The 71,742-nt window shown below is 50.1% G+C and overlaps 1 protein-coding gene across 3 annotated transcripts; it reads right to left on the minus strand.

Moving 5' to 3' along the window:
- Nucleotides 1-21,937: 21,937 nt before the first annotated feature.
- Nucleotides 21,938-41,740, minus strand: ATP5F1D (ATP synthase F1 subunit delta). Of its 3 annotated transcripts, none has more exons than XM_078668390.1 (5): nt 41,540-41,740; nt 34,837-34,990; nt 33,912-34,000; nt 22,522-22,665; nt 21,938-22,041 (listed from the first exon to the last, which is right to left on the minus strand). In XM_078668390.1, the coding sequence occupies exons 1-4, from the start codon at nt 41,669-41,671 to the stop codon at nt 22,543-22,545; spliced, it is 498 nt and encodes a 165-aa protein (XP_078524516.1). In that variant the 5' UTR covers nt 41,672-41,740; the 3' UTR covers nt 21,938-22,041; nt 22,522-22,542. The 3 variants fall into 3 exon arrangements, with proteins under 3 accessions (XP_078524516.1, XP_078524515.1, XP_078524514.1); XM_078668389.1 differs by having other exon boundaries at nt 22,503-22,665; XM_078668388.1 differs by having other exon boundaries at nt 22,538-22,665; nt 41,540-41,735.
- Between the last annotated feature and the right edge of the window lie 30,002 nt (nt 41,741-71,742).

Raw genomic sequence — 71,742 nt, forward strand, 5'->3', positions numbered from 1 at the left:
GAACATAGGGTCTATGTATAGAGTAGAGAGGGGTGCAGACCGGTGAGTGGTGCAGGAGGCCGTGTGCAGTCGCAGTGTAAAGAGTAGAGGGGTGTGTCGTGTTCTGGTCGTGCGCCGGGAAGTACATCATACACGGGACACAGTTTCATCTCATACACCTTTATTTGCATCGCGCATTACAGCGGGTTAGCATCTGGTCAGCACGTCCGTCTCCATCTGCCCCTTAGCCATTGTGTGTCCCCTTCCTGTTCCCGTCACCGGATCTGGTGACTTGGTCACTCTGCCTGAGGCCCCACAGGGTCCTAATGCCCCACTGTCCATTGCCCACACTGTCGGGTCACGACACCTCCCTCCTTGTTGCAAACAAAAGTTTGTGACACATTTACCATAGTCCTCATTCACAATTATATGGATGGGGGTGAACGAACGAGAGAGAGAGAGAGAGAGAGAGAGAGAGAGAGAGAGAGAGAGAGAGAGAGAGAGAGAGAGAGAGAGAGAGAGAGAGAGAGAGAGAGAGAGAGAGAGAGAGAGAGAGAGAGAGAGAGAGAGAGAGAGAGAGAGAGAGAGAGAGAGAGAGAGAGAGAGAGAGAGAGAGAGAGAGAGAGAGAGAGAGAGAGAGAGAGAGAGAACTTGTCATTCTACATTTCTTTATGAATCTAGTGTCTCCATCGCTTCCTTGTCCTCTATCTTCCACCGTCCATGTGGCTGCCGTTGTCGCTGCCATTTCTTCTTCCTCTGCCTTCTTTGTCCTTGAAATGCTATCTGTTTCTTGTTATTCGTTGTTGTTCGTCGGCAGCCGTTATCATCTATCCTTTCACTTTTGTCACCGCCCGTGACTCTTTGGAGAACTTGTTGTCTTGTCTCTATGTTATTTCTGTCTCAACACCTTTGGTCCTGGCCCTGAGGTGACTCTTGCCTTTATTTCCTTGGTGGCGCTTGTCCGCTCTGCTCATTGCACGTCTTTGTCCTTTCTTCTTCTTCTTTTTTTTTTTTGCTGCTCTTTCTCCTGCTCCTTTTTATCCCTTTTTTTCTAGGCTCTCCTTGTCCTTTTGGCCTTTTCTAGGCTCTCCTTGTCCTTTTCTCTTGTGTCCTTTTTGTGTCTTTTTCCTTCTTCTTCTTCTGTTATTCTCCTTTCCTTTTAGCCTTTTCTGGGCTCTCCTTGTCCTTTTAGCCTTTTCTAGGCTCTCCTTGTCCTTTTAGCCTTTTCTAGGCTCTCCTTGTCCTTTTCTCTTGTGTCCTTTTTGTGTCTTTTTCCTTCTTCTTCTTCTGTTATTCTCCTTTCCTTTTAGCCTTTTCTGGGCTCTCCTTGTCCTTTTAGCCTTTTCTAGGCTCTCCTTGTCCTTTTGGCCTTTTCTAGGCTCTCCTTGTCCTTTTCTCTTGTGTCCTTTTTGTGTCCTTTTTTTCTTCTTCTTCTTCTTTTCTTCTCCTTTTATGTAGCCTTCTCTGGGCTCTCCTTGTCCTTTTAGCCTTTTCTAGGCTCTCCTTGTCCTTTTCTCTTGTGTCCTTTTTGTGTCTTTTTCCTTCTTCTTCTGTTATTCTCCTTTCCTTTTGGCCTTTTCTGGGCTCTCCTTGTCCTTTTAGCCTTTTCTAGGCTCTCCTTGTCCTTTTGGCCTTTTCTGGGCTCTCCTTGTCCTTTTAGCCTTTTCTAGGCTCTCCTTGTCCTTTTAGCCTTTTCTGGGCTCTCCTTGTCCTTTTAGCCTTTTCTAGGCTCTCCTTGTCCTTTTAGCCTTTTCTAGGCTCTCCTTGTCCTTTTCTCTTGTGTCCTTTTTGTGTCTTTTTCCTTCTTCTTCTTCTGTTATTCTCCTTTCCTTTTAGCCTTTTCTGGGCTCTCCTTGTCCTTTTAGCCTTTTCTAGGCTCTCCTTGTCCTTTTAGCCTTTTCTAGGCTCTCCTTGTCCTTTTCTCTTGTGTCCTTTTTGTGTCTTTTTCCTTCTTCTTCTTCTGTTATTCTCCTTTCCTTTTAGCCTTTTCTGGGCTCTCCTTGTCCTTTTAGCCTTTTCTAGGCTCTCCTTGTCCTTTTGGCCTTTTCTAGGCTCTCCTTGTCCTTTTCTCTTGTTTCCTTTTTGTGTCCTTTTTTTCTTCTTCTTCTTCTTTTCTTCTCCTTTTATGTAGCCTTCTCTGGGCTCTCCTTGTCCTTTTAGCCTTTTCTAGGCTCTCCTTGTCCTTTTCTCTTGTGTCCTTTTTGTGTCTTTTTCCTTCTTCTTCTGTTATTCTCCTTTCCTTTTGGCCTTTTCTGGGCTCTCCTTGTCCTTTTAGCCTTTTCTAGGCTCTCCTTGTCCTTTTGGCCTTTTCTGGGCTCTCCTTGTCCTTTTAGCCTTTTCTAGGCTCTCCTTGTCCTTTTAGCCTTTTCTGGGCTCTCCTTGTCCTTTTAGCCTTTTCTAGGCTCTCCTTGTCCTTTTAGCCTTTTCTAGGCTCTCCTTGTCCTTTTCTCTTGTGTCCTTTTTGTGTCTTTTTCCTTCTTCTTCTTCTGTTATTCTCCTTTCCTTTTAGCCTTTTCTGGGCTCTCCTTGTCCTTTTAGCCTTTTCTAGGCTCTCCTTGTCCTTTTGGCCTTTTCTAGGCTCTCCTTGTCCTTTTCTCTTGTGTCCTTTTTGTGTCCTTTTTTTCTTCTTCTTCTTCTTTTCTTCTCCTTTTATGTAGCCTTCTCTGGGCTCTCCTTGTCCTTTTAGCCTTTTCTAGGCTCTCCTTGTCCTTTTCTCTTGTGTCCTTTTTGTGTCTTTTTCCTTCTTCTTCTGTTATTCTCCTTTCCTTTTGGCCTTTTCTGGGCTCTCCTTGTCCTTTTAGCCTTTTCTAGGCTCTCCTTGTCCTTTTGGCCTTTTCTGGGCTCTCCTTGTCCTTTTAGCCTTTTCTAGGCTCTCCTTGTCCTTTTAGCCTTTTCTCGGCTCTCCTTGTCCTTTTCTCTTGTGTTCCTTTTGTGTCCTTTTTTTTCTTCTTCTTCTTCTTCTTCTTTTATTCTCCTTTTCTTGTAGCCTTCCCTAGGCTCTCCTTTTCTTTTCCTATTTCTTTGGTCCCTTCTTTCCTCGTTATTTTATTCCTCTTTCTTCTTTTCTTTATTTCCTTGTAACTTCTCCTTTGCTCTTTCTTTGTCCTTTCGTTTCTCTTTGTTGTAATGCTTTCTTTCCTTTTTGTTTTCTTTCTTTTCTTTGTTGGGTCTCTTTCCTGTCTTTTATGTAGCCTTCTCTGGCTTCTTCTACTCTCTTGTTTCTCTTTCTTATATGTGTATATATTCTTTCCTTCTTTCTCTTTCTCTATTTGTCTTTTTGTTATTCTCTGGTAATCTCTTTTCTTATTGCACCATCATCTTCCTTTGCCTTATCGCTCTTTTGCCTTTTATCTTCCTTTTCTTCCTTGTCTTCTTTTTCTTCCTGTCTTTTCTTCTTGCTCGCGTTCTCCTTAATTCCCTTTGTCTTGTGTTCTTCTTCTTCTTTGCCCTTTGTCTGGTTTTGAAATGGCTGCTCTCCTTTTTTCTATGACCTTTCCTTGAATGTCCCCTTCAAATGTCCGCCGTCATTCTCACAATACTTTGGTCGTCTTTGTCCTTCCTTTTCTTTTATGCCTCTTTATTCTCCTTACTTTTTAGGTCTCGCCTGTCGATGCGCATGCGCATCGAGCTTGCGAGCCTATTGCGGCTTAAACAAGCTTTAACTAAGAAGCAAGGAATCGTGGCGATTCCTTGCAGTGCCCGTGACTTTTAAGCTCAATGCGCATGTGCATTGAGCTTAAAAGCGCGTGCACAGCCGCCCGCATTCCTCCGACACCTTTGAAGTGAAGCTTAGCTTCACTTCAAAGGCCCGGCTTCTTCACACCCACATGCCGCTCTGCCCCGCTCCGCCCCCTCCCCTGAGTCATCCTGCCTGCCCAGACTTCTCCTCCCCCCTAATTACATCCCGCTTTCACTTGTTTTTTGTTCCGACTCGACGTGCACAGCTACCCTCCCCCCGCCCCCTCCCGCCACGCAATGCCGAGAGCTTGTTTTCCTTCTCGCCCCTCATGCTCAACCTCGTTGTCCCTTGTCCTACCCCTCTCATCTTTTTCTTCAATTCTAATTTATTGAGTGCCCTCCCCGCTGTCATGTTTTATAATTATATCTATCAGAGTCCAGGCCTCTTCTTTTACGTCCTCCCTCCTCTTGCCTCTACCCTCCTTTCCTCATCTCGCTTTCCCTGCAACATTCGTCTACCCTTTTCATTCTTCCTCATTTATTTTGTCTCCCATTTCCCAGTCTTTCCCTTCTCTACTGTCTTTCACTATTCTCTTCTCCCATTCGGTTTTCTCAATTCTTTTCTCCCGTATCATTCACATTCACTTTCTTTTTTCTCTCCATTCTTTCTCACACCTACCCTTTCTCCGCTTTTTTCCTTCTCACCATCGAATTCTTCTGAATATTTCGCTCCTCTTTTCTTTTTCCCTTCTCTCGGACTGTATTTTCTGCACTCAATCCCCTCCTTTCTTCCTCTCTTCTCTCTCTATTCCTCATTTTTGGTGCTCCCTTCTCCAGTCACTCGTCCTTTCACGGCGTCTCCCTTTATTTTACTTTTCTTGTTTTAATTCCGCCCTAAAACACGCAGATATCAGCGTAGGCCTGACAGGGAAATAAATCATAAGCATTTTTTGCCAGTGTATTATGCGCCTTTCTGCAGGCCCTTCCAAACCTAACGATGCCACTTATTAAAAGACTTGCGGTGACGCAGCACAGATGTTTCCTTCCACGAGATTTTAAGTAGCAGCACGTGAGTTCCTAAAACTGGCATACAGGGCATGTCCATTTAGTAAAATGTTCGTTAGCAGGTTGCATCGTTTGCTTTAACCATCAAAAGGTTCGTGTGAGGTTGCAGCCCGGTGTCCGTCATCCTCCCATCAGCGTCCCTGGGTGCATTCACGGCAGTTTTTGGTATTCTTTTACACGCTTTAACGAGCAGTGTTTTTCACCTTTTAAGCCCTCAGTGCTATGTGTGTGACTCTGCTCGGGTTCACCGTATGTGGAGCTGGCATCCCATGACACCTCGGGCCTGGAGTGATTTGCAGTGACGCCATTACTCAGCAGTTTACAGTTGGTTCTGGTCTGCTTTATCTGTATGGGGAGGGGAGACATCAAAGGTGTGCAGTGGCTCCCAGCCCCCGAGAGACTGGGCGGGGCAGCTACCTCTTATCTCTCCATCTTTTCACAGGGCACACTGTCTCTGATAGCATCCCGACCTCGGACCCTTTAAAGACGGTCACGTGGTTCGGCTGGACAAAGGGGCCTGAATGTATCTGCCGCCAGCAGCTTCACTTGCGCTCTGCATCAAAGGCTGTCGTCTTCTCTTTTCGAGAGCCTGCGCTGTGCCTCATGATCTGCTAAATCTAGGCAGAATGGCTAGGTTGGAACCGGAATCTGGAAGGGGGCATGGCCGAATCAAGGGCTTGAGGCTTGCATCATACTTTCTATCACACTTGTTTAATTTCCGGAAGACTGTGTGTTCCGTAAACTCCCTTATTAGGTGACTGGATTAAACACTGTCACGCAGTATTTATTAAATGAAGTCTGTTCACGAGCTGCGTGCGCACCAGAGCACAACTCACAAAGAGATGGAATGAAACAATGCAGAAGTTGTTCCAAAAAACAAAAGGGGAGTTAGCGGCTCAACTTTTCAGCTTCTTTCTAACCAGGCCCGCAGGCGCCGCAACACGGCGCTGAAACCTCCAGGGCACAACTAAATACATTTAGGGCAAGCACCCTTTTATCTATGTAGGTGTTTGTACATGAGGCATAGGCGAGTGAAGTGTTGGTACGTAAGGCATTAGATCCCTTAGGCCCTTATCCTGGTCGTCAAGGTAATACTGGTTCAAGATCGAGCTCCCTTGTAATGTGCATTTACTGGGTGCACAGTGCGTCACCCTCACTCACCCTCAACCCCTCACCCTCACTCACCCTCAACCCCTCACCCTCACCCACCCTCAACCCTTCACCCTCAACCCACCACTCACCCTCACTCTCACTCACCCTCACTCACCCTCAACCCCTCAGCCTCACCCTCACCCTCAACCCCTCACCCTCAACCCCTCACCCTCACTCACCCTCAACCCCTCACACTCACTCACCCTCACTCACCCTCAACCCCTCACCCTCACTCACCCTCACTCACCCTCACTCACTCACCCTCACTCACTCACCCTCACTCACTCACCCTCACTCACCCGCACTCACTCACCCTCACTCACCCTCACTCACCCTCACCCTCACTCACCATCAACCCCTCACCCTCACCCACCCTCACTCACCCTCAACCCCTCACCCTCACTCACCCTCAACCCCTCACCCACCCTCACCCACCCTCACCCTCACTCACCCTCAACCCTTCACCCTCACTCACCCTCAACCCCTCACCCACCCTCAACCCCTCACCCTCACTCACCCTCAACACCTCACCCTCACTCACCCTCAACACCTCACCCTCACTCACCCTCAACACCTCACCCTCACTCACCCTCAACCCCTCACCCTCACTCACCCTCAACCCCTCACCCACCCTCACCCTCACTCACCCTCAACCCCTCACCCTCAACCCCTCACCCTCAACCCCTCACCCTCACTCACCCTCACAACACATATTGTGTTACAATAGGTGTCACATTTGCGAAAGATAAAACTATCTAGAGATGTAGCATAACGACCAGAGCTGCCATATAAGTCACGTAAATACAAAACATGTTGCATTCCAAATGCTATAGGTGTCACATTCGCAAAAGTTATAACTATTGGCATTGTAAATGACAAAGCCATCAATTTAGCAATTTTAACAACGAAAAAATAAATAAATTATGTCATTTACAAGACCAATAACTACAACTTTTCTAATGCGAAACCTATTGCATTCCAACCCCACTCACCCACGCAACGCCACTCACACACGCAACGCACTCACACACGCAACGCCACTCACACACGCAACGCCACTCACACACGCAACGCCACTCACACACGCAACGCCACTCACACTCCACTCATCCACGCAACGCCACTCATCCACGCAACGCCACTCATCCACGCAACGCCACTCATCCACGCAACGCCACTCATCCATTTGCAAAACGAAAAAAGTTAAACTTCTATTGCGAGACCTATTGCATTTTCAATGCTTGTTTCCTTTTATTTCTCTGTTTCTGACTTTTGGGTGTACTTCTTTTCTTCTCTTTTGTCTTCTTTTGCTCCTTGTTTTTCTTCTATGTTCTTTTTGTTGTGGGAGTCTTTAGTCCCTTTCTGCCTCTCTTTGCCTTTCTTTCTCTTCGTGTTCTTTAATTGTCTCTTTTCCAATGTTGTCTCACTTCGCCTGGCCTTGAAATGGCCGCCCCGCTTTTCCTTATGGCCTCTTTCTCCAATGTCCCATTTAAAATGTCGCCGTTATCTCGCGAGATTTCGCGATCGAAATCTCGCTTTTCCTGACCTCATGATGGCCTCCTCATTCCTTTTCCCTTTTTTGATTGGCTCAGCCGCCTGACTTCGTGATGGCCGCCGAGACTCCTGAGCTCTCGCGGGACCTCGCGCCTTGTTTTCAAAGGCCCGCGCTTGGTCTTAGCTCTTACCGCGATCTGCTGCATCTTTCCCCTGTCGCTGTTTGGTGGGCTCCCGCGTCGCTCTTCCCATCTTCCATTTGTCTTGCGGCGCATCCAGGGTGAGCACCTTTATTCTTTTTTTTCACGATGATGTACTTGCTGGACATACTTTCATCCACGCGTCCATCCGTTTCTTTACCCTCGTCGTCAGTTGTCGTGTTCTGGTCGTGCGCCGGGAAGTACATCATACACGGGACACAGTTTCATCTCATACACCTTTATTTGCATCGCGCATTACAGCGGGTTAGCATCTGGTCAGCTGCTGGTCAGCACGTCAGTCTCCATCTGCCCCTTAGCCATTGTGTGTCGCCTTCCTGTTCCCGTCACCGGATCTGGTGTCCGGTGACTTGGTCACTCTGCCTGAGGCCCCACAGGGTCCTAATGCCCCACTGTCCATTGCCCACACTGTCGGGTCACGACAGGGTGCAGGCCGTGACAGGCACAGGAGGCCGTGTGCAGTCGTAGTGTAAAGAGTAGAGGGGTGCAGGCCGTGACAGGCACAGGAGGCCGTGTGCAGTCGCAGTGTAAAGAGTAGAGGGGTGCAAGCCGTGACAGGCACAGGAGGCCGTGTGCAGTCGCAGTGTAAAGAGTAGAGGGGTGCAGGCCGTGACAGGCACAGGAGGCCGTGTGCAGTCGCAGTGTAGAGTAGAGGGGTGCAGGCCGTGACAGGCACAGGAGGCCGTATGCAGTCGTAGTGTAAAGAGTAGAGGGGTGCAGGCCGTGAGTGGCACAGGAGGCCGTGTGCAGTCGCAGTGTAAAGGGTAGAGGGGTGCAAGCCGTGACAGGCACAGGAGGCCGTGTGCAGTCGCAGTGTAAAGAGTAGAGGGGTGCAGGCCGTGACAGGCACAGGAGGCCGTGTGCAGTCGCAGTGTAGAGTAGAGGGGTGCAGGCCGTGACAGGCACAGGAGGCCGTGTGAAGCTCTTCGGTCAGCTGGACTGTACTCCGGTTCTCTCAGCTCACTCTACTGAGGTGACCTCCATGCACATCTTTGGCCAGGTGGACTGTACTCGGGTCCTCGGATGCGACGTCCATGCGGATCTTCGGTCAGCTGGGCTTCATGCAGGTCCTCTTAGCTCAGTCCACTCAGATTTTCAGCACGGAGGGCCGTGTGCAGACCCTCTGGGCCCACTGCAATGAACAAAAAGAGCACGCGTGGTCTCCCGTGAGAGTAACGCCCCCAGTAGTCACACCTTCAATCAATGTCAATAAATTTCACAAAATGTTTCTCGTTGGTCGTTTCTTACAATTGTGCTTTTATTTTATTTTTAATTCCATACTATTGCTTCCACAGTATTCTTTTTTTTTTTTTTTGAGAGTTTTATATAGCGCGAACTTGAACCGAACCGAATCAGTTATCAGAGCGCTTTACATAGCACCAGTTACTTTCATTTTTTAGGCACGGGGAGATTAAGTGATTTGCCCAGAATCACAGGGGTTTTTTGGCGTTGTTACCGAGACTCGAACCGAGTTCCCCAGGTCCGAGGTCGAGCGCCTTAGCCGTTAGGCCAACCCCTCTGTTGGCCTAACGTCTAATGTTAGAATAAGCTTGTGTGCTTATTCTAACATTTCTGCCCAATGCAGTCACTCAACCCAGTTTTCTCTTCATAGCAGAGATGTTCACGCGCATTCCGTGCCGTGACACGACCCGTCCACCGCCAGTTACCACGTAAACTATTACGGTTAGGACCATCACATGACTGTTGCATGCTTCGTGGCACCGAGGCAATGTGTCATGTTCACAGGTTTCTCTTCTACTCACCAAACCATTTTTCACAGTTGTAATCAAACAGAACATGATATTCACAATAGCTCATCCTGTACCATTTATCGAAATGTTTCATTTTAATGTTTTCAGAATTTAAGCCCCCTGATGAAGGGCAAGCCCGTAATGCATTGGACCTAAATGTTGGAATAAGCGCGCACGCTTTAAATACTGTGGAAGCTATAGTATGGAATTGAAAATAAAATAAAAGCACAATTGTACGAAACGACCAACAAGAAACATTTTGTGAAATTTGAGATGGATTGAAGGGGTGCCTACTGGGGGCGTCACTCTCACGGGAGACAACACTGGCTCTTTTTGTTCATTCACCCTCACTCAGGAGGGTTCACCAATAAGGCACCCATTAACAATACCACTTTTGATCACCCAATCACACCAGGAGTGCGGACGTCCACGTTCCAATTGGATTACACCCACTGCAAGGAGGCCGCCTCATTGTGAGTGTTACACAAAACAGGGTTAGACCCACTAGAGTCAGAAGGACCTGGGTGTGAGTGGCTGGCCAACTGATGTGAACAGGCTTGAAGTAGTTTTCTAAAGAGCTCCAAATCTTTCTGCATTCCTGACAAACTGCCTCTCACCCTTTGTTCTTATAATGATGGACTTACTGCAGCCGGTCAGACCTGGAAAAGGAAAGGTCGTGGTAAAGCCACAGAGCTCCAGCTGCACAGGAAGGGTGGGGGGTGCTTTCACTGCCCTGAAGGGACACATTTGAACAAAAGCAGCAAAGGGCTGCTCGTCACATCCACCAGGAACACAGACGGGAGGGATGCTTTTCAGGCGAACAAACTCAATCAACTTTCAGTCCTTCTGTTTAATAGAATCAAGCACACAGACGCCGTCCAGACAAGGAAAGGCAGGCGCCCTGTTTATGAGCAACAGTTGGACCTTCACAGACCAGAGCTAGTACACTGCGTCCTCGCCAGGGGCTCGGTGGGAAATGCCCTGGACTCTGATGTGGTGCAAACACCGCTGGTCGACACAACACCTGGTGATAAGAGGCAATAGACACCATCACTATGGGTGAGAGCCAACTGGTTGTACTTCCTTTCAGCATGCATCCCTTGCTGAAAGGTAGAGCCCGTCCAGCGGGCATCAAGGTTATCAAGGTCACGCCAAGCAGAGTGGTAGAGCTTGCCCAAGTCATGGTGAGGACTTCTACGACAAGTCATTAAAGCTGGTGTTGTGCCACACAGCAGCTCTGAAGAAAGCAAGGTAAATAAATGGATTTCTACCCACCCAAAAGAAGCTGAGGGGTTCCCCAGAAGGAGGAGGAGTCATGGTGACTAGACTGCACCAGAGCTCATCCTTGTGGTAAACTGCAATCGCAGCTTCAAGCGCCTACGATTGCTACACCATCCTGCACAGCTCTCTGCTTCCTGAAACGGAAGACCTTGGATGTGTTGTGTAGCGCTTTGAGCCAACACTGAACACTATTTGTAGAGCCACGAGGCACCGCAGGGGAGGTCTGAGGGTGGGGCCAAGGACCACGGTGACCAGTGGGTGTGATGGTCCAATGGCTGAGGGGCAGGCAGTGGTTTCCATGATCTACAGGGTTAGCCAGTCGAGCACAGCTCAAACTAACAGGGTCACCTCTGTGACATCTGCAAAGATGCACCCAAGGGGTGGCGCCACCCACCGGCTGTGCATGGGCCACAGTACGGGGGCTGGAGGGAAGGGTCGAGGTTCATGCACACCGTGAGAGATGGCAATGCTACGTCGAGATCATAAATCAATACAAGAAGTACAACAGAAAGAGGACTGCACCGATGACTCTCTACCCCAGAGTCACTACTAAAGGTCCATGGGAAAGGTGCCCACCCTCCAACTCCAAAGGGAGTGCTCAGGGGACCTCGGAAGCAGTTTGACAGATTATGGAAGTGAAGTCTGACCCGCAATGAAACCAGCACGGACACTAAAGGTTTGCTTGGAGGACAAGGGCTAAATAGGACTTTTTCTCAGAAGTAATTCACTCAGTGGCTACAGAACCATTAGGGCGTCCAGTTACAGTGCGATAGGTTACGGCTGCTGCCTGTTTGGGCCTGGAAAGAGCTAGGGTCAGAACCTCTGCCCTCCTCCTCTGGACATCAAACAGCCACTCACGACTGCATTGGACAGCCGTCATTGACTGGGGACAAACTTCATAAGGCAAAAGGGATAGAATAGGGCTTCATGGTACAAGCCTCATGTAGATTGTAGAAAAGTAGGATCTGCTTCTTATAGTTACCCCCACTTTTTGCCTGGTGTCTCACTGTTTTTGACTAGTCTGATTGGAGTCCTGATATCCAGGACCCCAGTCTGCTTTCTCACTAAAATGTTATGTATGTACTAGGTACACCCCAGATTTGATACTGGGGTACCCTTGTCAGTCCCTAGTATATGGTACACATGTACCCAGGGCATAGGTACCCCAGATGCCTCCCATGGGCTGAAGTATATATTATGCCACCGAGAGGCCATGCAAAATGGAATTACATGTGCCATTGCAGCTTGTGTAAGCTGGTGGTTGCACCACTTACGATAGATATAGGTTTACTATATCTATAGTTCACTACGCTTAAAACTTGTAAGCCACCCCAAAAGCAGGCCTGGACAATCCTGAAGGCAGGGTGCTGGGTTTTACGTGAGAGGGTGCCCCTGCATGAGCAGAGCCCCTCTGCAGCCTTCTGAAACCATTCTCCAGGGCTGTCTGCGACACAGCCAGACATATAGGTAGAGGAGCATTATAATCTTGCAGTAAATGCTATCTCGTAAACGGCTGAAACAAAACATGTGTTTGGTATCCAACACTTTATTGAATCATACCTACACACCGAGGTATGATTCCACCCTTCTGAAGCAAACTTCGTGGGGTCCCTGGTCTTCCCAGTACCAGCTTTCTCGACCCCAACTGCACAAAATGGTTGCTGCCAACCAGACACTTCTGCCCTCCTGCTGCCGAGCCAAGCTCGAGCAGGGGAAGGCAGAATAGGCACCTTGTCACAGGTAGGTGTGACAAACTCCCAGACAGGATTTAGTGTATTGGGGCTGGGTGGGTACACTTCCAAAGGGCCTGAAAGTCTGCACGAGGGGCACACTGTGTCCTTGTGCAGTCCAGCTCAAGCCAGTTCTGGGAGCTGTTGGCTCCTGCTCTGGCACAAAACTGGACAAAGGACATGGGAGTATCCTCACCACTGTCCTGACCCTCCCCTGGGAGAGTCCCCTCAATCTGTCCAACCCTCTCCTGTGGGTAGAAAAGGGCTTACCTGGCTGTAGGACCCTAGATTAGACGTGGACACGATTCTAAACAAGAAACCACTGAACTTCGACCGCCTGGACACTCTGGACTTCAACTGGGCCCGACTTAGTCTCCCTCTCCGTCTAAAGCATCGTCTGTGCCCGTGCACCATACAGGTTCCGTGCAGGACCTGTGGAGAATCAAGGGCATCTGAAGTATCTCCCTTAGGGTGAAGGAGTCACTCCCCTGCATTCTTAGGCACTGTAACACAACTGGCTGGTCTGCTGATTCTGAGCTCCTGCGGACTCCGAAGGCTCCAGCAACACAGGAGGTGCATTCCTTGAGGTCGAGCTGCCCTCTTACTAAGTTTGTGGCCTGTAACCTCGTGGGGACCGCATAACCCGAACCCCTGTGCACAGCGTACATTTGCAAGGCCATATGCTTGTTGGCGATCCCCCAACCAGGTGCATTGGGCTATTGATAGCCCCAACCTCTGCGCACCTTTCATACAAAGGACTTTGGCCTCCTAGCACTCTGTGCCCTGCAAGCTGGGACGTTGCTAGAGGTCCCCTCGCAACTCCTGTGCCAACAGCGTGTGGGTCCATTTGAGGGACAACGCTGATTTTCTTGGGCTCCCCTGGTTGCTCCAGGCTTGCCCTGACTCCCCTTGCTGTGCTGAGTCTCCTGGTCCTTGCTGGGCCAGACCGTAACCTTCCTCAACCTTCCTCATGGGTTGCCGCTGCCAAGGCTTGTTGATGCTCCTGCCGGACACGACCCCTCAGCACTCTACATCCTTCGTGGGACAGCTCGCATCCGGCTCCTGGTCGACCTAGACGTCTCCTGGTCCCCGTGGCTGTAGAGTCAAGGTCTCCCTCTTCGCACCTGAAGCACCCAACATCGGTGGGCATTCGTCTACCAAGCACCTGGTCACTCTTGAGAGACCCAGACTCTGTCCCTTCTGCTTTCAGGTTCCTTCCTTCAAGAATCCCCCGGTGGGTTCCACCGAACACTTTTCTTCTTTCCAGCAGTGGCATTTCTTTGAAGACTCATTGAGAACGACAGCGGTTTCCCACGCCACTTCAGCCCTATGCACCCGGCTCCTCTGAGATAGGTAACACTGGTACATCGGTATGCACAGGTGGGGTGGCTCTCCAACCTTCTAAGTTCCAAAGGGTCTCTACTTAATCCAGTGGGCAGGATCCTAAAACGCTAAAGCACAAGTTACTACTTGTGTAACGATATATCTGTAAGAGACATTAGTTAGTGATAGATTCCTTACCTTAGAATATACCCAGGCATCAGACTGGATCCGGAAATTTTTGCGTAGCAGTACCCTTGCGCGTCGGTAGGCGTCGTCTGCGGCTCCACGTCCGTCGTCGGCACCGTGATGACGTCGGAGTACTTAGACGCCGGCTCCGCGTGCTGACATCAGTTCTTAGACACAGCTTTTCCGCACCAGAAGCACTGAGCCATGTTAAAAACTAACACTGGTGCCATTGAAACTAGGGCCCTGAAAGGGATGACCTTAACCCTAGATATCGGTTCGATAACGGGGAGGATGGGTGAGTGGGTAAGGAATCTATCACTAACTGATGTCTCTTACAGATATATCATTACACAAGTAGTAACTTGTGCATCTGAAAGATACACGTTAGTGATAGATTCCTTACCTTAGAATAGATACCCCAGGAATACCAACCCCGGAGGTGGGTCTGCGAACCAATAATCACACCAGAAAGTCCTGGAGGACGGAACGGCCAGAGAAGCCATCCCTCCGGATTTGGCTGTCCAGGTAGTAGTGTCTTGCAAACGTGTGCAGTGATGTCCACGTAGCTGCCTGGCAGATGTCCTGCAAGGGCACTCCCCGGCCCAGGGCAGTGGTAGTCGCCGTGGCTCGGGTGGAATGAGCCCGCAACCCAACAGGGAGCTCCTTTTTAGCCAAGGATACACAAGATGATCCACTGAGAGATGGTCCGCTTGTGCACCGCTTTTCCCTTCTTAGCGCCCACGTAACCAACAAAGAGTTGCGTGTAAATATCAAGGACCCCCTGACAGGATAGGTACTGCGTCCTAGGTCAGGGATTAATAGCAAACAAAGAGTTGGTCATCCACCCGGAACTGGCGTGTGCGATCCAAATAGAATGAAAGCGCACGTTTGGTGTCCAGACGGTGGAGCCGCTCTTCCTCTTTAGAGGGATGCGGTGGCAGAAAGAAGGTGGGCAAGGTGATGGACTGCCTGATGTGGAAGGCTGTGACAACCTTGGGCAGGAAAGATGGCTTAGTACGCAACACAACCTTGTCCGGATGGACAGAAAGGAAAGGTGGAGTACAAAAAAGGGCCTGGAGCTCACTCACTCTCCTGGCAGAGGTGATGGTAACCAGGAAAGCAGTCTTCAGAGTTAGAAGGCGGAGAGGACAGTTGTGAAGTGGCTCAAAGGGAGCGCACATCAGAAACGTAAGAACAAGGTTCAAGTCCCACGGAGGCATCACAAACGGAACAGGAGGGAATGTGTGTGATGCCCTTCAGAAATCGATTTACAATAGGGGACTTGAACAAAGAAGGTTGATCAGGCAGCCTCAGAAAGTCTGAAAGGGCAGAAAGGTAGCCCTTGATAGTGCCCAGAGCAGAGCCCTGCTGGGCAAGAGAAAGAAGGAAGAGAAGAACCTCAGAAAGAGGGGCAGCAAGAGGATCCACAGCCTTTGCTGTGCACCATGCCACAAATCTGTTCCACCTGCAGGCGTATACCGACTTAGTGGAGGGACGCCTGGCTGACAGAATGACATTACAGACTTCAGGAGGCAAGTCAAATGGCCTCAACTGTCGCCGCTCAATCTCCAAGCATGGAGGTGGAGACTGGACAGGTTCGGGTGGAGGACCGTCCCCTGCTGCTGCGACAGAAGGTCCTCCTGAAGAGGCAGACGAACCGGGGGATCGACTGACATACTGAGTAGCTCTGGATACCAGTACCTTCATGCCCAGTCCGGAGCCCCAAGGATGACTTGTGCCCAGTCGCGCTTGATCTTCTTCAGCACTCTGGGCAGAAGTGGTATAGGCGGAAAGGCGTATAAAAGACCGCATTTCCACACGCGTCGAAAAGCGTGGCCAAGCGAGTGCCGCCTTGGAAATTCCAACGCGCAGAACTGATGACATTGCGCGTTCTCTTCGGTGGCGAATAGATCTAACCATGGCTCTCCCCATTGTCGAAAGAGGCCTTGCGCCACATCCGAGTTCAGACGCCATTCGTGATCCATCATGCACCGAAGGCTGAGTTTGTCCGCCCTGGCGTTCAGAGAACCTGCCAGGTGTTGAACCACCAGGGTCACGCCCTGCTGTTCCAGCAACTGCCAGAGGCGCAGAGCCTCCTGGCAAAGGGTCCACGACCACACCCCGCCTTGTTTGTTGCAGCACCACATGGCGGTGGTGTTGTCCGTGAACACCTGCACTACACTCCCCCGGACAGAGGGGAGGAATGCCTTCAGTGCTAGACGAATCGCCCGCAGCTCCAAAAGGTTGATATGGAGCTGGGACTCCGCCGGAGAACAGAGGCCTCTGATCTCCGCCTCTCCCATGTGGCCTCCCCAGCCCTGGAGGGACGCATCCGTCACAACTACGTGCTCCGGCTGGGGTAGGGAGAGGGATCTGCCACTGACCCAATCGCGGTCCGTGAGCCACCACTGCAGCTGTCTCGCAGTGCCCTCCGAGATCAGGACGTGGTCGGACAGGTTGCCCTGATGCTGGCCCACTGAAACTTCAGGTCCCACTGCAGAGCCCGCATCCGCCACCTGGCGTGATGCACCAGTAGGATGCAGGAGGCCATCAGCCCCAGAAGCCGCAGCGTCAACCTGACCGAGACCCGGGATAAAGGCTGAAATATCGGAATCAGAGCCTGAATATCCCGGACCCGCTGTTCGGGTTGATATACCCGAAACTGCGCCGAGTCGAGAACCGCTCCGATGAAGGAGCTTCTGAGAGGGGCACAGGTGTGACTTTGGCACATTGATAGAGAACCCCAGCTGGTGCAGGAGATCTGCCGTAGTCTGGAGGTGGCTGACGACTGTCTGGGGCGAGTCCGCCTTCAACAGCCAATCGTCGAGGTAGGGGAAGACTGAAACCGCTAACCTGCGCAGATGAGCTGCGTCCACCGCCATCACCTTTGTGAACACCCGTGGGGCGCTGGTAAGGCCGAAGGGGAGCACGGTAAACAAAGTGCTCGTGGCCAACCGTGAACCGCAGGTAGCGCCGGTGGGCCGGCAGGACGGGGATGTGGAAATAAGCGTCCTGCAAGTCCAACGCTACCATCCAGTCTTCTTGGTCCAGGGCAGCTAGGACCTGAGCTAGTGTCAGCATTTTGAACTTCTCCTTCCGGAGGAAGCCGTTGACGTTCCGTAGGTCCAAGATAGGGCGTAGGCCCCCTTTGCCCTTCTTGGGTACCAGAAAGTAGTGGGAGTAGCAACCACACCCTACTTCTGGCCTAGGAACGCGCTCGATGGCCCCCTTGGCCAAGAGGACCGTAACTTCCTCCTGCAGAAGTCGCAAATGATCCTCTGATACACGGTGGTTTTGCGGTGGCATGGCTGGAGGAGTCGCCTCGAAGGGGAGGGAGTAGCCCCTTTGGACGATCTGCAGCACCCACCTGTTCGACGTGACAGTGCGCCAGTGGAGGTGGTGATAGCGAACCCTGCCCCCCACTGGCGTCACATGGGCCTGAAAGCACGGACTAGGAGGGTTTTGAGGCGGATGCTGCGGGGGAAGGTGTGGACTGACCTCGCCGTTGACTCCGACCGCCGCCACGGCGGTTTCCACGGCCGCCACCGCGTTGGGTATTACCCTGCGGAGCGTGGCTGGCAGCACGTGTGGGAACACCCCTTCCGTGGCCACGAAAGGAGTGAAAGGCAGCCGATTGCTGGCGCGGGGCCGAGAGGCCCAAGGACTTGGCCGTAGCCCTGGAGACCTTAAAGCGCTCAAGCGCATGGTCTGCCTTGTCGCCAAAAAGGCGACGGCCATCAAACGGTATGTCCATCAGTGTGTTTTGGACATCAGCCGAAAAGTTGGCGGACCTCAACCAGGCATGGCGTCTGACCGCCACTGTCGTTGCCATCGCTCTACCTAGTGAGTCGGTGGTATCCAGCCCACACCGGATAGAATATCTGGCTGCATCCCGGCCCTCCACAAGGGCTTGGCAGAGTTTGGCCCTTACCTCCAACGGACACTCTGGCAGCACTTCCGCAACCGTATCCCACAGAGAGTGGGTGTAGCGGCCCAAGAGGCATGCGGTGTTGGAAGACCGCAGTGCCAGACTAAGGGAGGAGAAGATCTTTTTACCGTACTGCTCGTACCTCTTGGATTCCCTGTCCGGCGGAGCCGACGGGAATGCGGTCTGGGAATTGGAGGCCTGGATGACCAGGCTCTCGGGGGTGGGGTGGGTGGACAGGAAACATGGGTCGCCCGGAGCCGGGCGGTGGTGTCTGGCCACGTTCCTATCTACGGGCACACCCGTAGCGGGCTTGGACCAAGTGCCCAATAGAATGTCGGTTAAGGCTCGTTAAACGGCAGCAGAGGCTCGGCTGAGCATGACTGCGGCTTAAGGACGTCAGTTAGGAGGTTAGTCCTCACGGCCGCGACGGGGAGCTCAAGGCCCAAGGCCTTGGCCGCCCTCATCAACACCACACTATAGGTTGCCCCCTCCTCCGTAGCCACGGTAGGCGGTGAGACAAAGCCAGTGTCTGGCGAAGTGTCAATACCACTGGCCTCCCCAAGGTCCCCTGCCCAGTCCTCATGAGACTGGCATTCACGTGCCAGAGGGTCTTCAGACCCCTCCCAATCCTCCTCACCACCCATCTCCTGGTACTCAGGGTTAGAATATGATGGGGCCGGTTCATGGAAAGTAAACTCTCCGCACGGCGTCTGAAGCGGCGCCGCTCCGGCGCCGAACCGGGGTCGAGGGAGGCCTCGGGGACGGCGCCGCCCGAGGACGGCGCCGGGGGTGACACCTGCGGGGTCGGCGCTGGGGAGGTCGTTAAGTCCACCGGCCCGGATCCGGATCCAGCGGGGCCCTGCGGCGCCGGGCCCTGCAGTGCCTGCGGTGTTGGAGCCGAAGCCCCCGACCCGCTAGGACCCCCAGACGGGTCCGCTGGGCCCGAAGGCGCCACGGAGCCCGTCGGAGAGAGGGACCTCATGGCCATGAGGAACCGCTCGATCTCCTCCGTCGCCGCATTAGGCCCAGGGACCGGAGGGTATGAGGCCAGACGCGGCGCCTGCGACTGACGGAGCCGCTGGTGGAGAAGTGTGGCTCAGTGGTTAGAGGCGGCAGACCCAGAAGCTGAGATCAGCTGTGGACCAGGGTTCGATTCCCCGCCTCGGCGGGTCTCGGGCTCAAAAATTCCACGGACTCGACAATTCTCGCTCCGGTGCCTACTCGACTCACGGGGTCACACTCTGCGACTCTGGGCAATAGCTTGCTTAATCTCCACTTCAGCCCCTCGCGGCGGGATGCCTGGCTTTCACCTTGTGAATACCCTGCCGGGGTATCTCTCACAGGGGAATACCAGGACGGGTTCCCTAAGCAAGCGCCTTGAGACCCCTGGGTGAAACGTGCGCTATATAAATCGAAATACATGGGCGGTGCCACCTGAAACACCCCCCCCCCCCGGCCGCGTCGCGCGAGCGTCAGGGGGAGTCGGAAGAGCGATGACGCCTCTTCGACTTCTTGTGCTTACCCGACGACTTCGACCCTGAGGAGAGATGTCGACTCCCGGAGCTATGATGGCTCCGCTCCCGCGACCGGTCCCTCGACCTCCGTCCGGACCGGGACCTCTCTTGGCGCGGGCCCGACTGCCGGAGTTCGAGCCGCCTACGGGACCGCTCCCGTCTAGCCTTCGAAGTCAGGGCCCGGCAGTCGGAACAGGTCTCGTCGTCGTGGTCGACGGCGAGACAGTGGAGACACCGACGGTGAGGGTCGGTGACCAATCCCTACCGGCACCGTTCGGAGTCTAAGACTTCGAAAAAGAAAGATCAAAAGATCAAAAAAGTTTTAGTCAAAAAGTGACTAAGGTACCACTTTTTCCGGATGTGCGCTGCTGGCGCGGAAAAAAGAAGAACTGACGTCAGCACGCGGAGGCGGCGTCTAAGTACTCAGACGACGTCATCACGGCGCCCACGACGGACGCGGAGCCGCAGACAACGCCTACCGACGCGCAAGGGTACTGCTACGCAAAAATTTCAGGATCCAGTCTGACGCCTAGGGATATTCTAAGGTAAGGAATCTATCACTAACGTGTCTCTTTCAGATACTGCAACCACGACTCTCCCATTGAATTGTACATAGCAGGCGGTCATGTTCTCACACTGCACCAATCCTCCGTGGGGTCCCTACTTACTCACCTTGGGTGGTTTCTTGGGGTTCCAGCAATCCTACAACCTCTAGACACTGTCTTGACTTAAATCGTGGTTCTTATACCACTATTTTAGTATATGGTTTGGTCTTCCCCTTGGAGCCCACTGTGTATTAGTGCTACTTACATGCTACAGTATTGTGTGCTTTGTGTTTGAGTGTAGCAGATACTGTGAGGTATTTAAGGTGTGTTATAATAATAAATACATATTTTTACAACTATTGTGTGGTTCTCCTTTCATTAAATCAATACATACGGTTACATTCTGGTAAAACAAGCTGCTTGACATTCCTTCAAGACTAAGCCTGAAGGCTGCTCTCCACAGCTACCACTTAGAGAGCTTTCTAAGGTTATCTTTGACCTCTTAAATCACCATAAGGGTTGTTTAAAGTGGGCACCTTGCACCACTCCAATTAGTGGACATCATATACCAGGCTAACTCACATAGATCCATTACGGGGAGAGCAGTCACTGGCAGTACAACACTAGCACCTCTGGGGACAAACCTCAGATAAAGCCACTGAGGCAAGAGCGGTCGCTGACTGAAGGAGACCAGCACTAATGGCTACAAACTTCACACATCCACAGCGTGAAAAAAAAAAAACACTGAGCTCTGGGGATTGATTTAACCAAGGATAATCCACCACAGGAAGACATCAACAAAAACAGCAGACACCAACCAGGTCACGTTCCAGGAGGGAGTTAAGGTATGAGCACAAATCACTGCATTCCAAGGTTGCACCTCCCCCAGCCATTCCTCCCCACCCCATGAGGTCACCCAGAGCGCCATTGAATCAGTGCAGGTAGGATCTCACCCCACTGCAACCATCGCTTGTTCCTTTCATCTACAGACCGCCTCCTGGAACCGCAGAGTTTGAAGATACCTTACCAGATGCAGTCCCCCTCATAGCCACATGAGATGCACGAACACTCACAGCGGACAATAAAGTGAATGACGTCCAGCGTCAGGACTTCTAGTATTTGACACTGCTCTTGGACAGACCTTTCTACAGAGAGTCCCATCATCTCGGAATATGTGAAGAAGCCCTAAAACGGGCCGACTCGTACCTCAAAGAAGGAAAGCTTTCATATCTGCCCCACGCAGCATCATGGGACCCACCAGGGGTCCATCATCTCTCGTCTCCTATTCCACATCTATGTTACCTCTTAATGCACCCGATTGGAATGTTTAACCTTACATGTTGTAATTATGAGCGTATCAAATGTGACCCAGAAAACCTCTACATGTCAAGCTGTAGTGATCAGCTGTGTGCTTTGGGTGCAGGAATGAGGATTAACCATCTATAGCTCAACCCTGCAAAGACAGATCATGACCAGCAGACCATGACACGAACACCAGCGACCAAGATATGGCCGAAGGAACGCTATGCCCCGCGAGCTGCGGCAAGAGGACTGAGAAACCCAACTATGGACTAGGATCTGTCCCTGATACCACGTGCTAATGGGGTCACATGGACCAACTTCTATCAAACTAAAAGGCTGCAACGCGTCTTCCCGTACATTGGATACCAACAAAATGTACAAGCATCATAACTACGCTAGATTAAAAAAAACCTGTACCAACGTTTTAAGGAATAAAGAAAGGCAGTTTCAAATGCTAGCACACAATGAGGATGCAGACAGGAGGACACGGAGCAGGAAGCAGGGAACACCAGGACATGGGGAGTAAGAAAAAAGGGAACACAGGATATGGGGGAGGAAGCAGGCCCATGACAGTGAGGAAGAGGAAGGAGGGGAGCATCAGGGCACAGAGAAGGCACAAAGTGATGAAGAGAAAGCAAGATGAGCACAGCGACAGAGGCGGCACATGGTCACAACAGCAATCACACGAAGAGGCGAGACACAGGACTTGCCCCACCGTCCTCGCCACGAGACTAGTATTGTGAAAGTAAACCTTGACACACGCACAAAGACAAAATAAACCAGACTGAGGGGGTTGTTTTTCCATTTATTGTGTTTAGTCAGTCTACAATAGAATACTCTGTACAAAGGGGGTGAAGCGAAGGAGCCATGGAGGGCACATCTGGGCTTGAGGAGCCTGAGGGAAAAAAAGAAGAAAGGTTTAAGTGTCAAATGTCCGTGCCCAGATATCATGGCAAGAGTGACCAACAGAGTCGGCATGGGTGAGGTATGGACTAGTGTCCTGCATGCATACAGAGAGAAGGGACACACAAGGCAGCAAACTGGTGAGGCTGGTAGCCTTCAAGACAGAAGATGCAAGGTTTCTTCCAGGTCCTGCGTGTACCCAGAGGGCAGCACACGCATCGTCCAAGTCCTATATACGCCCAGCAAACGAATACTACAAACACACAATGCTTCCAAATCTCCCACTCACCCTGTCATGCAGCACATTTGGGAAGTGTTTCCAAGTCCCATTTGTACCCAATAACGCGGCACATACTAGTCACCCAGCAATGCTCTGTATGGAACAAAGCTTCCAGGCACTGCCTGCGCTGTGGTGACAGTCGTGCACCAGGGGCTGAGCCACATTGAATTTACCATTCTTGTTCCACTTAACCTGCACCGGGGCGCACCTAGATCACTCCAGAGCTTTCACGATGGCCTGGGTCGCCTCCAGATTAATCTGGGCCTCCGCTTTGGCCACCTCGTCTGATGCGCTCGACAGCTCCGACTGCGCCTTCTCCAAGTTTGCCTTTGCAGCCTGAGGAAGAACGAACAGTTATTCTCAGAATCCTATTTCTCCTTCATCAACATACTTTTTTTTAAAAATTCATACACACTATAAAATCTCGATGTAGGATGAAAGGCCCAAAGATTCTCTTTCTGGGTATTCTTGCCTATTCTTGAAAGTGACAGAAGGATGTTTACTCGAGGTGCTGGACCTCACTGTCAAATAGTTAGGAAAACACGCGAGTACGTACTCCTCCTTAGCGAATGTACGTACTCCTCCTTAGCGAATGTCAGTATACCTTTAACAAAGAAACTTCTAGATTCCAAATGGTATTTATTTTTTACTTTTATTCTTAATTTATGAATTTCAATCACCCTCCAGAGTGTTACAGGGATTACTTCTAGCCATTCGACAGCCGACACGTGATTCGTCCTTTAGCGGTCATTCGGACCAGGGCTTTCTCAAGGCTGCAATAGATGGAATGATCATCGTGAGTTTAGATGCAATTCAGGACCAGCGATAAACACCTCCGAGTGCTATATAACAGCTCCAAACTATAGGCAAAGTGCACGTGAAAAAAGGTGACACAGGTTACTAACAACTCATAGTGCATGAAGTGGCTATTATAAGTCACACACACTTTACCTCTGTGCAGTTTATTTCAACTGCGCAAGCACTCTTGTAGTTAATTTTCACTCCCTTTTCTAAAGTTCAACCTCACTTCACTAGTTTTTTGCTTTTTCAAGGTTATCAAGACCCATCACTCTATTCTCTAAAAATAATTTGCTGCACTCCTGTTACATGGCACTCTGTGGTTTCCAAACTATAAAATCTCTACCTGCAGGCAGGATCCCACTGCACATTTCTATACATTCGCTTTTCATTCTTGAAAACTATCTTACAAAAGAAACCTGCCTACAGCTGCTACATTGGATTTTTAAATAAAGTCATTTAGCTATGCAGTTTAGCACTACAAAATTAATTTGGATAGAAAGAAAAACTGAATGGGCCCCAAAAAATGAAAACAAAGCAGGAAATAGCGCATAGAGTCATTATCGTTACTGTGATGAACGCCGGTCGCACAGATTTACGGGATGTAAGAGCTCTGGTGTCCCAGAATGCATTGCAAGGTCAGTAGATTTCTATAGGAAAGTCCAGGCAAAAAAGTGCTGGTTAGACTGATGAGGGTGGAAATCACCACAAACACTTATAATGGGGCACTGTGATTACAGCCTCATCATCGGCTCTTCATTACCATTAAAACAGAAAAACAAATTCTCTCCTCTATCCAGGTAGAGGGTGAGCAGTAGAAAAGAGGGTTGTGTATGCAGCAATCAAAAGGCTGAACTCTGGACAATCGGGTGTGTTTTAGGGTCATACAGTGGTGTTGTGTGTTGGCGTTGCTGATCGCACGCAGACTAACCATGCACTGGGAAGCCTGGACATCACCAAGTAAAGCTCACCGGTGCAAGGCGGGACTCAACTAGCGGAAGCTTGGGGTCTGCGCAGATATCCCATAGTGGCGGATTGGGAGGCGCGGTCAGTCAACTTGCAAAGCTCCAGTGAGGACGTGGTTGACCAGCACTGTCCCTCATTCTCGTAGACACATGGAACCCCTTGTGGGTCTAGGATGCTGCGGTCCTCTGGTCTCACCTCTCGGTGCTTGCTAGCTTGTACGTGTTTACAGCACTCCCCGTTTCCTCATACTGATAGTATCCTCTGCCTTCTCCTATATGTGTGACAATGCCCTTCCAATGCGTGACACCCCCCCATCTCCAATGTTTGACACCACCCCCCCTCCAATGTGGGACACCATCCCTCCAATGCATGCCATGATGTTTCTGCGGGAGGCTGCAGTGGTCGCTGCTGGATTTCAGATCCAACACTAAACTCCAGGGAGAGCAGTGCAGATCGGGGACGGAAAGGACTCGTGTCAGTGGTGGTGCTTACACTGAAGGGGGGCGCTGCTGCTGCCGCCGTATGATCGCTTGTTTGCAGGTTTATAGAAAGCACCAAAGACCCCCACTCATCTCTGCATGATGTACGCCGATACTACTTAAGGGGTGGGCACATGCTCAAAGTAAATATATCTTGACACTGATGTAATAACTATAATGGGGAAGCAAATAAAAATGGATAAAAATGTTTTTAAAAAGCTATGCGATGTAAAAGAATCGCCTCCTTAGGGCGCCGCTCTGCAGACGTCAGACACAGGGGCGTTTTCCATAAGGGCCACAGTGGCTGGTTTCATCAGGGGGGGTGTATGTTTCTATAGCAGCCTCCGCTTGGCTCGTTGGTAGCAGGCATCCATTGAGGCAATGGATTGTTTGGAGGATGGTAACTGGCATAGTCTGACAGTCTGCTCCAACAATACAAACCAACTAGTTTGCACATATCAATTCTTTTACAGCACTGCTGGCTGAAAACCGTGCAATTAATGTAAACAATTGATAGGATCTTACGGCAGATGGAGTTAGTTTTAAACAGCCCTTTGTGGTGGAATACTGCGGCCCAGAAGAGTATAAAACATGGACCCCATTCACCCTTCATCTGACGTCACGGGCACCAGAAAGGAAACTTTCGGGACCCAGCCCCGCCGACTCTTCGAATGGATCCAGATTTACACCCCACGCCAGGAAGGTATGTAGCCCGTGTGGCGGGGAAGATTTTTTGACTGGACGAGTGAGGCAACTAAAGCCCTCAAAGAAATCTTTAGGCATTGGGGCAGTAAAAACAAAACGCTCTAGATCTTTTTGGGTTGGAAGTAATGTATTTAACAGATGAAATATCAAGCCGGCACTCAGCCCACTATGAAAGGTCGGTGGAGGATTTATTATTGACATGTTCGGGAGCAAGTCGGCTCTTCGAGGGACCAAATGCAGACCCGAGCTTCTTGAAGGAACATTTATCTCATGAAACGTCCGTAGACCTTTACCCTCTACTTCTTGCAAGGCCCGCCGGAAGAATCCCCAGCAGGTACTCTGGAGCCACGGATCCACCTCAAAAGACTGAGGGTTGTGGTGTGGGTTCTTGTTCACCCTCCCGGACAGGCCATCTGCCTTCACAAAAGCTTCCATGTAGTGCTCGAGACAGCCAAAGAAAGTTAGGAGCACTGATGGTGCAACAGGTCTGGTGAAGGAGGTCTCCTCTGTCCTTTAGGTTGAAGGTCATTATGGGAGAAGAGGAGATGGCAGAAAAGGAAAGAGCGAACATGTGACTAAAGTATCTGAGACCTTGGACACAAATGCTGTTTGATTTCTGGTGGCAAGAAGGTCAAGATTTTACATTCTCCGCTTAGAGAGAATGTCTTCTAACACATAGTTGGTCAGCACCCACTCATGGTCTTCCCAACGGGGCCTCTCAGCAGGTCTGCTCTGCTGTTCTAAAGCCCAACTGATGACCTGCTGTTATCTGGAGATTCTGGGACAACAAAACACCAAATATTCAGATCTTCCTTCAAGGGCTCTCGATTTTGGAAATCAGTTCAAGTAACACCAACTGGTGGTATTGTCTGCCAGTGACACTAGAGTACCGCATATACCTACGTCTTCTATGGCGACAGGAACTAGGAGGATACAAAAATCCACGAAGACAAGACTAGTTGTCATCGGTTTGCCCTCAGATTAGTTGTTTTCTGCAGCTACAGACCAGACATTCTTGGGATTTAGACCGTTCACGTCTTCATACAAATATACTTTAGCACCTTTTTTGACCAAAGGTGGCAGTAGGTACTGATAACTTGCACGGGGGGCTGCTGCTGCCACCTTATGGAATGGGCCTAGACCCAAACTGTGAAATCTTTCTGAAGCATTCTGTAATTTTATCATCACCTTCTGACAGGTGTTTTGCACTTTTGCAATGGTGCACCATAGAGCTTCTTATCCAGAGTCAATAAGGAAATGCTTACGGACAAGTATTCCTTTTAATCATCTCATTTATTAAATCAATCCAAATTCTTTGCATCAACGCACAACATCCAGCCAACGCGTTTCGTCCAGTTTGCACTTTAACTTCATCAGGGCTCTTACAATATTAATTCAGTTGAGTGTTCAATGTAATCCCAGGCCTCTTCATGTGAAGAGTATGGTGTGTATCGTCGCAATATGTTTCTCCGTCATGCACAAAGCATGACGGAGAAACAGCATGGCCTCATATTAAGGTCACGGGTATGATAGCCCGTAAAATATGCCGGAAATAAGCGGCAACCAGTCACTTCCCCAACCGGGTCAGAATCTTTCTGACAAGTGACATGATCCGCCCTCCACACCCCAGTATGGATAGTGTTATGAAAAAAGGAAAAGAAAACTGTCTGACAAAATCTGCCACCAGTGCCATATAGAGGGAAGTAGCACGTGAGCAGGATCCTGAGCTAGTAGTGTTAACATTCCTCCAGGTGAAAAGGTTTCCACAGTGGCACTTTACAGCGCACCTTCCAGCCTGGGGGATTTTAAGGTGGCTAAATTATTTCTTTAAAAATAAATTGTTATGCATGCTTATGAGATCATTCAATGAACTGAATGAATATGCTACTTACCAGTATGCATCTGTTCTTGGCATGTAGGGCTGCTAACATTCATATCTAGTGCTTAGATCGCCGCCTAGTGTTGGGTCCGGATGATTGCACATTGTTGTCCTGGAAGAGTCCTCGAAGTATCACGAGATAGGTGGCTCCTCCCCTGGACTACAGTGCGCATGGGCATCGACTCCATCCCCAGATTGTTTTTAGCCATTGTGGCAGAGATGGAGTGAAATAGTGTAAATGATGTCCATGCTAATGATGAATGCAAGAGAGTGTCTGCAGCCGCTACGGGCACCGGGGAGGAGGGCGGGCGATATGAATGTTAGCAGCCCTACATGCCAAGAACAGATGCATACTGGTAAGTAGCATATTCAGTTTGAGGCATGTGGGCTGCTAAATTCATATCTAGTGCATAGAATACACAGCAGTCCCTCCATTAAGGGCGGCTGCCCGTGCCAGCTGCAGAAGCTTGAAAAAGTGTCTTGAGAACAGCCTGTCCTACAGCTGCTTGCTGTTTGGAATGCACATCTACACAGTAATGTTTGGTAAATGTGTGTGGTGTAGACCATGTGGCTGCTCTACAAATGTCTTCCAAGGGAATGTTCCCCAGGAAAGCCATGGAGGCCCCCAATTTGCGTGTGGAGTGCGCCCTTGGGGGTATTGTTAAAGTGCGTTTTGCCTTTTGATAACAGATTTGAATGCATTTAACAATCCATCTGGCTATTCCTGCTTTGGAAATGGGGTTGCCTTTGTGCTGTGCTGAGAAGGCAACAAAAAGTTGTTGTGTCTTCCTAAAGGGTTGTGTTCTGTCAATGTAGTACATTAGCGCCCTCCTAACGTCTAATGTATGAAGCATTCTTTCTGCTACCGTTTGTGGGTTTTGGAAAAATGCAGGCAGGTCAATAGTTTGGTTGATATGAAAGTGTGACACCACCTTAGGAAGGAATTTGGGGTTAGTGCGGAGCACCACCCTGTTAGAATGTATTTGGATAAATGGCTCTTGGATTGTGAGCGCTTGCAGCTCACTAACACGTCTGAGCGACGTGATAGCAATGAGAAAAGCCACTTTCCACGTCAGAAACTGAATGTCGCAGGAGTGCAGTGGCTCGAAAGGTGGGCCCATCAGCCTAGTGAGGACCACATTGAGGTTCCACACTGGAGCTGGTGGTGTCCTTGGAGGAATGACTCGCTTCAGTCCTTCTAGGAAGGCTTTAATTGCAGGCACCCTGAAAACAGAGAGATGCTGCCTATTCTGGAGATAGGCCGCTATGGCGGATAAATGTATCCGAATGGAAGCGTACGCTAGGTTGCATTTGTAAAGATGTAACAAATAGCAGATGATGTTAGGGATGGATGCATCTAGCGGGTTGATATTGTTGTCTGTACAGTAAATAACAAACCGCTTCCATTTTGCAGCATAGCAAGCTCTGGTCGTGGGCTTTCGTGCTTCCCGGATGATGTCCATGTATTCAGGAGGCAGGTTGAGATAGCCAAATTCTAAGACCTCAGGAGCCAGATCGCCAGGTTGAGCTGTTGCGGATCTGGATGCTGAATGTCGCCATGGTTCTGCGTCAAGAGCCTGGATGTGAGATGCAGCCTTTGATCCGGTACCACGGAAAGTTCTAGAAACGTGGTGTACCATGGTTGGCGTGCCCATGTTGGAGCAACTAGGATGAGAGTCATCGAGTGTTGCTTTAGCTTTTTTGCCACCAGCGGAATGAGAGGCGCTGGGGGAAAAGCGTACGCAAATTTGCCTGACCAGTTCATCCATATCGCATTCCCCTGCGATTCCGGGTGAGGGAACCTGGCGGCAAAGCTTTGGCATTTTGCGTTTTCCCTTGTGGCAAACAGGTCTATCTCCGGATGACCCCACTGCTGGAAGTACGGGTGGAGTACTGATGGATGTATCTCCCACTCGTGCATTTGATGGCTGTACCTGCTGAGCAGATCCGCCATCTGATTGTCCTTGCCTGGGAGGTGTTCCGCCATGAGGAAAATGTTCCTCTGAATGGCCCACTTCCACATGCTCTGAGCCAGATGAGACAGCTGTGGTGAGGGAGTACCTCCCTGCTTTTGTATGTAGTACATGGCTGTCATGTTGTCCGTCCGGATCAACACGACCTTGTTGCACAAATGTACTTTGAAGGACTTCATCGCCATGAAGATTGCCAGCAATTCCAGGTAGTTGATGTGCAACTTCTGTTGCTGGGCGGACCATAGTCCCTGCACAGTGTAGTGGAGCACATGAGCTCCCCACCCTTGGAGAGATGCGTCCGTTGTCAGGATAATCTGTGGCACCAGCTCTTGGAACGGTCGTCCCTTGCAAAGGTTGTGTGGATTCCACCAATGCAGAGAGTTGTATGCCCGACCGGTCACCAACACTAGGTCTGTCAGTTGTCCCCGAGCCTGTGTCCACTGATTTGCCAAGCACTCTTGGAGCGGGCGCATGTGCAACCTCGCGTGCGGGACTATGAAGATGCAGGAGGCCATCATGCCTATCAACTGCATGAACACTCTCGCTGGTAGGGAGTGTTGCGGTCTGAACCTTTGGATCAGCGACTGAATGTTGTCGATCCTGACCGGGTTTGGCTGAGCCATAGCAGTCATGGTGTTTATTGTCGCGCCGAGATACTGCCTCACATGGGCTGGTTGAAGGTGCGACTTTGGGTAGTTTAGGGAGAACCCCAGACTGTGAAGGAGGTGAATAGTGTGGGACATGTCCGCGGCGCACTGTTGTTTCGACTTTGCTTGAACAAGCCAGTCGTCTAGGTACGGGTAGACATGTATGTTTTGTCTTCTGAGGTGCGCCGCCACTGTCGCCAGACACTTTGTAAACACTCTGGGGGCAGTAGTCACCCCGAAGGGTAGGACTTTGAATTGATAGTGCCTGTTTTGAATGGTGAACCTGAGGTATTTCCTGTGGGATGGGTGGAGTGGGATGTGGAAATAAGCATCCTTGAGGTCCAAGGTTGCTAGGAAGTCCCCTTGATTTAGAAGGGGAAGAATTTGTTGTAGTGTCAGCATGTGGAAGTGTTCTGACAGTATGTACATGTTGAGGTGGCGTAGATCTAGAATAGGTCTGAGGGATCCGTCCTTTTTTGGGATGAGGAAGTACAGAGAATAGACTCCTGTGCCTTCCTCTGCCACAGGTACGAGCTCGATTGCGCCTTTTTGCAGCATCACTAAGACTTCCTGCTGCAATAAGTGCAAGTGCTCTGCCGACATAAGACGGTGTCTTGGGGGAATGTTGGGAGGAGTGGATGTTAACTCCAAACAATAACCGTACTGGATAAGTTTTCTCACCCACCTGTCTGTGGTGATGGACGTCCAGACTGGCAGGAACTGCTGGAGTCTCCTCCCGACAGGTGTTGGATGGTCGGGGGGCAGTGACAGAGAGTCACTGTTTGTTTGCGGCAGAGGAACGGGTGTTGTTGTTCCCTCTGCCTCTGCCCTTGGCACTGTTACCTCTGTAACCCCCTCTACCCTGCTTGGGGTACGAGGATTGTGCGCCACCCTTTGTGTATTTTGATTGTTGACCCAAGTGTCCTCTGGTAACACCACGCGCTCCTGAGCGACGAAAAGTGCTTCCCCTGAACTGTTGTGACTGAAGCGCCCCCATAGACTTAGCAGTCTTGTTGTCCTTTTTAATCTTTTCAAGGGTGGTGTCTACATCTGGACCAAACAGTCTGTCAGGATTGACGGGCTGGTTGAGGATTGTAGTCTGGATGTCAGGCTTAAATCCAGATATACGAAGCCAAGCTTGTCGCCTCAACATGACGCTAGTGTTAATTCCCCTAGCCGCTGTATCTGCCACATCAAGTGCACACTTTATTGCAGCGTTCGAGATAAGCTTTCCCTCTTGTATGAGCATTTCGGCTGCTTCCTTAAACTCATCAGGTAGGTGTTGAAGGAGCTGTTCTAGGGTGTCGTAATGCGCCCTATCGTATCGTGCCAATAGTGCCTGTGTGTTTGCAATACATTGGCAGCCTGCGCAGCCACCCTTTTGCCGGATGCCTCAAGCACTTTCGACTCCTTGTCTGGGGGAGGAGCTTCACCCGTGGTTTGGGAGTTTGCCCTCTTGCGGGCATTGGCGACCACCAACGAGTCTAGAGGCAACTGTCCTCGAATATATGCAGGATCTCCAGGTGCCGGCCTGTATTTTTTCTCGATACGTGGGTTCACCACTCTCGCCCTGGTCGGTTCCTTAAAGATCTCTGGGGCATGTTTAAGGACACCTTTGAGCATAGGAAGTATTTTAACTGTTCTTTCTGAGACAGAGAAAGTGTCAAACAAAAAGTCTTCCTCCACCGGGTCAGCATGCATGTCCACATTATGATTTGCTGCTGCCCGTTCGATTAAAGCATTAAATGCAGCAGAATCCTTTGTTGGAGATGTACGTGCCCCAAAACCCTGTGGATCTTGTACCACCTGATGTCCACCTTGGTCCCCAGTGTCGTCATACGAGTCCTGCTGAACATCAGGGTCATTGTCAACTGGGAAATTGTATTGGTCGTCTTGTTCATCATCCTCTCCTCCTGATTGGTTGGGGGAAGGTGATGGACTCCTTCTTGGTGGTGGCAGAATAGGCTCAATAAGGGAAGGAATGTCCTGTGTTGGCCTCTTCTTCTTCAGTGGAATAACATAGGATTCCAGTGGTGTGGAAGTGATTTTCCTCTTATAAAGGGTCAATTTCCCTGTTTGGGCATCGATGTAATGCTCAGATTGGTCTTCTGAGGCTTGATATGGATCCGAGCGGCTAATTTGCGTCGATGGATCCGATGTTTTCGGCACCGATCTTGGTGCAAATGCTTTTGGAGCCACCTTCGGTGGCAGAGTGTAAAGAAGCTTGCCCGAGGTCTTCGGAGGCGTGTCCACCGATTTTGGAGCCGATGGCGTGGAAGCCGTTGACGACAAAGTCTTCTCCCGAATACGTTTCAGGGAGTCGGTGACCTGCTTCGTGAAGGAGGTAGAGGGTTTTGTAACCGTTGGCCGAAGTTCGTTGGCGACGGAGTCCCCTGGCGTCGACGGTATTTGCGTTGACGAATGTTCGGCTGCAATGTGTTGCGGCTCCGTCGCAGTCTTTGGCGCCGACGCTGTTGCAGCAGATCCTGCATCTTTGCGCCGGTGTGTCGAGCCTGAGGCCTTAGGGTCGTGGCTTTTAGTCGACTTTGGTTCGACTGGGCGGTTACTTGACGGCGCCGTAGGAGCGTCCGAGGGCGTGTCAACAGGTTTAGATGTCCGCGCCGGAGCAACTGTGGTCGACGGCTGATGGACGGCCTTCTTGGAGGATGGCTCCTTGTGCACCTTCTGCGGGGCTGTTGTCTCGACAGCCTTCTTCGACTTTTGTGGGCCCGAGGGCGACGGAGTCGATGAAGGAGCAGGCTTTGATATTTTTTGCAGGACGTCGGCCATGTTAGATGTTGTCGAAGCCGTAGGTTTCGGTTTCGATTTCGGCTGGACGTCGGCCATCTTGGGTGACGTTGAAACCGAAGGTTTCGGTTTTGATACGTGCAATGGCGGCTCCGCTTGAGTGTCCGTGGCCGGGCCAGAAGGCGGGGCCGGGGATAGCGGTGGAGGGTCGTGGGTAAGGCCGAGTGGCGATCCCGTGACCTGAGCCTGAGTTATGTAGACTTCGGGGCATAGCTCTTCCTCTGAGCTATCTTCCGCGGCCCCATAAACTTCTTCGTCGTCCCCTACCTCCTCGACGTATTCAAGGTCTTGGCCCTGTCCTTCGACGTATTCTTCGGGATCGGCCTGGACCTCCGTCGACTGTGGTGAAATCTGGAGATGATGGCTACCGCCTTCTTCTTCGGGGTCGTCGAATATGTTGTCGGGTGCCGGTGTCGCTCGCTGGGCCTCTAGGCGCGCCGCGCGCCGATGCTTGAGCGTCTTCTTGGACCTGAACTTAGAGCAGGCCATGCAGTTTTCTTCGTTGTGGTCCGGTGACAGGCATTTATTACAGACCGGATGCACATCGATGTGTGGATATTTGGATCCACAGACGGGGCAGAACTTAAACGGGCTCCGCTCCATGTTAAGTCCGTCGGGGTCTTGCTGCAACGAGAGGGCCTCGATGTCCGAGGAGTTACTTGACTCCGTAGATATCCGTCTCAGAGAGTCGGACGACTCTCGAGACCGTACGCAAACAATACCGACGCAGGTAACGAAGGCCTTTTGGCCTTAAGAACAAAGTTTTTCGGTTCCGACACGGAGACGTCGAAACCACATCCGAACCCAATGGCGGAAAAAAACAATCTGGGGATGGAGTCGATGCCCATGCGCACTGTAGTCCAGGGGAGGAGCCACCTATCTCGTGATACTTCGAAGACTCTTCCAGGACAACAATGTGCAATCATCCGGACCCAACACTAGGCGGCGATCTATGCACTAGATATGAATTTAGCAGCCCACATGCCTCGAACCATTAGATCAGCTGAAACAGGTTCTGGGATCGACCGGCTCACCGCAGAAACCGTCTGATGCTGATGAATTCAAAGATCCAATGCTGAAGAAACAGCAGCAATTCACTAGCCCTCGGCTGTTCCCCCCCCCCCCCCATACACACACACCTCAGACAAGGGTCTCCAGAACCTACAAGCCATGCCAGGGATTAGAGGAGAGCAAAGTCTGATTGGGGTAACACCACCCAACCCCAGCAACGTTTGCGCTGCATCCACCAGACCATGCAACAGGAACACTACTTCTACAGTAGTGCTTGTCCCCCCAAACCCAATCCAAGGAGCTGGGCATTACTTACGTTGATGTCCAGCTTGTCTAAAGGATACGCTTCCTCCGCCAGCAGCTGCACCGAGGAGTCTTGGTTGACCGTAACCGTGCCACTGCTCACTGTAACAAACAAACAGCAGGAAACAAGGTGAGCTACAGAGCGACCAGCAAACCTCCAGCCCATGAATCCCTGTCTACAACAAGCTAACTGTTCAAAGAACATGAAAGCTTAAACCAAAAAGAGGATTAGAAAGAACAGAGTCACAACACGAGCAATGTGCATGGTAACATCTACCTTACAAAAAACTGCTAAAGACAACTGAGAGTCAAATTGACAAATGTATGAGAGAAATAATACCCCTGACAAACTGGGTCATCACAAATTTAGCAGGGTAAAAAAAAATAAGTGTTTAGGACTACATAGGGTAATCTCCAGGTGAACCAGGTTAATATGGTGCTCCCCTATAAGGCTACTAGAGCCCTGCGCTCTGACCATAAATCTCTGTTACAAGTGGTCAGAGTGAAAAGAGCCCGGACGGGCGGCAGAAGATTCTCGGTGAACGCAGCCGATTTATGGAATGCGCTGCCTTTGAACTTACGGACTGAGATTTGTACTATTCGGTTCCGGAAGCTACTCAAGACCCACCTGTTCCCTGCTTAATGCTGTCCTCCTAGCTTTACACCCTTGAGCCATGAGCCAGCGCTGGGATGCCCTAGGGTAACCGCGCGCTATGCAAGACTCCAAATAATAATAATAATAACCTGGTTCTCAGTGGGTGACCAATGTCATAAGCAGAGGTCATGAGTAATGTAGAAGGGCAACCCTCAACCAGCCCGCATGAAGGACTTAAGGCACTAGTCTTCTCGTCTCCAGACTGGTTAATACTAAAGAGTATGTGGGTAACATACACAATCTACCACATGCCAAAGCGATCCTTCTCAACTAACATACTCACCAAAGTACTTGGAAGAAACCCCTTCATCACTGAACACGGTAACGACACCAGGGGCCAGGACCTGGAGAGTTGGGACATGAGCAGGGAGGATACCAAAGGCTCCGGTCATGGTGGGGACATCCACTTGCTTCACACTTGCACCATTAAAGAAGACCTGGAGGAAAAGAGGAAACATCAACTGCCATCAAATGCCCCGATTCCCAGCTGCATTGACCTTTGTATGAACAACAGCCTCTAGATTATAACACTCAAAGACTAAGTTGTGCGTCACTCACAGATGCTGGAAGGAGCGCCTGCTTTGGACTTTCTCCAAGTTATTCTTCTATCTGATGTAGTGTTGGCAACACAAACACCCTAGCACCAAACAACCACGGGCCACACGCACTCGAGACGCAGCCTCCGGCCACCCGCACAAGCACTCGAGACGCAGCCTCCGGCCACCCGGACAAGCACCCGAGACGCAGCCTCCGGCCACCCGCACAAGCATCAGAGACGCAGCCTCCAGCCACAAGTACTCGAGACTCGGCCTCCGGCCACGTGCACAAGCACTCCAGACTCTGCCTCCGGCCACACGCACAAGCCCTCGAGAAGCACCCTCCGGCCACACGTAAAAGCACTTGAGAAGCACTCTCCGGCCACACGTAAAAGCACTCGAGAAGCGCCCTCCGGCGACACGTAAAAGCACTCGAGAAGCACCCTCCGGCGACACGTAAAAGCACTCGAGAAGCACCCTCCGGCCACACGTAAAAGCACTCGAGAAGCGCCCTCCGGCGACACGTAAAAGCACTAGAGACGCAGCCTCTGGCCAAGCGCACACGAGACGCATCCTCCGGACACCCGCACAAGCACTCGAGACTCGGCCTTAGACCAGACGCACAAGCACTCGAGACTCGGTTTCCGGCCACCCACACAAGCACTCGAGACTCGGCCTCCGGCCACCTGCACAAGCACTCGAGACTCGGCCACCTGCACAAGCACTCGAGACTGTTTCCGGCCACACGCACAAGCACTCGAGACTCGGCCACCCACACAAGCACTCGAGACTCGGCCTCCGGCCACCCGCACAAGCACTCGAGACTCGGCCTCAAGCACTCGAGAAGCGCCCTCCGGCCACACGTACAAGCACACGAGACGCAGCCTCTGGCCACGCGCAATCGAGACGCAGCCTCTGGCCACGCGCAATCGAGACGCAGCCTCTGGCCACGTGCACTCGAGACTCAGCCTCCAGCCACCCGCACAAGCACTCGAGACTCGGCCTTAGACCAGACGCACAAGCACTCGAAACTCTGTTTCCGGCCACACGCACAAGCGCTCGAGATTCTGTTTCTGGCCTCACGCACAAGCACTCGAGACGCAGCCTCTGGCCACGTGCAATCGAAACGCAGCCTCTGGCCACGTGCAATCGAAACGCAGCCTCCGGCCACCCGCACAAGCACTCGAGACGCAGCCTCTGGCCACGTGCAATCGAAACGCAGCCTCCGGCCACCCGCACAAGCACTCGAGACTCGGCCTCCGGCCACCCGCACAAGCACTCGAGACTCGGCCTCCGGTCCAGGGAAGGCATGGCTTGGCAGTTCGGGCTGGACTGTTCCCATGAGGCACAGGGTCAGACTGATTTGCATATGGCCATGTCTGAACTGGGGTGGCAGAGTGGGCTAAAGAACAGTGATGGATTAAACCCAGATCTGTTGACTGGGTGTGAGTGTTTGATTGGTTCAGATGCTCCATCCATCACCACCCCGTTTTGTACCACTTTGTTCGACATAAGTTGGCAGGGTATGCTCAGACGTGAGTCCCTTGCTCACTTTGCCACTGGATTCAAGCAAGCCGGGCTGAAGACGGCTGAAATGCCAGAAACCGGTCCTCAGAAGCTTGTTTCCGGTCCAGGGAAGGCATGGCTTGGCAGTTCGGGCTGGACTGTTCCCATGAGGCACAGGGTCAGACTGATATACATATGGCCATGTCTGAACTGGGGTGGCAGAGTGGGCTAAAGAACGGTGATGGATTAAACCCAGATCTGTTGACTGGGTGTGAGCGTTTGATCGATTCAGATGCTCCGTCCATCACCACCCCCTTTTGTACCGCTTCCATCACGAGGCACAAGCACCCAAGATATGGCCTCCAGCACCAGGCACAAGCACTCAAGACGCGGCCTCAAGATTCAGGTACAAACCCTCCATACGTATCCCCCAGAACCAGGCAAATTCATTCCAGAAGTAGTCTCCAGCACCGGGCACACGCACTCAAGACACTGCCTCGAGCCCCAGGCACGCACCCTCAAGATATGGCCTCTAGCACCGACACGCTAGACATGGCCTCCAGTTTCAGGTACATACACGCCAGACATGGCCTCCAGTTTCAGGTACATACACGCCAGACATGGCCTCCAGTTTCAGGTACATACACGCCAGACATGGCCTCCAGTTTCAGGTACATACACGCCAGACATGGCCTCCAGTTTCAGGTACATACACGCCAGATGTGACCTTAAACATGCATGTATATTCCAGTTCTGGCAGGCAGAGCTCAAAGTGTTGAGAAACCAAACACTGCTGACGAGGCCACCAGCACCTTCAAAGCATCACTGTCTTTGAAGATAAGGACCATGATGTTATCCTTCTGCTGAATTGAACACCATTTTTATTATACCCTCGCTCCAAAATTGAATGAATGAAATCTGAACTTATAAAGCACACAACCACTCAAACATAGGATCCCGACTATAAATCCGCACATCTAATTGCGCCAAAGTACATTTTCTCAGCGACACCAGTCGTATTTGTTTAAACCACAGCAATCGGGGAGTTGTTGCCCTGGTGATCATCATATAAACAATTTAGACTATCACAGCTGAAAACAATTTGAAAATGAAAAGCTTAAGGCTGGTGACGGTTATGTAATAACACTCCCTCGTCCCGTCCCCGAATCTTATGTGTTGGCATGCAGCTCCCCATGGACCCCAGCACTGTCCCTACATCCCCCCATGGACCCCAGCACTGCCCCTACATCCCCCATGAACCCCAGCACTGCCCCTACATCCCCCCCATGAACCCCAGCACTGCCCCTACATCCCCCCATGAACCCCAGCACTGCCCCTACATCCCCCCCATGAACCCCAGCACTGCCCCTACATCCCCCCATGGACCCCAGCACTGACCCTACATCCCCCCCATGGACCCCAGCACTGACCCTACATCCCCCCCATGGACCCCAGCACTGTCCCTACATCCCCCCATGGACCCCAGCACTGCCCCTACATCCCCCATGAACCCCAGCACTGCCCCTACATCCCCCCATGGACCCCAGCACTGCCCCTACATCCCCCCATGGACCCCAGCACTGCCCCTACACCCCCCCATGGACCCCAGCACTGCCCCTACATCCCCCATGAACCCCAGCACTGCCCCTACATCCCCCCCATGGACCCCAGCACTGCCCCTACATCCCCCCCATGGACCCCAGCACTGACCCTACATCCCCCATGAACCCCAGCACTGCCCCTACATCCCCCCCATGGACCCCAGCACTGCCCCTACATCCCCCATGAACCCCAGCACTGCCCCTACATCCCCCCCATGAACCCCAGCACTGCCCCTACATCCCCCCCATGAACCCCAGCACTGCCCCTACATCCCCCCCCATGAACCCCAGCACTGCCCCTACATCCCCCCCATGAACCCCAGCACTGCCCCTACATCCCCCCCATGAACCCCAGCACTGCCCCTACATCCCCCCATGAACCCCAGCACTGCCCCTACATCCCCCATGAACCCCAGCACTGCCCCTACATCCCCCCCATGAACCCCAGCACTGTCCCTACATCCCCCCATGAACCCCAGCACTGCCCCTACACCCCCCCCATGAACCCCAGCACTGCCCCTACATCCCCCCATGGACCCCAGCACTGACCCTACATCCCCCCCATGGACCCCAGCACTGACCCTACATCCCCCCCATGGACCCCAGCACTGTCCCTACATCCCCCCATGGACCCCAGCACTGCCCCTACATCCCCCATGAACCCCAGCACTGCCCCTACATCCCCCCATGGACCCCAGCACTGCCCCTACATCCCCCCATGGACCCCAGCACTGCCCCTACATCCCCCCCATGGACCCCAGCACTGCCCCTACATCCCCCCCATGGACCCCAGCACTGTCCCTACATCCCCCCCATGAACCCCAGCACTGCCCCTACATCCCCCCCATGAACCCCAGCACTGCCCCTACATCCCCCCATGGACCCCAGCACTGACCCTACATCCCCCCCATGGACCCCAGCACTGCCCCTACATCCCCCCCATGGACCCCAGCACTGCCCCTACATCCACCCATGGACCCCAGCACTGCCCCTACATCCCCCCATGAACCCCAGCACTGCCCCTACATCCCCCCCATGGACCCCAGCACTGCCCCTACATCCCCCCCATGAACCCCAGCACTGCCCCTACATCCCCCCCATGGACCCCAGCACTGCCCCTACATCCCCCCCATGGACCCCAGCACTGCCCCTACATCCCCCCCATGAACCCCAGCACTGCCCCTACATCCCCCCCATGAACCCCAGCACTGCCCCTACATCCCCCCATGGACCCCAGCACTGACCCTACATCCCCCCCATGGACCCCAGCACTGCCCCTACATCCACCCATGGACCCCAGCACTGCCCCTACATCCCCCCCATGGACCCCAGCACTGCCCCTACACCTCCCCATGGACCCCAGCACTGCCCCTACACCTCCCCATGGACCCCAGCACTGCCCCTACACCCCCCCATGGACCCCAGCACTGCCCCTACATCCCCACATGGACCCCAGCACTGCCCCTACACCTCCCCATGGACCCCAGCACTGCCCCTACACCTCCCCATGGACCCCAGCACTGACCCTACATCCCCCCCATGGACCCCAGCACTGACCCTACATCCCCCCATGGACCCCAGCACTGACCCTACATTTCCCCCATGGACCCCAGCACTGCCCCTACATCCCCCCCATGGACCCCAGCACTGCCCCTACATCCCCCCCATGGACCCCAGCACTGCCCCTACATCCCCCCCATGGACCCCAGCACTGCCCCTACATCCACCCATGGACCCCAGCACTGCCCCTACATCCCCCCCATGGACCCCAGCACTGCCCCTACATCCCCCCCATGGACCCCAGCACTGCCCCTACATCCCCCCCATGGACCCCAGCACTGCCCCTACATCCCCCCCATGGACCCCAGCACTGCCCCTACATCCCCCCCATGGACCCCAGCACTGCCCCTACATCCCCCCCATGGACCCCAGCACTGACCCTACATCCCCCCATGGACCCCAGCACTGACCCTACATCCCCCCCATGGACCCCAGCACTGACCCTACATTTCCCCCATGGACCCCAGCACTGCCCCTACATCCCCCCCATGGACCCCAGCACTGCCCCTACATACCCCCATGGACCCCAGCACTGCCCCTACATCCCCCCCATGGACCCCAGCACTGCCCCTACATCCCCCCCATGAACCCCAGCACTGCCCCTACAGCCTCACATGAACCCCAGCACTGCCCCTACATCCCCACATGGACCCCAGCACTGCCCCTACCTCCCCACATGGACCCCAGCACTGCCCCTACCCCTTATGGACCGCAGCCCACCAGCAATGCCCCTATGCCCCTCCCCTACAACCCAGCACCCCCTACATGTACCTCAGCACTGCCCCTGCAACCCCATCATGTAACCAGCACCGTGCCTAATCCCCATCATGTACCCCAGCACACCCCTACACCCTAATCATGTACCCCAACACTGCCCCTACACCTCCATCATGTACCCCAGGACCTCCCTTTCACCCCCGCCATGTACCCCAGGACCTCCCTTACATCCCCATCATGTACCTTAGGACCTCCCCTACCCCCCATCATGTACCCCAGGACCTCCCCTACCCCCCATCATGTACCCCAGGACCTCCCCTACACCCCCATCATGTACCCCAGGACCTCCCCTAAACCCCCATCATGTACCCCAGGACCTCCCCTACACCCCCATCATGTACCCCAGGACCTCCCCTAAACCCCCATCATGTACCCCAGGACCTCCCCTAAACCCCCATCATGTACCCCAGGACCTCCCCTAAACCCCCATCATGTACCCCAGGACCTCCCCTAAACCCCCATCATGTACCCCAGGACCTCCCCTACACCCCCATCATGTACCTTAGGACCTCCCCTACACCCCCATCATGTACCCCAGGACCTCCCCTACACCCCCATCATGTACCCCAGGACCTCCCCTACACCCCCATCATGTACCCCAGGACCTCCCCTACACCCCCATCATGTACCCCAGGACCTCCCCTACACCCCCATCATGTACCCCAGGACCTCCCCTACACCCCCATCATGTACCCCAGGACCTCCCCTACACCCCCATCATGTACCCCAGGACCTCCCCTACCCCCATCATGTACCCCAGGACCTCCCCATCATGTACCCCAGGACCTCCCCTACCCCCATCATGTACCCCAGGACCTCCCCTACCCCCATCATGTACCCCAGGACCTCCCCTACCCCCATCATGTACCCCAGGACCTCCCCTACCCCCATCATGTACCCCAGCAATGTCCCTACTCCCCTCCCATGTACCCCAGCCCTCCCCCCTCGGCCCCCTCAGCCCCCCTGACCCCCCCTCAGCCCCCCTCAGCCCCCCTCCTGACCTCACCTCCGCCGGCGAGCAGAAGGTGAAGCTCATGGGCTGCGGGCCCCCGGGGGCCGCCTCTGCCGCCAGCGCTCGCCGGGCCTGGCAGAGCGGGGCGCGGAGCCGGAGCAGGCGGCGGACGACTGACAGCTGCATGGCGGACACGGGAAGACCGGCACCGGAAGCAGCACCAAGGGCACGAGCGGAGGGACGGCGCGGTGCTCCCTGGGAGAAGAGTACACTGGACTACAACCCCCGGCGCGCCCCGCGCCACCGGCAGTGACGTCACGGGCTGCGTAGAATAGAAGGACCATGGGCGGAATACACACCTAGCAGGCGCGCGGTACCGGAAGTAGTCCCAGAGGCCAGCTGTACGTCTAGGCGAGCCTCCAGAAGACTACATCTCCCGGCCAGCCAAGCGTGCCCGGAAACAGCTTCAAAGGCAAGGGCGGGAGCATGCGGCTCCCGGGAGAGCAAGGCCGGGCGCGGAGCACTCTGGGAATATAGTTCTTTGTTCCAGAACAGCCCGGTTCATGGGGAAGAAAGAACCACATGTCCCGGCGGGCTGTGCGCCGTTGACCAATCATCACTCTGCGCAGCGCGGATCACAGCCGTGGAACCACAACTCCCGGCATGCAAGGGCCACGCTGCTCTGTACTTCCTGGAATAATACCAGCCCAACACAACGGTGCTTTCATAGTGCGTCCCAAGACTTGGTGGTTTACTGCACTATTTTTGATTTTATTTTTTGCAATATCATTTATAAACCTAAGAGGTAGCTGCCGAGGTGTTAGTTGGCACATGTGTGTCATATTCTTGTGCATGCCTCTGTGTCCCTTGAGTGACCCTTTTTTGCTAGCAGCTCCACATGGTGAAGGCATCTATATTGAATGCTTAAAATGTATTGCATCCTAGCTGATAACAGTCATCCATCAGGCAGTATAAGCAATAACTATTTCACAACACCCATGCATAGCTGCCAAGGTTTCAGATTGCAATGTGTGACATGTTCATAATTTCAGTGCAATTATGAGTGACATTTTAATGACCATGAGTGACACTTTCTCGTGAACTAACTCAAGCAATGAAAACCAGGGAAACATATCAATATCATACATTACATCAATTTGAGCATCTGGGCTTGAGTTCTGTTTTTTTTTTCAAGTATCCTACATAGTTTAGGTTTGCTGAGCTATGTTCAAATGCTAGTCTTTACATTACCCTGTTTGATACATGTATAATTTTTTGGTGTGCCATTAAGCTTGCCTTGATGGCATTTAGGCCAAGTTCATTGGTGTTTTATACATGTGCCATGCCTAATGTGCAATCAAATCAAAAACAGACGGAGCTCATACTTTTTCTAAAGAGGCTGTCACTCATGCTGCCGAATGTAGGGGCTCATCAATACCAAGGCGTATACATTTTGATTCCACATTGTGCTTCTTTTTTCAATCAACCTGCACTTCCTGTGTTCTTATCTCAGTCTTGTAGGTTATTTCATTCCTGCTATTTTCATCTGTCACTGCTCCATTATCTTCCTCTGCTTTCTTCTTGCTCCCTTTCCTTCTGCACCGAAGCCCCTCCCTCATTTCCACTAACTGAAACACTTTCAGCCGTGATGCGCTCTTGTGTGCTCACCTTACCACTCTCCTACCCGATGTTCCCCCTCCTTCAGGCAAGGAAACCTTTTGCAATACTCCTCGGGACCCCGACAAAGCACCCCCCCTCCCCCCCGGAATACACACTCCCTTCCAGTGTGCAGTCTCTCTGGTACACCACTCACACCTGAGCCCAGTAAAGAGACGTGCCCTGTGTATAAACTAGAAATCTCTACTTTCTGCAGAGTGCTGCAAGTGTTTTTTCTCCCCTCGCTGTGATCTCTGTTATTGTGAGATATAGAAGAGCTGCAGAGAGCCGAGCTGCGCAGAGATGAGCTGCCTTAGCCCAAGTAAAGGAGGCTGTTGGCTGGCCGAGGCCGAAGTCAAACTAACGGCGGCAGACACCAGCAGGCACACCCACAGCCTCGAGCCTACAGCCATGCCCAGGGCAAGCACCCCCGGGACCTCGAGCCTTCAGCCATGCCCAGGGCAGACCTTCATGAGCGGCACTGGCTGCAAGCAGCTGATCACGCGCTGCCTGGGCCCAGGAGTCTCCTTGTGCATGGCACTAAAGTGAAACTGCTGCGCAGCGACGGAATGTCACGACAATCATCTTCCCTCTGCAACCAAATCCTCAAAAAACCTCGGGGCTATATCCCTCATACATAACCTAAAACATCCTGACTTCCTTGAACCCAAGTGTGAAACATGCCACCGCTGCCGCCCGGGCTGAGCCTCCTGAGCAGAGCTGTGAGAATGAAAGCTGCAGCTGAGCCCTGAAGACGGCGCGGCCGCCACTCCCGTTTTCACCTGCTACAAACCATACATTAGTTTGCAATGCTTCAGTTGTGTGCAGCAGGCGGAGGTCAGATAGCTCAAAGTTTGTCAACTGCATGCTGCCAGCAGCGCACCAGGCTCATGCTGCTTCACCTAATGGAGCACAGCTTCTACTACCGTGGTAGCACTTCACATTTAGACACCTGCTGAGACACTACGATTATGCGTGACAATGCATTTCAGTGCGGTAATGCGGATTACCACACGGAAATGCGCTAGTGTCACGCCTGATGCGTGACACTTGGCAGGCCTGCCCATACGTCATAATCCATTAGTGCTATATGGATGAATGAAGGTGGCAGTATAAGCTGCATGTAGCGTGTGACCCGAGGAGGTCAATGCATCAGTGATGCATTAATGCCAATCAATGGCCCAAGCTGTTGTGACCAGCATCAAATGTACCTAAGCCGTAAACAACGTAAACGGGCCGTACGCTTTAAGAAGTGTTAATGCCCGGCTACATTGCCTTTATAACACAACCTCCAGGTTAGAATTCACCTTAGCCCACCTGGACTTTCAGTAGAGTAGGCCCTGGCGCCAACAACTCAGTCACTGTTCACAGCAGCATACAGGGGCGGGCGGAGTGGGCCGTCTCATAGGTGGGCCTACCAGTTTCCGCTTGTGGGGACCATGCTGTTAGTGCTGAGGATACTGCAGTATGGACTGGCACAAGAAGAAACTGTGTTGTCTCAGGCGAGAAAAGTGCCCAGCGTGCTTCAGTCCCAAGCCATTTATACATGACTATGCTGCATAAGTGCTTTGCAGGCTTTGGACTTTGTCACTGGTTATACCGGTTTGCTGTGTTTGTTTAGTCTCACAGGAAATCAAGTGGCACAGATGCATGGGAGGGAGTAGTCTGAAGCAGGCTGGCATGGGAGGGAGTAGAGTGAAGCAGGCTGGCATGGGTGGGAGCATTCTGACACAGGTTTGCATGGGTGGGAGCAGTCTGACGCAAGTTGCCATGGGTGGGAGCAGTCTGACACAGGTTTGCATGGGTGGGAGCAGTCTGACGCAAGTTGCCATGGGTGGGAGCAGTCTGACGCAAGTTGCCATGGGTGGGAGCAGTCTGACGCAGGTTGGCTTTGGTGGGCGCAGTCTGACGCAGGTTGAAATGGGTAGGGGCAGTCTAAGGCAGGTTGGCATGGGTGGGAGCAGTCTGACGCAGGTTGGCTTTGGTGGGCGCAGTCTGACGCAGGTTGAAATGGGTAGGAGCAGTCTAATGCAGGTTGGCATGGGTGGGATCCGTTTGACAAAAGTTGGCATGGGTGAGAGTAGTCTGATGCAGGCTAGCCTGGTTGGGAGCAGTCTGACACAGGTTGGCATGGGTGGGAGGACTCTGATGCAGGCTGGCATGAGAGGGAGTTGAGTGAAGCAGGCTGACATAGGTGGGAGCAGTCTGACACAGGTTGGCATAGGTGGGAGCAGCCTGACGCAGGCTGGTATGGGTGGGAGCAGTCTGACACAGGTTGAAATGGGTAGGAGCAGTCAGATGCAACCAGAGCTGCACAGAAACCAAGTTCTGATAAACATGACCTTTATTTACCCCTTTCAAAGATCACACTGTGTGTAAAGGGCCTATAAACAGTGTGGTCTCCTCACTCCATGTTGTTAATACTTGCCAGCAATCCCAATTTAATTGGCATAACTTTTTTTGTATGTGAAAAAAATATGTTATTTAAGTTTCTCTTGCGTAGAACTTCATCTGCTTCAGTTCAGGTACATGTGGATATTAAATTCCCCTGATTCTTTTGTCTAAACCCATAGCTGCTAAGCTCACAGTGAATGGATGTTGGACAGCGTCTCTTTATTCTGCTCATGTTTGACACTTTGTTGGGAACATCACTGACCCCATCTTTAGAAAAAAATGAATCCCAAGCAGTCATACTGTCCACCCCCAAAGCAAAGTTAAAATTTCCTTGGGAACAATCACTTTCTGCAGCCTCTTTCCGTGCTGTGAAACCTCTGTTGATACTTCCTCCAGGATTCTGCCAACATCCCTCCCCTTAAGGTTGCATTAGCACACTTTTTACAGTGGCCCTAAATGATTCGCTCCACCTTGTCCTCTGCATTGCTCCCTACTTCAAGACTCTTATTGCATCTCCCGTTCTCTAACTTTGCGCCATGCTCCCTATACATGCAACCTCAGGATCCCCTTCATTTTACTGCAGAACTCCACCTCGCCTGGCTGCTACCCCACTCCATTGCAAGTGCTCCAGCACTTCCTGTAAGCTCCTTCTGCACTACTCCACTCTGATAGCACTCTCTCTCTCTATGGGCTCTTGAGGCACTCTCTGCTTGGTTTTATGTGAGAGGGTGTACTAGCATGAGCTGAGCCCCTCTGCAGCTTTCGGACCCATCTCCTTATAGCTGTTCTATGATATAGCCATACCATATACTCTTAAGTGCATTATAATCCTCGCAGTTATTGCTAACTTTGGTTTGGCTTTATCAAAACATGTTGTTTAAGGTGTCAAACGCTTTGGAATACTACCCCCCTGCCAGTTCTGGCGGCGGGGGTAGCATTCCACCCTTCTAGTGGGAGAAGACATGTAGTTACTGCTTTACCCTGTTAAAGTTAAACAGAGCCTCAGCATCACAAAATGGATGGTGCTGCCACAGACACGAGTCTGACCTCCTGTTGCTGGACGGAACTCTGGCAGGGGAGGCCTGGATAATAGGTTTCCTGTCCAGGGAGGTGCTGGCACCTCCCCAGACAGGGGTTTTGTGAATTGGGGCAGGGAGGGCTGCATTCAGTGAATGCTTCTAGACACTGCCTGGGGCACACACGGTGCTCCATGCATAGCCCAGTTCAAACCGGTTACTGGGGCACACAGCCCCAGCTCTGGCGCAAAACTGGACAAAGGGAAAGGGGTGTAACCACCCCTTTCTCAGGTCCACCCATAGGAGGGACCTAGCCAGGTAGTCCAGCCACCATCCATAGTATAAGTATAGGAGCTGTGTCCCTAGGACTTTAGATTACCCTGGACGAATCTTTGAAAGACATATGCTGGACCTTCGACATTCCATTCTGACTGGAAGACAGAAGATATCTCCCTTGTGGTCAAGGAGTGACCCCTCCTGTTCAAACAGGCACCAACAGCAACTTTGCCGGTCAGCATTTTCGAGGTTCCCGCCGGATCCCAAAGAATCTGTGACACAGGAACTGGACTTCCAGAATTCTCTGACCAGACCCACATCCACAGCAAAGCTGAGACACGTGGCGGATACGAGAGACGTGGGACCGGAACTCCTGGACATCCTGCATTTTGCAAGTTGCACTCCTTCAACAAGGTATCTCGAAGTTGTGCTTTGGGGTCCTTAAAGCCCCAGCCCCGAGCACCATTTCCACCGAAGCCCAGGCTCCCACACTACGCGAGTGTTCTGTGAGCTCTGTTTTTGCATTTGAGCTTGACGCGTCTTCCCAGTTCCTAGTCTGTTGGCTAGTGAGCCCCCTGAAGACCTTTCTTTGAACTTAACTTGCTTTCCTGGTAGCTCCAGGCTTGCTCCAGCTTTCCTGAAAAGGAGAAGCGCCACAGACCTTGCTGGTCTGCAACAGAGCCAATCACGATATCCTGCGTGGGTTGCGGTTGCCAAGGCTTGTTGGGTCCAATCCGGATACCGACACCGCAGTCAACTAGATCCATCGTGGGACAGCTCGAATCCAGCGCCTGGTTATATCATCGATGCCTCCTGGACCTCGTGGCTGAAGAGACAAGTTCGACTACTTCACCTGAAATCATCCAACATCGCCTGGTTCCTTCCTGGTTCCTTCCTGGTCACTGGCTGGTGATCCAGACTCTGTCCCTTCTGCTTTCAGGTTCTTCAGATCTTCGATCCACCCTTGGATCCACCCAGACACTTTTCCTCTGGTCGACTGCAGCACTTTTTTGCAGCTCTCCATAGAAAACGACGACGAAACCCGACACGAAAAGACACCTATGCACCCGGCTTCCCTGGGTGAGTGAACACCAGTACTCCGGTGCTCCCGTGGGTCTCGACTCTCAAAATGTCCTAGTTTAAAAGGGTTCCATCCTAGTCCATCCGGAAGTGTCCTTAATTGTATATTTGTAACTTTTATGATCTCCATAGAAAGTCAATGGTAACCCACGGCTGTGTTTAGACACTGCACGTGTTTCCCGTGGGCCTCCTACTTCCTAACCTTTGGTTGGTTAGTGTAGCCCCACCAAATCCGCAGGCCCCAGGCCTGCTTTCTAATTCTCTCGTGGTTCTTATACCACTTTCTTAGTATATGGTTTGTGAGGCCCCTAGGGCATAACGTATACTGTGCAACTTATCGTATATTAACTGTGTGACTTGCATTGTATTTTTACCTCTGACCTCATAAAGAGTGCAGAGGGGTTGTGTTTAGATTGGATCACTGACATAATATCGACTACAAAAATATAGGCATTTAAAATATCGACTCCAAAATATCGACTACAAAAATATCAAAGTCCTATCGACAAACAGGTAAGTACAAAAATATCGAATCAAAAATATCGTTTAAAAATATGTACTTTGTAAAAATATCGAATTTATTAAAATTAATGTAATATTAAAAAAATATTAAAAATAAATAAATAAAATATACTTAAAAATACTTAAATAACCTTAAAATTATTAAATAATTAATTTAAGTTATAAGAAAATAATACAATTTTATTTGTTAAAACATATATATATATTAACATAATATTATTCAAAAAATATACAATATTATTACCGTAGCATAGCAAGAGTGTTAAAATTACTATTCCCACTCCAATGAGTGCAACAGTAGGGAAAGCGTTGGATAGCGTAGCGTTTAAAATTACTATTCCCACTCCAAAGAGTGCAACAGTAGGGAAACCGTTGATAGTGTAGGGGTAAAAATTACTATTCCCACTCCAGTGAGTGACACAGTAGGGAAAGTGTTGGATAGCGTAGGGGTAAAAATTACTATTCCCACTCCAGTGAGTGCAACAGTAGGGAAAGCGTTGGATAGCGTAGGGGTAAAAATTACTATTCCCACTCCAAAGAGTGCAACAGTAGGGAAAGCGTTGGATAGCGTAGGGGTTAAAATTACTATTCCCACTCCAAAGAGTGCAACAGTAGGGAAAGCGATGGATAGCGTAGGGGTAACAATTACTATTCCCACTCCAGTGGGTGCAACAGTAGGGAAAGCGCTGGATAGCGTAGGGGTAAAAATGACTATTCCCACTCCAGTGAGTGCAACAGTAAGGAAAGCGTTGGATAGCGTAGAGGTAAAAATTACTATTCCCACTCCAGTGGGTGCAACAGTAGAGAAAGCGTTGGATAGCGTAGGGGTAAAAATTACTATTCCCACTCCAGTGAGTGCAACAGTAGGGAAAGCGTTGGAAAGCTTAGGGGTAAAAATTACTATTCCCACTCCAAAGAGTGCAACAGTAGGGAAAGCGTTGGATAGCGTAGGGGTTAAAATTACTATTCCCACTCCAAAGAGTGCAACAGTAGGGAAAGCATTGGATAGCGTAGGGGTTAAAATTACTATACCCACTCCAAAGAGTGCAACAGTAGGGAAAGCGTTGGATAGCATAGGGGTAAAAATTACTATTCCCACTCCAGTGAGTGCAACAGTAGGGAAAGCGTTGGATAGCGTAGAGGTAAAAATTACTATTCCCACTCTAGTGGGTGCAACAGTAGGGAAAGCGTTGGATAGCGTAGGGGTTAAAATGACTATTCCCACTCCAAAGAGTGCAACAGTAGGCAAAACGCTGGATAGCGTAGGGGTAAAAATTACTATTCCCACTCGAGAGAGCGCAACAGTAGGGAAAGTAAATACTTCATATATTATTAAAAAATATATAAATTAATAGCTATAAAAATTAATTAAAAGTAATTACCAATTTAATATAATATAATAATTAATCAATTAAAATTACAAATTAAAATTAATTATTACAATTAGTTACCTATTAATAAAAATTACTTACAAATTAACAATTACTTAATTAACAATTAAAAATTAATTAACAATTAATTCAAATTAAATACATTTATATACATTGATTTATTTAATAAATTATAAATAAATTACTTCCCACCCTATTCCCCTATAAACCCACAACCCGCTACAGAAAATAAATTAGTAAAATTAACATAAATAGCAATTAATCAAATAATTAAAATTAATTGGCAATTAAAATGTAATTAATTAACCATAAAAAAATATTTAACAATTAATTCTAAATAAATACCAATAAATATTTTACATATTTAATTCATTAGAAATAAATTACTTCCCACCCAATTCCCCTATAAACCCACAACCCGCTACTCAATATTTTGACTGTTTACCGTTTAGATTAAATACATATATATTTGATATGTACCTTGTGTGGTGTCCTTTCATTTGGTATTCAAGGGATTATAATTGGTAAAACAACTTGCTTAACTCGCCTACTGAAATCTTAGCCTGAAGACTGCTGGTTCATGCTACCACTAGGATAGCTTTAAATAAAGGTTGTCTTTAATCACCATCAATAAGGGTCGATTAGACTGGTGCAAGGTGCCCACTAGAACTAGTGGACATCATATGCCAGGCTAACTTCTCACACTGCCTTGCCATGCTAGAGCTTCGCTCAGCAGCAGGAGGGCAGAAATGTGTCTCTGGTCGGCAGCAGCAACCATTACGTGCTGTCCGGGACTAGAAGGCTGGTACCAGTAACACTGAGAGCCTAACGGAGGGCTCTCCCAGTGCTTGGAGGAATCATACCTCGGTGTGGGGGTATGATTCCTACATGTTTGATACCAAACATAACAGGATTTGTTGCAGTCGTTTTCGAGGTGGTCATCGTGCGGTCATGCGATGCCCCTCTACATAGTATATGGGTGCTTCACTGACAACCCGAGAGAATGGACTCAGTAGGCTGCAGGGGTGTCCTGCTCATGCCGGGGCACCCTCTCACTTAGAACCAAGCATCCTGCCCTCAGGATTGTAAAGGCCTGCTAGAGGGGTGACTTTATTAAATGCTGCATGCATCAACGTACACAGGTTGCAATGACAGCCTGTAATTCCATTTTGTATGGTCTCTCGTGGGTGGCATAATGCGTGCTTCAGCCCATGGGCGACCTCTGGGGTACCTATGCCCTGGGTACATGGGTACCACACACTAGGGACAGACAAGGGTACCACAGTCTCCAATCTGAGATGTACCTAGGTACTGAACATGACAGTTTAGGGAGAAAGCAGATAGACTGGGGTCTTGATTAGCAGGATCCCAGTCAGACTAATCAATCAATCAATCAATCAATCAATCAATCAATGCATTTATATAGCGCACTACTCACCCTGAGAGTCTCAAGGCGCTGGGGGGAGGGGGTCCGCTACTGCTCGAACAGCCAGGTCTTGAGCTGCTTCCTGAAGGCGAGGTGGTCCTGGGTCAGGCGGAGGTGGGTAGGAAGGGAGTTCCAAGTCTTGGCGGCCAGGTTGGCGAAGGACCTTCCTCCTGTGGTGGCTCTTCGGATGCGGGGGACGGCGGCGAGGGCGTGGCTGGTCGATCGAAGCTGGCGTTTGGGAGCGTAGAAGTTGAGGCGGCTGTTGAGGTATCCTGGTCCTTGGTTGTGTAGGGCTTTGTGTGCGTGGGTGAGGAGCCGGAAGGTGATTCTCTTGTTGACCGGGAGCCAGTGCAGGTCTCTCAGGTGTCCGGAGATGTGGCTGTGTCGGGGGATGTCGAGGATGAGACTTGCTGAGGCATTCTGGATCCGCTGGAGTCTCTTCTGGAGTTTCGCGGTGGTTCCGGTGTAGAGGGTGTTGCCGTAGTCCAGTCGGCTGGTGACGAGGGCCTGGGTGACCGTCTTCCTGGTCTCGGTGGGGATCCATCGGAATATCTTACGTAGCATGCGCAGGATGTTGAAGCACGACGAGGAGACGGCGTTGACTTGTCTGGTCATGGAGAGGGAGGAGTCCAGGATGAAGCCCAGGTTGCGTGCGTGGTCTGTTGGTTTGGGTGCGCTGCCCAGGCAGAAAGTGGGGGTACAAATGCAGAAGGATCCTCCCTTCCTACAACAATAGAGGGTGGAGCTTGTGTCTGGCAGTCGGGCCCGCAGTAAGCACACACTAACAAGTCGTTCTCTGTGGGTGTTGTCCACCCCACTCTAGCACAGAGAGCCCTGAGGGCTTCAGCGCACAGTTTACAGAACTCTGCTCTAACATATTTCAAATGGAAGGAAAGAGCATGGTACTTAGGGCCAGATGTATCAAAGGGTTTACCCATTCTCTGTCTATGGGAAAATCTGTTCGTACTGATGGCCCTTAGTTTCTCTTTCTGCGTCAATATCTCCCTATTCGGTATTCCCATAAATTGACATGTACACACCAGCATGCCTCACCAGTGCTTGCAGACTTGTCATGATCCTGACACCGAAGCCGGCAGCATCCCTCACAAGTGCTTGTAGACGTTCAGTGATCCTGACACTGAGACGGCAGTATCCCTCACCAGTGCTTGCAGACGTGTAGAGACCCTGACACTGAGGCTGGCAGCCTCTCTCTGGTGTAGAGATCCTGTTGGACTGAGAATGCATCCAGCCGCCTCATTCTAGCAATGTGCAGGTTAAGTTAGCATTGGCGGCACAATTTTGTATTCAGCCGCCATTTTGTACTATGATCGCAAATAAGCTTCAGTCCCATACTGTCTGCCTCAGCAGAAAGCTGTCTCAATTGTTTCTTTTCATCTTTCATGGTTGAGCTTCACTGCAATAATGAATAGATCATTCTGTTACTGCATGCCTTTCCCAGTAGGTAGCTCTGCACCCATTCTCAGAGAGACGGGCAGGGGCCGAGTAACCTTGAAACTAAGATAGTATTTACCCGGTCTCAGGATGGTAGCTCGTCCTTCTGTACCTCCTTTGTTCATCAGCACCCAGACTGGAAAATTCCAGTCTGGGCGGGTCTTTAGGGGCTGTTGCAAGTGTATATCTGACATTACCATGTTGTCGGGCGTCAGTCCCAGTCTACAGCATTCTAAGGATCCTGGTCAGATTGGATTCCACTCGAGTGTATGACTAATAAATAACTTTGGTTTGTATTCTCTACTGTCTGACCAACTCTTCATTTGTATGGAAGGCTGAGAGGTGGTCTAGAGTGACCCTGATGGCCCTAATCGGGTCACTTCCTTCAGTTGGCGCTCAAACAGGGACTCCATCGGGTGACCCATCCTCGCCCGCGGACGGGTGGGGAGGATGGGGCCACGTCGGGACGGATGGGCAGACTGGAGATCCCTGTGCGAAAGAGTCTAGTACTCACAGCTGCCCCGTCTGTCTGACTGGGCAGTGCCTCGTCCAGTGGTCATTCTGATTGGGGTCCTGAACGGCAAAACCCTTGGATCAGACCGTTTGGTCCGAAGAGTCAGCAGAGGAGAATAACTTTGTTTGACCTGTGTAACCAGGTGAGTTTGCTTTGCTTTTGTTTGGGGCTATGGCTCGCTTTGGTGTGTGTTTGGTACGGTCTGAGGATCGTTTTTGGACGAGCGCTTGAATTTGTTTGAGTTCTTTATGAACATGGTACCACTTTGATTTGGATTTGGTAAGGTCTGAGGACCAACTTTGGTAAGATATATGCAAATATCTGCTCGGCATCAATAGTGAACGTTTTGTTTGGAAAAATGCCCTGCTTGAGTAAATTCTGCTGTGTGAGTTGTTGTTCTGCTGATGCTCGATTGGAAGAGAGTCAGCCTGCGCCTCCGGAAGGCACTCCGAACTTTGAGATGTATGTGAAACATGGCCTTGGCCCTATTATGTTTAGTACATTATGGCACAAATATACGAGGGACAATGCCGAGTTGCTGTGGCCGATGACAGGCACTTTTGATGATAAAAGCATAATTTCCTGCAGGATAAATTGTTTGCGAAGAGAAGTAGAAAGTCAATGTTTGATTCCCTTAGAACTTGGCAAAAGGAAGCTAAACAGAGACGAATGAGAGCAGAAAAGGAGGCCCGAAAGGGAAGGATGCAGACAGTGACTTAGAAAGCTGTTGCGTATGATAAAGAGAAGACTGAGAAGGGGATAGAGGATGCCGATAGGAGGTTTCGATTGCAATGTGAAAAGTCTTATGTGGTTCGAGTAGAAAATGTACATTTGTGGAGGTAAAAAAAAAAAAAAAGGTAAAGTGTGTCTTGTAAAGCGCACTGCTACCCGCACCGCAGGCCTCGTAGCGCTATAGACCGCTGGGGAACCCGTCCTGGCTTTCCCTGTGAGATAGTCCCTCCTGGGGGTCTCCAAGGTGAAACCAGGCATCCCTGGCGTTTGTGGGGGGCCGTTGTGGAGATGAGGCAAGCTTAATGCCCAGAGTTACCGAGTGTGGTCCCCGGATAGAGTAGGCACCGAGGCGAGAATTATCAAGTCCGCTGATCCTGGTCCAAGACCCTGCCACGTGGGGAATCGAACCCTGGTCCCAGCCCGTTCTCTGCTCTCGGGTCTGCCGCCTCTAACCAGTGAGCCACACCACTCTAGACACCCATCCTCCACCTCCATAAGGCCTGCAAAAAATATACCCTGCTGTACCACTACCCCAGTCGTCTGTCTCTTCTGCCCCTGTTGCTTCTGTTTTTTCTGTTACTGACCCAGCTGCTTAGGCCACCACGCTTCCTGACATTTCTGTGGCCTTGCCTTTTGCGCCTGTGATAACTATTAGTCTCCCTGCTACGCCTATTGTGTCAGCGTCACTCCTCTCCCCAGCCCTTACACCCACAACCCAGCCATTGACGACTTTGGTGCCTGTCCCTTCTGTCACTACTCCTTCCTTTTTCCTACATTCCCCGACGGTACTGGGTAGCGTAACGCCTGTACGGGATCGGGGGACGGAGACTGGCCAACTGCTAGGGAGCGACTGGGGCAGATATTGATACAATCGGATGTGGGAGATGAAGAGAAAAAGGCGGCAGCCAACCAGGCCACTCAGTAGGTTTGCCACCCCATCTATAGTACGGAAGATGTGTGGAGTGTGATGAGGGATTATAAGCCGTTTGTGCAGCAGCATGCCCTAAGCACATGTTGGCTACACTGAATGGATTGTGAGAGCAGTGCTTCAATGCTTTAGCGCCTCTGATTATTTATGATATAAGGGACAATGTATATGCTGCTGGTATGGCACCTGAAAAGGTTTTCGTTAATGTTGCAACATTGGTAACTTATCGAGGTAGGCTGTTTGAGAAGAGCCCGAAGACAGTGTCCCAGTTTCCGATGAAGGAAGTCTATCCCATATACCACCCTGAATTGCCAGAATTACGAGATCAGCAGAATACTGTTATTACTTATTAGACCGAGGATAGAGGCTCGTTTCCAAGAACAATGGGTGTACACCCCGTGGAAAAGGAGTAAGGTTTTGTCCCTTTGTGGAAAAGTAAATTTTGCCATGTTCTGTGTCCCTACGCCTCATCCATCATATGTTATGTGTGCATGATCAATATGCATATGTTATTCCCCATTTCTGATTAAAGACACAATTACAGTTGTGTCCACCTCTGGTATGCTATTTTCCAGTCCTCGTGAATACTACGAATATCAGGCCTATGTAAAGTTATGTTGCCACGTTTCCCAGTGTGCACGTTATTCCATAATAAAGTCCCCGTTTCCAGGCCTCAAAAGGGCCCGGACCACAGATTCAGCTCCTGTCTCCTGAAAGCCTCGCTGAGGAGCGATACAGCCCCCACCTGTATCCTCGACCTTTCACTCACTTCCTGCCTTGCAGTGCCCGGTGCACCCCGGCTCTGCCTCTGAGTCTGCCAAAAGTATGTTATAGTTCCAGCTATCAGTTCAGTCCTCCTCCTCTGCATTCCTAAGCTACTGAACTGCATCAATAGTTTCCGTCATTGTCTAGCCTTCTCGTCTCCATGTTAGAGAAATACTGTATTTAATGGTCATTTAATATTCTTCACGCACTACATGTAGAATAATGCATGGTCCAGTCTTAGAATCAAGTTAGCTTTTCCCCTCATGACTTCTAGTTTATATCAACATGTTCCCTAAACAGTAGATACCAGATAGGGTTTAGGTACATGTCGCTCCGACCCTCTAGACTTTAGTCTCTGCTCCTAGCACAGAGTTCGTAGCCCCCAGCTTCTCCTAGTAACACGTCATTGCCAGTTTTCGCGCACCATTAGGTTAGAGGTCCCGACTCCTTAGGTAGCCCCCTCCAATGTTTCCGCCCATTCATGACATATTCTGTTACGTTTTCCATCACATGTCTAAGTAAACTCCCAGTTACACCTCTTATTTCTCTTATCTCTCGCGACTGCTACGTGTCACGCCTTCTACTCCACCTACTGTTACGCCCACTGCAATGTAATGCTATGTGTTTGCGCTATGTATATAAGTCAATGTTTTGTTATTAAATGTTAGCGCGCTCATCCCAGACCTAGCCCCAGCAGCTGCTGGGCCTCTTTTCCCCTGCTGGGCCCCAGTTGTCCTGTTGTCCTGTTGTCCTGCTGGGCCCTGTCATTCTGTTCCTATGCAGGTTGTCCTGATCCTGTCCTTATGCTGTAATAAACCTGCAGAAACTCCTACTACCTCGAATCTTGACTCTTATTTATTGAGCTATCTGTTATGCTATAAGTCTAGTCAAAAATAGGGTATTATTTATTTATTTACCACATAATGGCGCCCGAATAGGGACTTGCCCTTTCCCCACGCGTCGGTGAAGCCACGCCGACCCCCTGACCCTCTGCAGTCGTGACGGAACCATACTGGCCAAGTGCAGATATTTCTGCTTCAAAGTATCCCTCAGGCCCACGGAGGAGACGGAGGAGGCGGTCCAGCATCCGAACGAGACGGTGGAGGAACGCGGCGAGTCCCGACCAGAGCCCAAGCCGAGAGTCCAAGGTCCGAGGTATCCGGAGGCCCACCCGTAACTAAAGTCCGAGGTCCGAAGTTCGTCGTCGTCGTCCAGTCCAGTCCGAGGCTTTCCGTTCCGTGCTGCCCGGTGAGTACCATTGCTGGGGTAGTGTCTAGACAGGGTCAGTCTAAATTGACTCCTGGTCCGTGGGTTGGTGGTACCCAAGCCCACAAACGAAGTGTTCACCTAGGTGGATACGGGTCTTGATGCGTTCCTTTATGGGACCGGTATGTTCCGTACTGTTACAGCAGTGCATCCAGTAACTCTAGTCTGTTCCGTTCTCGAGAATTCTGTTCTGTTTCTGTTTTCAGTATTTTCAGGTAGTATTCTGTTCGAACTGTTATTTATAATGTTGTTTAATGTATTTCCAATGTCGTGGTATGCCTGAATTGTTTTCCCAATTGTTATTGTTTTTCGTGTATTGTATTGTGTTCCGATTCAAGTTTAGAATGCCGCTCTTTTCCAAGTTACGTCAGTTAAAAACTAGAAAGGGTCTGCTGGAAGCAGCAGTTCCTGTTCCGCCTAGGGACAGTCCAGGTCACTTTATGTATCAGAAACATGGCATAAGCGCCATATTGTATCTAGATTTATGGGTAGAGTATACCAAACAGTTAGAAGAAAAGTATAGATGGCCCGTATCGGGTACATGGGATGCCGAATGTATCATGCGAGTAGAAGAAGCATTGTGGAAAAAGAAAGCCAGACAGTCACAGAAAGATGCCATCGAGTTATGGCGTAAGGAAGCGCATAGAAGAACGGAAAAGGAAGTCAGAAAGTCAGAGTTAAGTAGAGAATCCCAAGAACAAGCCCAAGAAAGAGAATTAATCGAGATAGGTGAACAAGTCAAAGCCGAACAGTCAGACAGACAGAGGCATGCCCTTATTAAGGGTATGTATCCTCTCCTTGCCGAAGGTTTGCCAAAAGCGACCCCAGAGGCACCCAGTAATTTCCCGCCACCATTAGTTCCGACCAAGCTACGTCACCAACCGACCGCAGCTGATATTTTTATTTCGTCCTATTTGGACGACACAGTTCCAGAATATGCCAATCCTGTTCGCGCTCCATCTGTCCCTGTAAATCAGGCACTTCCCGTTCCTCCAGACACCGGAGTACCTGTTACGGTACCCCCGGGTCAGCCTGCCATACAAGTTCAGCCCACGTTACAATTACCGACCCTGCAAGCACGAAGAATGTCAGTCGACGATTCTAGTCTCGGGGCCGCAGGAGGAGGTCCTCCTCAAACCCCGCCGCCACACAAGCGTTTATCAGCACTCGAATTACATGCTCAAGCATCACAGCGTACTCCAAAAAGCAATAAGTCTGTTACAGAAATCAGGCAAGCCCTTGCCGAATGTGTCTATGACACAGTCCCAGGCGAGTATAATATGGTTTTATATTCCGTACGCGTAAGAAGGGTGACCGAGTATCTAGTCACCTTACCAAATATGAAAGAAGATCTAGACAGAATATATCGTTTCATCCGTACAGGGGATGATCCAGAAAGCATTGGCGAAATTATGTCTCAAAGGAAAGCCGAGATTCAGCTCATGATATTAAAGTTCCTGATCAATTGTCTAATAAGAGAACAAGATTATCCGTCTAAAGATCCCGCCGAAATGAGAATCCTGACAAGGTGGAGTGATAATATAGCCGAGGGTAAGCACAAGACCATTAGTGCCATGGAAAGTATGTACAAGAAAATTCGTAAAGAAATAATAAGGTTACACGAACAGCGTAAAGCAGCACAAGTAAGCGAGAAAGAAAGTATCTCTGATCCTGAAGAGGAAGACGAGAATCCCGCCAGAATAGCGTATGTAGGAAAATCCAGATTTCCAGATCGCCATTTACGTCCAGAACCTAAGTCTATTTTCCATCATCCAGCACCAGAACGAGGCTCTTTAGAGCAAGTATTTCAAGCTACCGATCACATTCTGAAATCACGAGTCGGTTATAGCGAATTAAGTACCATGCACGAACAAGAACTAGCCCGATCAGCAGTCCGATGGATTACTGATTCTACCACTTTTCCAGACGAAATAGTGGCACAAATGTTTCTGAAACTGCCCCCAGCCGAGCAACGACTGGTGGGTATGTATATGATCCAGCACCTCATTACCCTGTATGAGGGTCAACATTCTGATCCAGGCCCGTTGCACGATATCCTGAACGAGTTACTCCAGTATAGATGGAGAGGTCTAAGTACCGATTTAATTAGTGTCATTCTAGAACAGCGCCACAAGTATAGAACGTTCCTGAACCCGCATTTTGTTCATGTCTCACCCCCAGAAAGTAAACCATTCTACATAGACAGACAGAATCCGTTACGAGAAGTCCACCCAGTCCAAGGGGCGGGTGGCGTAATGCAACGAGTGTTTGTATACACTCCGATATCAAAGATGGAACTTCTTGAAATGAAGAAATTAATTCCCTGTCATGACAAAGATCCAGCGGGGTTCCATAGAGAATTAAAAGACATGCTCCGTATGGGAGAATACACTTACCCAGATATCATTAAAATGTTAAAGGTCCTGTTACCCGCAGGGGTGTATGAAAAGTTAAAGGAAAAAGAATGGGAGGTGGGAGAGAAAAAGATCGATTGGGCAGCTCTAGAAGCTGAAGACAAGGCACGAGTACCAGGTACCGGTCTTGGAGATAAATGTAAAGAATTACCAGAATTATTGATTCAAGTTTTACCCAGATTATTGACAACTAGGAAAGAAGACTGGGATGCAATCTCAGCCTGTAAACAGAAACAAGATGAAGACATTAGTGATTTTTATTCTAGATTTGAGAAATGTTTTAGTATTAACAGTGGTCTCAAGACAAGTAGTGAGTCATACCCTCATCTTTTCGTTACCAAATTAGTCGAGAATTCAAGTCCACAAATTAAAAACCGAGTTTTGAAAGTCGAAAGCACCTGGCAAGCAAATACTCCGTCCCAGATGCTCCAGATGCTCCAGTATCACCAGAATAGAATCAGAGAAGAGCAAGAACACGAAAGAAAACGTATGAAAGACACGAAAATGAAAGTGCTAGTTGCACAATCTATTCCTCAAGACAGTCAGAAGAGGGGTCCGAATCAAGCCAGTCATCCTGCGGCTCCCGTTAAAGGGAACTGCAATTATTGTAAACAGCCAGGTCATTTTATAAACGAGTGTGCAGTTCTGAAACACAACATAGCTACTGGTAAGACTAAAGAAAGACCACGTCCGCCGAGACAAGAACAAGTTTCACAGACTCCTCAGTTACAGAATGCACCACAGACAGTTACAGTACCGCAGCCTATTGCTGCAACACAGCACGTTACATCGCAGATGTACCAGTATGCACAGTCTGAGTATCCAGAGTACCAGTCATATTCATGAAACAGCCTAGAGAGGGAGGTAGGCTTGCCTCTCATCGAGATTCCTGTAGATCAAGAGGGTCCCTATGTTCATAGTCAAGTATTAGGGAAAGACAGAAAGTTTTTGATCGATACAGGGGCAAGTAGGACCACAATTAGTCACGCCGAAGTACCAGGGGCTCCGCTCTCAGGCTCAAGAAATGTTTCCCTTGGATTTTCAGGAAAACCCATAGTTAATGAAATATCTAAGCCAGTTACTCTAGAAGTAGGTCCATTGTCCCGTACTACTGATCTGTTACTTACTAAGTCATGTCCAGAAAATCTATTAGGCATTAAGACATTGAAAGAATTAGGTGCAGTTATTTGCTGTTCCCCAGAGGGAATACGATTGTTCCTACGTGACTTCAAGGGTCACTATGTATTACGAGATTTTGATTCAAGATTGTCTAATGTTCCGCAGCACTTATGGGCGCAAGGTCCAACTGATGTAGGTTACATGCAAATCACACCCTATCGTGTGACTCTCAAACCAGGTGTAGTGTTACCCCGAATCAGACAGTACAGATTGCCACCTGAGGCTGTAGCAGCCTTATCCAAAATTATTGACGAGCTCATGACTCAAGGAGTAGTTGTAGAAACTGACTCCAATGTATGTAATTCTCCGATCATTCCAGTCATGAAACGTACTGATCCAAATGCACCCCCAGTATATCGATTAGTGATTGATTTGCGAGAGCTTAATAAATGTATTATTCCTCAGTACCCAGTTGTCCCAGATATTTCTTCCCTGTTAACAGCCATTGATTCCGAAGCCATGTTTTTCACTGTTATTGACCTCAAGAATGCATTTTTTAGTGTTCCAATTCATCCAGACAGCCAGTTTCTTTTCGGATTTTGTTTAAATGGAAGGAGCTATATGTTTACACGCGCTCCTCAAGGTTTCACAGAAAGCCCTAGTATTTACAGTCAAGCACTCAAGAGACAACTAGACAACATTCACATGCCAACTGACACTGCCCTGCTCCAGTATGTCGATGATCTACTGATCACAGCCCGTTCTGAACGTGCTTGCGAGCGAGCATCACTTACAGTTCTGTATTTTCTAGCCGAGATGGGGCACAAGGTGTCACCTTCGAAGCTTCAATTCTGTGTCCAGCAAGTGGTATACTTAGGACACTTGCTGTCCAGGAGGGGTAGGCAGTTGACACCCGACCGTATCCAGTTAATAGCGAGTCTTCCCCAGCCCAGAACCCAGAAGGAGGTACGTGCCTTTATCGGCCTTACTTCTTATTGTAGACAATGGATTCCCCAGTATGCATTCCTAGCCAAGCCACTGATACAGTTAACGACACAGGAGGCAGCCGTATCGACTGTCCTCCCTTGGACATCTGACCATACACTTAGTTTCAACGAGTTAAAGAAAGCCCTATGTCAAGCTCCAGTTCTAGCTACACCGAACTACAGTAAGCCTTTTACACTTTTCGTTACTGAACGCGAAGGTACAGCATTATCTGTCCTCACACAAGATCAAGCAGGTCAATACAAGCCCTGTGCTTATTTTTCGAGCACATTAGATCCAGTCGCCCAGGCGTTGCCTGCGTGCCTCAAGTCAGTTGCAGCCACAGCACTAGCTATCAGACAAAGTGATTCTATAGTTCTAGGACATTCCCTGACAGTACAAGTTCCACATTCAGTAGAAGTTCTTTTAAACCGAACACAAACTCAGCACTTGACAATTGCACGTTTAACAGGTTATGAATTGACACTGTTCCAGCCACACATAGAAATTAGACGCTGCAACGTCCTGAATCCTGCTACACTGTTACCATCAGTTAGTTCAAATCCAGACACACATGATTGTGTGGAAGTAGTTAACATTACGACAAAGCCAAGACAAGACCTGACAGACATTCCGTTATCAGATCCTGACCTGACACTTTATGTGGATGGTTCATGTATGAGAACTAGTACAGGAGAACTAGTCGCCGCGTATGCAGTGACTACTGACACTGAAGTTATTGAAACACACCGTATTGATACTCTGTCCGCTCAAGCAGCAGAGCTAGTTGCTCTGACACAAGCCTGTATACATGCCAAGAACCTGAAGGTTAATGTTTACACAGATTCACGTTACGCATTCGGAGTTGTACACGACTTCGGAGTGCTCTGGCAGGAGAGAGGTTTTATGACTTCTCATGGAACCAAGATTCAGCATGGTCTCCTTATTCAAGCCCTGTTAGATGCCATACATTTACCGACATCTATTGCTATCATGAAGTGCAAAGCACATACGAAAGTCACTGACATTATTTCCCAAGGTAATGATTTAGCAGACCGCACAGCCAAGCTTACAGCACAGACTCCAGACATCCCAGTTAATATGACACATACTCCAGATCCGATTACATGCATGACAGTTAAGGACCCTACTCAAGATGTCATAGATATCCAGTCACATGCTACTCCTGATGAAATCAAGAAATGGTCTGTACAAGGAGGGGTCCAGACAGATCAAGGATGGTTAACGAAGGGTAGAGCCACATGGTTTCTCCCCGATTCTATGGTTCAAGTCATTATCAATACCGCACATAGTCCAGCACATTTAGGAGAAAAAGCTATGTTAGACAGTATCCAGAACATTTGGTTCAATAAGCATTTACGAGCTGCAGCCAAGCAGAAAGTCCGTACCTGTATGATATGTTGTCAGTTTAATCCAGGTAAAAGTGTCCCGGTGGAACAAGGTGGTTTCCAGCCCCCTGACCACCCTTTTGAGGTCCTCCAGATGGATTATATTCAAATGGAGCGATGTCGAGGTTTCAAGTATGTCCTTGTAGTTGTATGCGCCTTGTCCAGATGGACAGAAGCATATCCAGTCCCAGATTACACAGCCGCGACCACTGCCAAGCAGTTGGTTCGTGAATTCTTCCCTAGATATGGACTCCCTAGAGTCGTATATTCTGATAACGGCCAGCCATTCTCATCCGAACTCATGAAACATGTTTCCCTTTTGTTAGGGTACCAGTGGAAGTTCCATTGTGTACGCCATCCAGAAGCAGCTGGACTAGTCGAAAGGCATAATCAGACTCTGAAAATCCGTATAGCAAAAGTATGTAAAGACAAGGGTGTGGACTGGTTAGTAGCTTTGCCAGTCGCTCTGTTTTATATGCGCATGGTCGCACATTCCAGATCAGGTCTGTCCCCGTATGAGGTCGTTTTCGGCCGCCCCCCCAATATGTGGGGTACTCCTAGACCCCGAAGTATTACCGATGTTTCATGTAATATGCTGACAGATTACCTAGCTTCCTTGATGTCTGCCCTCAACTCATGTCGTTCACAGGTTGCCGCCGCATTTCCAGACAATACCGAGGTGGCACCGCACGAGATCGTTCCAGGATCCCTTGTGATGATCAGAAATTTTGACAGGTCAAGTCCGCTGGAACCACGTTGGAAGGAGCCACGTCAGGTCCTCTTGACCACCCGAACTGCCGTCAAGTTGGAAGGCAGGAAGGGGTGGGTCCACCTTTCTCATGTAAAACTTTTCAAAGGACCGAAACCAGTCTTCAAAAGCATTTCCGAGAACATTTCCCAGGATTCGAAGGATTGCCAGAACATTGTTTTAAAGGACTGTCCCGCACAAGACTTTATTACAACCCCTCCCTTGTTAGAGAAAACTCCGCAACAAGAGTATAAGTTAAAGCTCAGGTCTAATAAGTCAGCCAGTTTGATTGTATAAGTCCTCCCCTAGGTGAAACGGTTAGACTGTTTCTGACATGTATAAAATAGACCCCCATAGTGAGAGAGTCAGTCAAAGTTCAATCAAATGTATCGTTTTTCTGAGTTTCGTATTATTCATCAGCATAATGATTTCCTGCACCAGCTATGCTTTCTATCTGTGTTTTTCAGTTCCTCATGTAAATATGTCTGCTCATGCTACAGTAGAGCACACGTTTAGTGATCTGCCTCCTCACGAATATTCATATCGCCTCGCTATGCGTAATAACACATTTATCCGTATGTTACATTATTCACACCAGACCAGCAATGCCACAAATTGTTGGGTGTGTGGTCGACTCCCCCCTTTCCAGACACCGAAGGGAGTTCTGCCACTCTTTCCTTATCCATTCTCACACAATGGTTCGTGTGGAGCATGGTCCACGTTAACGTCATCCTCAACAGATATGTCTTTTCTTAACAGTACATGTTTCCCAGACAAGCAAGGTTTCCCCCACAGAACAGGTTTAGATTTAGAAAATGAAGTATATAATTTAGGTAATTATTCGTCGAATTTCATGGTTCTGAATGTTCAGTCTGATACTACTCCAGACTCACCCGCTATTTCAGTACTACCAGTCAAAGGCGAATTATGTGTCCGTAGTTATGGTTCTGTACATATAGGTCATAGTGAATGTACTACTGTTATCGAGTATAGTGACAGTGGGAAATCTATTTTCAAAGCTTCACGTCATTCTTATTTTATTTGTGGTCAAACTGCATATGTCCGTCTGCCCCTCGATTGGGAGGGAACCTGTTACATTGCTTTCCTACTGCCACCTGTTTTTCTAGCCCCATCTGACTATCATAGGAATTCTTTCTTAGTACACACTAGACACAAGAGAAATCTCCCGATTGTCGATTATACTGAAACCGCCGCAGAGCAATTCATTGATATAGATAAAGGTGTTTTCCCTTATTTAGGCACAGTTGTAAATAGCAAGCTAATCCGTAGGTTAACAAGAACCCTTGAAGCAGTAGTAGATGAGACTGCCTCCGCTCTAGGTAATTTAACTGAAGAGCAATCCTTTATGAGAATTGTCGTTTTACAGAATCGTCTCGTCCTTGACGTCATACTGGCCGATAGGGGCGGGGCCTGTAGAATTCTCGGGTCCAGTTGTTGTATTTTCATTCCTAATAACGCGCCGTCTGTTTATTCAGCTATAACCAGACTCCATAAAATTGCCCATCTGTTACACCAAGATCCAGGCACCTGGACATGGTCCGGTTGGTTCTGGAATATAATTTCCGCATGGGGATGGAAAGTCCTGTCCTTCTTAGGTATTGCAGTAGCGATCATATTTAGCTGCTGCCTCTGTATACAATGTGGCCCTGCGATTTGCAGCATGTGTGCTACCTCTTGTATTCCTAGTCCCAAGCCCCGTTCTAAATCTCGTTCCAAGACAATTCGAGACGAGCAAATGGTACTGTATGAAATGATAGACGGTATCATGAATATTGATGTTTCCTGATGGAAACGTAGTGACAAGGAGGGAATGTGGAAAAGTAAATTTTGCCATGTTCTGTGTCCCTACGCCTCATCCATCATATGTTATGTGTGCATGATCAATATGCATATGTTATTCCCCATTTCTGATTAAAGACACAATTACAGTTGTGTCCACCTCTGGTATGCTATTTTCCAGTCCTCGTGAATACTACGAATATCAGGCCTATGTAAAGTTATGTTGCCACGTTTCCCAGTGTGCACGTTATTCCATAATAAAGTCCCCGTTTCCAGGCCTCAAAAGGGCCCGGACCACAGATTCAGCTCCTGTCTCCTGAAAGCCTCGCTGAGGAGCGATACAGCCCCCACCTGTATCCTCGACCTTTCACTCACTTCCTGCCTTGCAGTGCCCGGTGCACCCCGGCTCTGCCTCTGAGTCTGCCAAAAGTATGTTATAGTTCCAGCTATCAGTTCAGTCCTCCTCCTCTGCATTCCTAAGCTACTGAACTGCATCAATAGTTTCCGTCATTGTCTAGCCTTCTCGTCTCCATGTTAGAGAAATACTGTATTTAATGGTCATTTAATATTCTTCACGCACTACATGTAGAATAATGCATGGTCCAGTCTTAGAATCAAGTTAGCTTTTCCCCTCATGACTTCTAGTTTATATCAACATGTTCCCTAAACAGTAGATACCAGATAGGGTTTAGGTACATGTCGCTCCGACCCTCTAGACTTTAGTCTCTGCTCCTAGCACAGAGTTCGTAGCCCCCAGCTTCTCCTAGTAACACGTCATTGCCAGTTTTCGCGCACCATTAGGTTAGAGGTCCCGACTCCTTAGGTAGCCCCCTCCAATGTTTCCGCCCATTCATGACATATTCTGTTACGTTTTCCATCACATGTCTAAGTAAACTCCCAGTTACACCTCTTATTTCTCTTATCTCTCGCGACTGCTACGTGTCACGCCTTCTACTCCACCTACTGTTACGCCCACTGCAATGTAATGCTATGTGTTTGCGCTATGTATATAAGTCAATGTTTTGTTATTAAATGTTAGCGCGCTCATCCCAGACCTAGCCCCAGCAGCTGCTGGGCCTCTTTTCCCCTGCTGGGCCCCAGTTGTCCTGTTGTCCTGTTGTCCTGCTGGGCCCTGTCATTCTGTTCCTATGCAGGTTGTCCTGATCCTGTCCTTATGCTGTAATAAACCTGCAGAAACTCCTACTACCTCGAATCTTGACTCTTATTTATTGAGCTATCTGTTATGCTATAAGTCTAGTCAAAAATAGGGTATTATTTATTTATTTACCACACCTTAAGACTCAGTTAACTGACCCTAGAAAAAAATCCAACTGCGTACTATAAGGAATTGACTGAGGCTGCTTCATAAACTGTAATGACGCTTGCGTATATTGAAATGTTCTTTGGTCTGCTGGTGAACGTCGACATTTGGAGGCAGGTTCACAAGCAGGACCACGTCGTGGAATTGGGTGGTACCTGGGATCAAATTAATGTATGGGATAAGGAAAGGAAGCCTGGGGTGAAGCCTATGGCTGGGATACTCGCTTTGCCTGGCCGCATTATTACATATATGAACTCTTTCATTCCACCGAGGAGGGTAGATTGGGACAAGTTAACGGCATGTCGTCAGAAGAAAGATGAACGTGTGTCAGATTTCTTCACCCGGTTTGAGGGTGTCTTTTAGGATTTTAGTGGACAGGAGTTGTCGATGGAAGGGGGTGTTCAATTGTTTGTTAATAGATTTGTGACAAACTTGCTTGCAGGCTTCGGAGAGCACTTGGACGACATCCTCCCCTTCCGTTATATTGAGTATGGCACAGTATTATGAACACAGGGAGAATGAGGAGAAGGAAGAGAAAAAGCACAAGGAGTTGAAGATGAAGGTGTTGTTGCAGCAGGCATTTAGGGGAAATGGAAGGGGACGTGGTGGTGCTGGTTCGGCCCGGCAACTCCCTCGTACTAGCAGGAGCACTGCACCTATAGGGCCGAATCAATGGGCGTACTGCAAGGAGGAGGGGCACTGGCGTAGCGAGTTTCCGGTTTTATTGCAGAGAGTTGCAGCCCCCGGGGACGAGGTTCTCGTGGACGGGGTCGTGAAGAAAGTGACCAAGATGGTGTTTGAGAGGATAGGACATCGAACAGACCAGAATTATTTTGATGACCCTCTAGGGAGTCAGTATTACCACGATGACTATGATCTGGATGGGGTGACAGGGGTGTCCCACAGCCTAGGGCAGGGTGAGGGACCAGTCCAGATACCTGTAGATCAGCGCGGTCCTTATGTCACCGCAGATTTTCAAGGCTCAGTTAAGAAATTCTTGGTGGATACAGGTGCAATGAATAGCTCTCTTTCTCGTTCGCTGGTCCCCAGGGCAGCTCTGTCTGGCCAAAATAATGTTTTGGTAGGATTTTCAGGCGTACCGGTTGTAAGCCCCATTTCCAAACATCTTGCCTTGACTATCGGTCCTTTTACTGTGGATTCACAATTCCTAATGACATCCAATTGCAGAGAAAATCTAATGGGCCTAGATTTATTAAAGAAGTTGCATGCAACCATTTTTTGCTCTCCGGAAGGTGTGTGCATGACGGTGAGACCGAATGTGATAAACTCTAAGCAGTGCTTATCCAAAGATGCACCCCTTCCTGCTGAGTTTCAGGCTGTGCCGCCCACTTTGCGGGCAACAGGTGACCGGATGTAGGTCTATTGCAAATTCCCCCAATTTCCATTAAAGTTAAGGACAACGCCATTTTGCTCCGTATTACCCAGTACAAAATTCCTTAAGCGGGGGTGCGAGCTATGTTGCGAATTATACAAGATCTGATTGAGTCGGGGGTAGTTGAGGAGACAGCTGCAAATGTGTGTAACAGTCCTATTCTTCCTATTCTGAAAAAGGCATCCCTAGACTCCCCCGATGACAGCACAGATGTTTATTGTTTTGTGATTGATTTGCATACAGTTAATAAAATAGTGGTCCCTCAGTACCCGGTGGTCCCTGACATTCCTCCCTGCTAATAACAATTCCTTCCTCTGCCAATTTCTTCTCCATCATTGGTTTGAAAAATGCCTTTTTTTAGTATCCTGATTCATCCTGACAGCCGACATTTGTTCGATTTTACCCTAGCTGGTAGAAGGTTTTGATTCTGTTGAGCTCCTCGGGATATACCAAGAGCCCTAGTATATATAGTGAAGCCTTCAAAGCCCAATTGGACTTCCTCACACTTCCTCAGGTAATGTATTATTCCAATATGTGGATGACAGACTAATAGCTTCTGACACTGAACAGGGATGCAAAGACAGTACGGTTAAGTTGTTGCTACATTTGGCTCACCATGGACATAAAGTGTCCCTTTCTAAATTTCAATATTGTCGACAGGAGGACACCTATTTAGGTCACCTACTGTCGAAGGAGGGTAGGAGATTGACCCCGGAGTGCATTAGCGTCATTGTTGGAATGCCTATCCCTAAGATGCAAACGCCTTTATTGGCACCACTTCCTACTGTTGCCATTGGATCCCTAATTATTCATTACTAATGAAGCCTTTGCTTGCATTAACCACTCAAGATGTGCATGAGCACCTGCCTTGGACGCCTGAATGTCAGCAGTCTTTTGAGCAACTAACGGTTGTGCTTTGCTCTGCTCCTGTGCTTGGCACGCCTGATTATGGAAAGCTTTTCATGCTGTATGTACACCAGATGGCTGGTTGTGAGCTCTCTGTTTTAACACAGGCCTTTGGAGGTAAGCAACAACTGTGTGCTTGTTATTCTGTTTTGCTTGATCCAGTTGCCAAAGCCCTCCCGAGCTGTCTAAGAGCGGTCCCGGCTGTGGCCATCTATGTAAGGCAATCGGATGGGCTCATATTTGAAACTGACCTCACAGTCATGGTGCCCCATGCTGTGGACACCCTTTTGAATAAGACCAAGACACAGCACCTCACCAGTGCACGTCTGACTGGTTATGAGTTAACTCTCTTTGCCCCGCATATTACAATAAAAAGATGTGCCATTCTGAACCCTGTCACGTTACTACCCTTTCCTTTTGAGAGTGAGGAAATAGACGTACATGATTGTCTTTTTCGGACAGAGTAAGAGACAAAGGGACGGGTAGACCCGACTGATGTTCCCTTATCTGACCGACAAGGGGAACGATATGTCGATGGCTCTTGTTTCAAATTACCAGATGGCACCACCACCTCAGCATATGCGCTTACCACACTGTATACGGTAGTTGAGACATCACGAGTTCCTTATCAGTCCACTCAGACAGCTGAACTGGTCGCTCTTATTAGAGTTTGTGAGTTGAGCGAGGGGCTGGCTGTTAATAAATTTATACTGACAGCCAGTACGCCTTCGGGGTCTCCCATAATTTTGGGTGGCTCTTGGCAGAGAGAGGGTTCCTTACTTCACATGGGACGCGTATCCAGCATGGCCCTCTTATACATAGGCTACTGAACGCCTTAACACTTCCTAAGAAATTGGCTATAGTAAAGTGCAGTGCCCGCAAGGCAGTTACTGATGATGTGGGAAGAGGGAATGCATTTGCAGACTAGACAGCTAAGGAGACAGCTCGAACAAAAATGAAAAAGATGTTTGAAGCGGGTCCTGTCAGGTGGGTGCCCGAGGCCACTATGTTTGAGGATACTCTAGACAGTGTGAAAGAAGTCCAGAGTGAGGCAACAATTGAGGAGTTAGTAGTATGGCAGGAAAGCACAGCACACTTAGAGGAGGATGGGTGTTGGACGGATAAATCAGGAAAACAGAGATGGATGTTGCCAGACGGATATGTCCTCCCTGTGGTCCCTACGGCGCCCGGGCCAGCCCATATTAGTGTGAAAGGCATCTGTAAACGGTTAGATCCTGTATGGCAGAATGACAACATTCAATCAATCAGTCAGGTGTTTGTTGAGCGTGACTACTCACCCGTAAGGGTGTCAAGGCGCTAGGGGTGGTGGGGTGCAGGTTCCATTCCATCAAGGAGAGGATCTGTCGAAGAGTCAGGTTTTGAGGTTTCTTGCGAAGATGGGGAGCGATGCTGTCTGTCTGAGGTGGAGCGGAAGGGCGTACCAGGCTTTGGCTGCGAGGAAGGAGAAGGCGCGGCCTCTTGATCTGGTCTGGTCTGGATCTGGTCTGGTGTGGGGTACCACGGCGTAGGAGAGCTGGGCTGATCTCAGGGTCCTTTGGGGTGCATGGAATTTGAGTTGGCTGTTCAGGTATGCTGGTCCGGTGCTATGGAGGGCCTTGTGTGCGGTGGTGAGTATCTTGAAGGTGATTCTCATCTCGACGGGGAGCCAGTGGAGTGTGCGCAGGTGCTGGGAGATGTGGCAGTGTTTTGGCAGGTTGAGGACCAGTCTTGTGACGGCGTCCTGGATGTTCTGTAGATTGCGGGTGAGGTTTTTGTTTATTCCGGCGTAGAGTGCATTGCCGTAGTCGAGTCTGCTGGTGACCAGGGCGTGAGTGACGGTCTTTCTGTGTTCGAGGGGGATCCATTTGAAGGTCTTATGAAGGAGGTTGAGGGTGTGGAAGCAGGAAGACGAGACAGAGTTGATCTGGCGATCCATTTTGAGCTCGTAGTCCAGGATGATTCCCAGGTTGCGTGCATGGTCCATGGGTGTTGGCGGGTGTCCGAGGGCGGCGGGCCACCAGGTGTCGCTCCAGGCATCAGTGTTTGGGCCCATGATGAGTACTTCTGTTTTGTTGGTGTTTAGTTGTAGGCAGCTGTTTTTCATCAATTTGGCGACGGCTTCCATGCCTTCTCGAAAGTTCTGTCTGGCGGTGTTGGGTTCGTTGGATAGGGAGAGGATGAGTTGGGTGTCGTATGCGCATGACACAATGTTGAGTCCGTAGGTTCTGACGATGGGGGCGTGGTGAGTCATGTAGACGTTAAAGAGCATAGGGCTGAGGGAGGAGCCCCGGGGGACTCTGCAAGTGGTAGGTGTAGGGTCTGAGAGGAAGGGGGGAGTCTGACCCCCTGCGTTCTGCCGGAAAGGAAGGAGCAGATCCAGTCGTGGGCCATCTCCGGGATTCCTGCATCGTGGAGTCTGCATATTAGGGTGCGGTGGGAGACTGTGTCGAATGCCGCTGAGAGGTCGAGGAGGATGAGGGCTACTGTTTCTCCTTTGTCCAATAGGGTGCGGATGTCACCTGTTGCAGCGTGGAGGGTGGGTTCCGTTCTGTGGTTTTTTTAAGCCTGATTGGAAGGAGTCGAGGATGTTGTGCTCTTCGATGAATGTGGCGAGTTGGCTGTTCATGGCTTTCTCAATGACTTTAGCTGGGAACAGGAGTAGGGAGATGGGACTACCGTTTTTGAGGTCGGTGGGGTCTGCCAAGGGTTTCTTCAGGAGCAGGTTGACCTTGGCGTGTTTCCAGT

This window comes from Lissotriton helveticus, chromosome 12, assembly GCF_964261635.1.
Source record: "Lissotriton helveticus chromosome 12, aLisHel1.1, whole genome shotgun sequence".
Classification (NCBI taxonomy): domain Eukaryota; kingdom Metazoa; phylum Chordata; class Amphibia; order Caudata; family Salamandridae; genus Lissotriton; species Lissotriton helveticus.

What these genes read in the sequence shown, in the direction of transcription:
- ATP5F1D (XM_078668390.1), bottom strand. Translation starts at nt 41,671, where the DNA reads ATGCAGCTGTCAGTCGTCCGCCGCCTGCTCCGGCTCCGCGCCCCGCTC. An exon ending in GGTTTCTTCCAAGTACTTTG is followed by an intron (nt 34,001 to 34,836) that starts GTGAGTATGTTA and finishes TGTTTGTTACAG; the next exon opens with TGAGCAGTGGCACGGTTACG. An exon ending in TAGACAAGCTGGACATCAAC is followed by an intron (nt 22,666 to 33,911) that starts GTAAGTAATGCC and finishes GTTCTTCCTCAG; the next exon opens with GCTGCAAAGGCAAACTTGGA.